Raw genomic sequence first — 70,831 nt, 5'->3', positions numbered from 1 at the left:
TTAGGAGCTTACCAATCACTGCCAGGCAGAGGAACCAGACTGCCAGAACTGCAAGCTGCCCACACCCCATTTCTCAGGGACACAGAGCTGACCAGCACAGCTGCCCTGACAATCTGCCTGTGCTGCTATCTGGGAGCAATGTGAATCAGCACACAGCAACAGTGGCACTTGGTGTCACTGGGGTCATCACGGCTGTGTCACAAGCATCAGAACCAGTTACAACCAAAGCTACTGAAACTCAGCCTGGATTGTGCCTCAGCTCAGCACGGTTATTCTTCACTCTGTGCGTGCCAGAACCTGTAACTGCACTTCACAGACACTAAGATAGCTTGAACCATCTGTCTAAAGGTCACTGCATCACAACACCTGCACAGAAAAACCTGCTCCCAAACACAGAGCAAGCTCAGCTCAAGGCTCTTTGCAATTGCATTTACTGGTACCAGAACAGGTGCCCTGTATAAAATAGTTGATACATCCACCAAAATGAGAATTATCTTTAACTGGAAATACTTGCATTACTAATACCTAAAAGGTAAATGATTAGTAGTGTTGAAAAGTATAGATCTGCCATTGCTCTCAAAGTGGACAGGAGTGCTCTATCCTGAATGATATCAGTCCTTCTTTTACATATATATGTCTTATAGAAAGATTAATCTTTTCAAGATTAATTAAGAAAAAGGTATGAATAAAGCCTGATTCTCTCACTGTGAAGATTTTTATGAAGAAAATTATAGTGTATTTTATACAGAAAAGTAGCAAGTATCTGTTAGCAACCAAAAAATCCTATCTTTTCTGACTTATAATTTTTTAGTATAAGATGGAAAACAGCAACAAGTAATATTCAAACTACATTACTAAAAAATATTTAAAATTTAAATTAGGATTGCTAAACTACCCCCTCCATTTGTCTTTTTATCTGTATCTTATTGCTAACTTAGTAAGTACTCTGAGCATCTTCTGAGAAATGACATTAATTGTGCCCTTTGTTCAAGACACACAAGGTTTTAACCTCACTGCCAAATGTCAAACTCACTTGTCAGAAAAACAGAAATCTCAAACATATTTCATTTCTACACATATCCCCCAAACTGGCAGCTAGATGAATGAAAAAGGTCTGATGTCTCCAGTGGGAGCTCAATGGTTATCTGCTGTGCTCTGCTTGCTGAAAGGTAAATCAACACATGTGCACATCCAAACCAGCCACAGGGTATAATTATGGAAAGTGAAAGGAGATGAGTGTCACTGGGAAAGTTTATAGGACATGTGGTAGAAATTAAACATGTTTTCTAGGTGATGGAAGGGAAAATACAGGAGGTATGTTGGTGCATGGTGGTATGCTCAGGGGGTCTGAATGTGAACTGGGGCAATGGTGGTGCAAGAGCTGGGTTATTCTACAGGTAAGTTTATATAACAAATCCACAGGAAGCCAGAGAAGTCAGTAGTTCTGTCCTTTTATCCAGTAATAGCTTTATGATTCTCCTATTCCTCTTCTAAAGGGGAAGAAAAAAACCCAAACCCCTAACAATAAAAAGGCAAGAACTTTAAATTTCTAAGTGACGTTCCAGCACTCACCAAACGGATCCAAGCTCTAGTACCAACCCTGGCTAGCTCTACTCGTACAGATCACGGATACTTTTTTCACGACCAGGTACGATCTGGGGGGGAGGGGGGGGGCAGGTAAAAATGGCCATTTTCGGGGCAGGAACTCGGCTGACCTACTTCAGCTGTCTGCTGGCCCCGCTCCCCTGAGAGCAGAGCTCGCAGGCCGAGCTCCCCGGCAAGCGGGGCTGCCAGGCCCGGGGTCCGCGACGAGCGGCCGCAGGAACCCGAGGGGCCCGGCGGGGCTGCGGCCGGCCCGGAGCCGCCAGGCATTCGCCGTGCCCGCCCGATCCCCGCTGCAGCCCGCCCGCGAGCACTCGGCCCGCCGTCCCCAGCCCGGTGAGGAGGGTCCCTGAGGGCCAGGAGGGCTCCCGGGCCGCCCTCGATGGGGCGGGCGACGGCGGCGGGAGGGCCCGGGGGATCCTTCACCCACCTCTCGGCAGCGGCGGCGCTGAGGACGCGGCTCCTCCCGCTGGAGCGGCGGAGAGGGGCCCTGGCTCCGTGTACCATACAGCCGGGGGCGGCGGAGGGAGGCGCCGGGGGGCTGCGGAGAGGGGCAATGGCTGAGGCGAAGCCGGGAGGAGGAGGAGAAGGAGGCGGAGGAAGAAGGGGGGATCCTGGGCTCCCTCCTCCCCGCCGTCCGCGCTCGGGGGGGAGGCGGGAGCCGCCCCCGCCGCGCCGCCCGGGCACCGGCGCTCCCGGCCCGGCCTCGCCCCGGGGTCCCCGCCGCCCTCACGCTTGTTTACCTTCCGCGCTGCCCCGCGCGGCCGCGGGCGCCATGTTCCCCCGGCAGCACCGCGCCGGCCGTCACTTCCGCCGCACCTGAGCCGCGCGGGCGGGCCCGGGCCGAGGAGCGGCACCGGCACCGCGGCAGCGGCACCGGGCCGGACCCGCCCCGCGCGGGCTCAGCCAGAGGCCGGAGCCCCGGCACGCCCCGAGGAGCACGGCTGGAGACAGCGACACCGAGAAGCATCATCTGCGTTCGGCCCGCGAGGACGCGCATCCACGCGGGTCCGCGTTGCGCTGCTCTCTCCCACCCGCTGCCTCCGGGCTGCGGCCAATTCCTCCGAGGCTACGGCAGCTGCCCGGTGAAGCGCTGCATCCCTCCCCGGGCCGCAGCAATCCCCGCTCGGCGCCGGCTGAGCTCCTCTCCGGACACCGGCCAGCCCAGGTGCTTGCGGGCCGATCCCAGCTCCGCTCTCCGCAGTGCCAGCCCGCGTGGGAACCGGGGCACCCGAGCCGCAGGGTCAGGAGCGGCAGCCCTTGAGCAGCGAACAAACTGCACACAGGGAGCACTGCTCTGAATGGGGTGAGCAGGGCTCTGCCTTAGCACAAACATCACCCCTTAGCTTTCGCTATTTTGCCTTTGCCTAGCAAACTCAGATTTTATTGTAAGAGATGAATTAACCTACGTGGACCTTTGGTTTGCCACTACCACCCCCAAACCATTTGCTACCCTTCCGTGCCACTCACTGCTTTAATAGTAGGCCACAGGCTGCCATCCTCTCCCTGTTTATTGCTGTTCCCATCTCTTTCACAGCCTATTTTCAGTCTCTCATTACCACCCCCTTCCCATTCTTGATTTATAAAGCAAGTGTACCTTCTCTATACCTGCCACCCCCAAGCTGAATGTCTTCCTCACCTTTCAGGGCTTCACACAATGAACCAGCTATTCCAAGTGGTGCCTCTCAAAGACTTCCCAATGCTATTCCCACTCTGCTCACCTGCCCACCTACCGCTCCCTCTGCTACAATCAGCTTCCCATTCTCTCCTTCATCCCAATGGCCAGACCTTTGCAACTCCTTACTACTCCATCTCCTTCACTCATGCAGTAAATCTGCCCCATCTCCCCAGTCACTGTTTTAAAACCTGTTACTTGTGCACTTATGGTGAAAAAACTGGCCTTTACATAGTGACCCTGCCAAGAGAGAAGGTGTTCCTGCCACCTTTGTCTCAAAGGAGAGACATTCCCTCCCTTTTCCATAAGGGACATCTCCTGCTGCAGCAAGCATGTGCCCACCCATATCAAATACTTCAACAAAGAAAAATGAGTAGAAACCAAGTCTATCAGATACAGAAATGATACAACCAAAACTTCATGCACCCTTCTGCACCCCTCAGGCTTTTGACCTTCATAGGTCAGCAAGGGTGGAAAAAGCTAAGCAAGACTTTCATGTTTTACCTGACTGTCATTTTGCTGTCTGCAATTTTGTGTCAAGCTGAGGTGTGAGATGATCTTCAGGTCTCTCCTACACACTGTCACAGAAGAGGACCTCAAACCTAGCCACAAAACAAAACCACAACAGCTTTGACATTTAAAACAGCTCAGCATTTCAAAGCACAAAAAACCCCTCCCATCCCCTTCTCATTGAACAATTTGCTTCTATCAAAAAATCAAAATATGTTAATAATGTCTCAGTTCTAGTCTCCTAAATAAAATTAAATAATTACATTTAGGCCTCTGACAGTGACCACTGGTATCAAGATTACCTTACTGAATATTAATTTAAATTGGGATTTGGGTTGACCCCTCTGATTTAGGCATCTCTACAAAGTCAGTGGCTAAACAGTTACCAGTGGCTTAAATGAAACTTTTGCAATTAATAAAATTCTGGATACAGTTTTTTTAGCTGTATTAATACACCAGTTACTATTTAATTCTAATATTTTTAAACTTTATTTAATTCATACATATTCATGTCCAACACACATATATTGAAATATGACATAATGTCAATTCCTAGAAATGTTCTTACCTATTTTAGTTTGGGTTGTTCAGCCTGGACAAGAGAAGGCTCTGAGGAAACCTTATAGAAGCTTCCAGTGCTTAAAGAGGGCCCAAAATAAGGCTGGAAAACGGACTTTTCACAAGGGCATGTAGTAACAGAACAAGGGAGAATGGCTTTAAACTGAAAGAGGGCAGGTTGAGATTAGGTGCTAGGAAGAAATTCTTTACTGTGAGGGTGGTGAAGCACTGGCACAGGTTTCTCAGAGAAGCTGTGGATGCCCCTTCCCTGCAAGTGTTCAAGGCCAGGCTGGATGGGGCTCTGAGCAACCTGGGATGGTGAAAGGTGTTTCTGCCCATGGCAGGAAGATTTTAACTCAATATCTTTGATGTCCCTTAGAACCTAAATCATTCTGTGATCCTACAATAATTAGATATTTGCAGACTTTAGACTTTTCTGGGTTTTCTTTATACTACAAACATTTCCAAATAAGTGAATCAAAATAGCAAGAGTATATGTAAAACGTACAATCTCATTATTAAAATAGAAGCAACAGTTTGTGTATTTTTTTATATTTCTGACAGGGTGTTTGGCAAGGATTAAGTCCTTTTTAAAGCCTGTTTCAAATGTGACAAAAACTATTTCCATAATTTTACACACACTGCACTGTATTTATTGCATAATTTAAACAGCTAAGTAACTACAGAGTCCAGTATTTTCAGTTCATTTTCATAAAAGAGGGATTATACATGTGTGAACATTGAGGCAACTATAACCAAGTATTGCATCATGTTCCCACTACACCTCGTGTATCTCAGTTGTTTTTCCCAGAAGTGAGGTATTAAATACAAAATTGAAAACACCATGTGGCCTGATAAAAGATTAAATATGAAAATTTATTTTCCAGACCAATATATGACATGGTTGAGTTGCAAGACAAAATACATTTTGTCACTGGCAACACCATCATAGATACTGGAAGGTTTCTTACAATGTGTTTCTGTTAATTTCTTCAGGTCAATAACAGTGGCAATGCGTTTGCTCTAGGTATATCCAGCAGAACTCACTCCTACCTCTTGGCTCAGGAAAGCATGGAAATAGTAGCATTGGTGAAAGTGGGAGGTCACAACCATTGTTAAACCAGGCACACCAGTTTCACAGGATTTCCATCATCACATTTCAGTCACGTGGTTGTCTGCCCCAAACCTTTTTTTGACCTGCAAAGCCAGGCTAAATCTGAGAACAAACGCGTTTTTAAACGGACAAAGCCACTGCTGCTGGCACAACACACAGGAATTTGAGATAACTCGTTACCTGCATTGAAACCTGCTTCCCTGACCGCGGAGGAAATACTATCAGCAACATTTCTGTGCCTGTAAGAGGCTCCCATGAAGAGGTCCGCTTGATTTCCCACAGGGAAGGGTTGGGAATTTGACCTTTACTCTCTGGTGAACCTCTAACCTGGCTCTCATCATTGGATTAGGGATTTTATTCAATTTATAAAGCATTTATGTCATAACCAACTCTGGAAACAGCAAGTGCTTGGTGTGATTTTTTCCTGTTTCATTACAAAACATTCAGGTTGTTCGTTTGTTGGGGCAGCTCTCACATCCACATGCTTTCCCTAACAATAAGCACCCAGTCTATAAAGACAGTAACAAGAAAAAGGCTGAAATTAGAAAGATCTCCGCATGCCGATGGCCAGCAGAGGTTATAACACAGATTATAACATAGGTTGTAACACAGGTATAACAGATGCTATAACACAGGTTAAAACACAGGTTATAATACACGTATAACACAGGTTATAACACGTTACTGTTCAAGCGGACTCCGCGATCGATGTGCTCCTTTCGGTACATACACGGACACCGTGCTTCGGGCCTCCCCCCGGGTGCCTTTCTGCACCGCACCCCCGGGACACCCCAAATAAACCCGCACAGCCACAAACCCTGAGCCCGGCCCCGTGAGCCGCCTTCCGTCGGTGTGCCTTTCACCGGGCCCGCTCCCCTTCCCGCAGCCACGGCGTTGTTCCACACCCGCGTTGCACGGCACCGGCGCGGCCTGGCGGAGTGTTCGGGCCGTCCGTCCCGGCGGGTTCCGGCTGGGCCGAGCTGCGCGCTCCCGCAGGCGCGCCGTGCCCGCGCTCCCGGTACCCGCCGGCCGCGCTCCCGCCTGTGCACGCTCCCGCGCGCGCCGCGCGGCCCCGCCGCAGGCCCCGGTTGCATCACCCGGCGTGAGGGCGACCGGGGGTCCTTAACAGGGCTGCCCGGTGGCGCGCCTGACTCGTGGCCGCTCCGCCACGGAGCCAGTGGAGGCTCGCTGGCGCTGATCGCTGTTTGTCCTTGAGCTCGGTGTCCGCTCCCGGGCCGGCCGGTGCCGCGCTGTGGACCGGAGGCTGCGGGCCGGCAGCGGCTTTGCCGAGAGGAGCCGGCGGTCAGGCGGCCGCGTGGGACTCCTCACTTCCTACTCGGGCCAAGATGGCGGGGGATGAGGCGGGAGTGACTCTGGGGCAGCCGCACCTCAGCCGGCAGGATCTCGGCACCTTGGTGAGCGCCGCCCGCGGGGCGACCCGGAGCCACATCGGGCTCCCGGGGCTCGGCGGGGGCGGCCGGGCGGCCGAGGGCTGCGGCCCGAGGGGCTCCGAGCCTTCTGCTGGGCCCCACTGTGGCCAATGCGCTCCGAGGGGCGCGGGAGGCGATGGCGCCTCGGGGAGCCGCGTTCAGCACGCCGGGCGGCGGGGGACGCGGGCCGAGAGCAGGGGACGCGAGCAGGGAGCAGGGAACGGGAACCGAGGGCAGGGGGACGGGGGCCGAGGGTAGGGGACGCGAGCAGGGAGCAGGGAGCTGGTCCTGCTGGCCCTGATGGGTGTGGGGCGCCGGGCGAGGCGCTTCTCCTGCCCGTGAGTGCGAGGCTCAGCGGCTCCGTCTCCCGCCAGCGCGGCTGAAGCTTTTGTGGCTCACTGGTGGGTGCAGTTTTCCTCGTGTAAGGTTTGACCTGTTCTATGGTATTAAAGACTTCTCTTTTTCCGAAGTAGAACCATGAATTTGAGGTGTTTTTCTACAGCAAGCCCGAGGAGTTCGCTACCAGCCCTGTCTTGGTTGGTTGGCCAAGAAAATTTTCTCAACTGTTAACAACTACCGAGAATTACCAGTTCTATTTACCACTGCAGCCAGTTGCAGTGGTCTCCTGCTGTGGCAGCCTTGCCTATTAAATATCTCACCTGGGCTGCCTCACTTATTACACTTGCATGCTAGTCTAAGTGTATATGTAATGTATATTTCAAATTCAAGTGTATTATAATGTACATAGTCAAAAATCCTGCTGCTGTGTCCCCGGTGTTTAAACTGGAGCAGCTAATTTGTCTTTACAGTAATAATATTCACTGTTTTTTGGGCTTGAGCACAGGAATTCCCTATGACGAGCATGTTAGTTATTTCAGATAGTTTCTTTTCTTCCTGTCATTGTTGACCATGGCATTTCCTAGTTGGAAAAGTCACAGACAGAGAGTGGCTGGAACATGAGCAGGAATTCTTTTTAAGGCCTGTTCTGCCGGCCCTTGAGAGCTTGTGTCTGAGTGGAAGCTTCTTGCTGAGCAATAGCTTTATACCTGTCTTATACCAGAGGCAAAACCTCCATGCGTGCATGATTTCGTGCACCAGGAAGAATTCTCCTGGTGGCAGGAATTGCATCACACTGAAATTCTGGTCGCCCGGCCACATGGTGCCATCTGCAGGTCGCGTTCCCATCGCTGGGAAGTCATTTTAAGTTCGATATATGAGAAATATAAATTTAATTATGTGTCTTAGGTGTTCAAAACTTGCTTTGTATTGAAGATGAACATTTTGTTCATGTCATACTTGAGAGCAGAATGACTGAGCTTACATTTTTACACAGATGTGTTTGATCACTTTGCACAGAGCCTTCATGTAACAGTGTAAACAATATGTGATTTAATGTTTGTATTATTTGTATCTTAAATTTTGTCCTGCACCGAGGACTCTTCTGGCATCATGAATCTTTGCTTGAACTGAGTGGCTCATCCCTATGAATTCAATGCAGGATGGATATTAGCTTTACAGAGGAGCATTTCAGTGGATTTCAACACTTGTCCATTATGTGGTCAAACAGCTTTAAAAAAACCTAAACAACTCTTTCAGAATTGTTTCTTTATCTATACAGAGTGTATTTGTGAGGTTTTTGTTTTGCCAGTGGCTACCAATAAGTTCACACAACAGACTATTTAGGACAGCAGAATTTTTATCTGGTACCTTAAGCAGCAATAACAGTATCTGAGGAAAAAAATAGCCATTAAAAAGAATAAAAAACCATGGTGTTAAAGAAACCTCTGGACCCACTGATCCAAAGTGTTCGTTGTAATTACATATTGGCTGTGTGAAACCTTACACCAATTAAACAACTGTGTATTGACAAAGCTTTGTTTATAAAATATTAGTGCAGTTTGTCAGGTAGACTGTTGAAAATGAATTTGCCTGTTATGTGTAATTTAGGTTCAGGGGTAGGTGGGGGTTTGGGGTGTTTTGTTAAAAGTTTCTTTTGAGGTTTCTTGTTTTGTTTACTCCCATCTTTAACACTTTGCAGCCAAGACTGATTTACAGTCAGGGTTTTGAATAGAAGCCTGTACTGATTCACAAGCAGGACTTGGTTCACTTTTCACACGTATTTCACACACTTACAAGACTGGAATGCACATAATATAACTGGATTTTGCTGAATAGAACTATCAGTTAATTTTCAAGTTCCTAATTTTTATCTTTCTAAACATTTAATACAAGATGAATAAATTCTAAAATCTCCCTTGTACAGGATGTTACCAAGTTGACGCCTCTTTCACCAGAAGTCATCAGCAGACAAGCAACAATTAATATAGGTAAAATAACCTTATAAAAAAGAGGGGTGCATTAAGGTGACTCTCTTTGATGCTCATGCAGTAGCAGATGGTTCCTGTGTGGTAACACTTTCAAGAAATTTGTACAGAAACAGTTACATAGTAGTTTTAGGGACTTGTCCAGCCCTTTTGACTTGAAAAGCACCAATTTTACTTCAGGAGCATAGTTGAATGGCCTGGGGAATAGTTGCTAAAGCAAAATTTGTTTTACCTTGAAATAAAGGATTGAAATGAGTTTCATTAAAATGCAAAGATCTGTCCATTGGGAGCACAATTTCAGGTCTTGTTTGTTTAAACAAAAAATTGTTACAAATTCCATATGTATACCACATGGACTTACTGTCTGTGAGAATTTGGGGTAATTGTGTATTGATTGTTGTGGAGCATTGCACAAAATTAAACTGTGTTTTATTGACAAACATTTCCTTTTAAAACACAGGTACAATTGGTCATGTAGCCCATGGAAAGTCGACAGTAGTCAAAGCTATATCTGGAGTTCATACTGTCAGATTTAAAAATGAACTGGAAAGAAATATCACAATCAAGCTGGGTTATGCTAATGCAAAGGTGAGTCATTGCTGTAAGTGTAGCAGCTCTGTTTCATGGGGGATGTAAGATTGCAGGTAACTAACCCTTGAGGAATTAAACCTTTTTTCAATTTTAAAAAATCAGATTTACAAGCTGGATGATCCAAGCTGCTCTCGACCAGAGTGCTACCGATCCTGTGGAAGCAGCACCCCAGATGAGTTCCCTACAGATATTCCTGGCACCAAAGGGAACTTTAAACTAGTCAGGTAACTGCTTTAAATTACTGGAATAAATGGTGTTTACTTGCCTTTGTATGAAAACAGGATTGAGCTGAACGGGTTCTGGCAGACTGTACATTCTTGGATGGGGCACCCTGGGCTGAGGCATTGTCTAAACTGAATTCATTGTGGTGGTGAGCACTCCATGGTACAGCACAGCTGTGTCTGCTGGTCTCAGCTACTTGCAGGACTTTGAAGTTAAATATTTCTGCTATTAATACAAGTACATTTTAAACCAAGCAGATTGAGAGCTAATGTGGACCTCACAAACACATCTTTAAAATCTCTTTTGGAAGGTGATCTTTGTTGAACTTTTTCTTCTTAAGGGCAGAGTTTCCAAAGTTTTTTAAATGAATATATGAAAGTCTGATGCCTAATGTGAGATCAGGCCTCTCACTGGAGGCCAGATGTTCTTTATTTACTTGATTTCTGGTAAAGTGTAGCACAGTTTTTATGCAGTGCTTATGTGGTTCTGCACAATGATTGCTCAAATGAGAGTAGTCATGAAGAATGTTGTACAAGATTCTTAATTTATGTTTATGATACAGTACATGTGGGGCTGTAACCATATGTCTTTCCTTTTGTCAGACTCCAGCAGAGCACTTGTACTAATTTCTGTTGGAGTGTGGCAGGCAGGCAGTCATTGTGAAACAACTGGTTAAAAGCTTTGCATTCTTTATTCTACTGGTTACTTGCTTGTAGGAGATTCCTAACATCATCAGCAAAGCACCACATTAGTCCCTTGCTTTTTGATGGCCTGCCACTAAGAACAAGGATTCTTCACTAGATAGGTTCAGGAAAGCATATAGTGAATCAACTGTCTTAGTCTGCACAGTAAAACCATAAGGTTGGAAATGTAACATCATGTCTGTAGACAAATATTTGAAGTGCAGTTATAACCATATAATTAAAGATGCATAGTTTCCTAAAAATGAGGAATGGGAGGTGCCTTTTAAAAGAGTTAAGAGAAATCCCATGGGTTAGTGGTGGTGGGTTGGTTTGATTTTGGGCTTTTATCCTGGTGCATTTAATCTAGTTTAGAGTAAATTGGTGAAATATTAAAGAGGTACTTAATGTGGACATGTGGAATTAAATCTGAAAACTCAGAAAAAGTATCCAGTAGCTGTTTAGTAGCATTTGTGTTCTTTCCGAACTTTTTTGAAAATACTATTTTAAGGATACTTCTGTGTCTGGCTAATCACTGATATAAATCAGTCAGAGGAATTGTTGGTAATGGGCTTTTGGATCTCTCTTTCACCTTCTCCTGCAACAGGCATGTCTCTTTTGTGGATTGCCCTGGCCACGATATTTTGATGGCTACCATGCTGAACGGTGCAGCAGTAATGGATGCAGCTTTGCTGTTGATAGGTAACGATTGCTACCCAAAAGCAGAGCCCTGTTTTGTAGTAGCATGAGGCAGCTTTATATGGGCTTTAAAATCTCCTGGGATGTGGTGAGCAATTTAAACAAGTGAATGCTTTTAAGATGTGTTAAAGTGGTGCTACAGTGGTAATGTACTGTAACAAGCTGGTTTGTTTTAAACACAGCTATCCATACACACTAGTCTGGTAGCTGGCCCTGTTGATAGAAGATAGGTAATATAAAACCCTCTAGTGATATAGTACTGTAAAATTTTTATCACTTTATGGAAGCAGATTAGCTGCATTTTGAGTTTCTCTGAAGGTTCAGTTTCCTTTAAATATGCATGTAGTCTTTGCCATACAGTAGAGTTCACAAACAACAGTACAAACAGTAGCCCAGATAAATATAAGCAAAATTTAAATACAGGAGATTTAATATAATCCAGACAACTTTTGCTCTGATTTGCAAGCAACAGAAAATGAATAGAATGAATTTTTCTATGAAGAACATTCTAGTGTTCTGTAATGATACATACCAATTTTCTTACCTTGATAGGATATGTCAACAAAAGAAACAAACAGCTTCAGATAGTGTAATTTAAAGTCTGAGACAGATGATGAGCTATCATTTCTTCTGCATGTTTATCTCCAGAAAATGTGATAGACCAAACTTCAGGCAAGATTAACCACCATAATCACACATCAGCCAATGATGGCTTCTTAGCTGAAGTCTAAACCATGCTGATAGCAGCCCTATTCACATACTTGATTGAATTATAGCAGAGTTTGGGGATCTTGGTATTTTTCTTGGTATTTTACGACTTTACTAAGAAAAAATTAAGGTATTTCTTGAAAGGTAATTTGTGTATTACGCTACAGTCAGCTCAGATATCTGAAGAGCTAAAGGATGGAGTAAGCCAAGTTAGGTGTTGGTATCTTTGGATATTTTGGGTGGGTGTTCCTAGTGGGAGCAGGTAGGATGGGGGAACCTCTCTGGCAGCCTCTTATCTGTCCTGCATTGTGTGGAGGCTACAGCCAGCAGCTACAGGGGAGAAGAGGTGCTTACTGACTTGGTGATTCATATGTAGATTCCTGAGAGACAACTGACTTTTCTTTTTTAAATTTTTCTTACATAGTGATAGTAGATGGAAGTAGCTATTCTACCTGTAGGAGTTTTATCTATCTTTATAGTTTCTATATTCCACTCACTTTTCTTCTTTCAGCTGGTAATGAGTCATGCCCTCAGCCTCAGACCTCAGAACATCTAGCTGCTATAGAAATCATGAAACTGAAGCACATTTTGATTCTACAAAATAAGATTGACTTGGTGAAAGAGAGCCAAGCTAAAGAACAGTATGAACAGATTCTTGCATTTGTACAAGGTAAGTTTTCAGGAGCAGAAATCCAATAAGTGGTGGAAATTCAGTGTTGACACATGGACACAGTGATTTTCTGTATGTTCATAGGAAAGCTTATCTTGGGCAATGCAGGTGTACATGGTTTGTTAACGTGAAAATTAGACCATGGCAGTTGTGCTTCTTGCCTGTTTCAGCCTGCTTGCATACAACAGTGTTATGGCTCTGGGTCAGAGCTCTAGATGTAAAACTAACATCAGTCACCCGTACATAGTAGCTTTCAGTGGATTTGTGATTTCTTCCTGGAGTGCTTCTTTGGTAGAGATTGCACTGTGATTTTACGGTAGTGCAGGAGAGAAGGAAGGTGTACTTGTTAGGTTTAAATATATTAATTTTTTTAACTAATGACAAAAGATTGCTCTTTCATCTGTCTGTGCAAATCCAGTTTGGGCAGTGTTATCTTACTCTCTAAAGGTCTGCTCACCTTTAGAGTGATTTGAGTTTTATCTTTCCCTGGAGCTTCCACTGTTTTCCCTGTTTATCTGCAGTAGGTGGGGCATGTGACAAGCTGCAGAGCTAGATTGTCACCATCAGAAGTTGCCAGTGGGTCTTTCTTTTCCTTTTTTTCCATTTTGTTCTTTTTTTTTTTCCCTGTAATTCATAATTGTTGCCTTGCAGAAGCTGTACATAACTCTGTCAGAGTGGCTTGATGTGTAAATTTGGAGTTTGAAAACTGGAGTTATCACAAGGAACATAGACATAATTAAAACTAATGATGTCTAACAAACCTGGGTTACTAAATGCATTCTTCTGTAAAATAAGGATTTTTCTAAAATATGTATTTGTATTGCAAAATTTGAAAAAACATAAATCATTAAATTAACAAGAAATTTAGTTTGTCATAATGAAACCTGACTCTAAAATTAACTCTGCTGTATCCCATACTGAGAAATGACCTCTCTTAGGAAATCTTAAAAATATTTCTGATCACAGTGTAGGAAGTGAATTCTCCCTTTGAGTAGAAGATTATGTTCCACACTTTCAGAATTCCTCAAAAAGTAGATGTGGCTATGTGAGCTAAAATGTTGAAGGGAGGGATAGATGCTCTCTGATGTTGCTGTGGAAAATACACATAGAACATGCCATGAAATTGATTCGTATTTTTGACAAGGACAGAACACTTGGTCACATTAAAGCTGAATGTTGAACTTGATTTTTGTTTTAGGCACAGTTGCAGAGGGAGCTCCAATAATTCCAATCTCAGCACAGCTGAAATACAACATAGAGGTGGTTTGTGAGTACATAGTGAAGAAAATCCCCGTCCCTTTGCGAGACTTCACATCCGAACCGAGGCTCATTGGTATGTAAATGTCAGGCCTGGGTGTTTGTGGCCAGACATTTTCTGAATGTTTCTACACTTAGAATAGCACATGCTGAGTGCCCTAAACACAGGTGGGTTTAAAAGGAGTATTTAGGATGCTCTTCTTTAAAACTTGCATGTCTTCTGAGAGCTGTATTGATTGTTCACTGTTAGTTGGTTTTGTGTATATTCTGTGCATATGACAGCACTAAAATGCAATAACAGTGAGAAATTTGTCTGTATCTTAAAAACATCCCTTTAGTTATGAATTTAGTTTTGATTGAACAAAATATTGGCAAGCTGAATTTGATAATTCAGTTATTTCCATGGAAAATTTTTGGGTAGCTTGGTTAAATCTTTTGTATTAATCTCCTGTTTCCTGGTTGTAATTGTCAAAGTTTCAGTTCTTGTCCAGCATGAAATGCAGTTCCTACAAGGAATTCATTTGCTTGCCTTTTTTTTCCAATAATCCAGGGGAGTCTTATATTGCATAAATGTATAAAAATTGACCATAAAAATTACATCAAGGTTATGGTGTTCAGCTATGAGTACATTAAAACAGTTCTGGTATTCACAATTAACATTGTGTATTCACAATTAACATTGTGAATATTACAGGGTTTTTTTAAAATGGTTGATCATTGCTTTCTTTTTAGATCTTTAAGTTACTTTCTGCTATGCAAAAAAATTCTTATGAAACATATATATGAGTAGTTAAAATGATTTTGAGAATAAAATTAACTGTCTGCCTAAAAATTGGAGTAAATTATTGATCTGTTTTTGTAATATTTATAAATATGTGTATCCTTTCATAAAAACAGACACAGTCAAAGTTGCTAAAGAAAGACATTGTTTAAAAACCCGATAATAAATATAAACCTGGTCATGATCTCTTCTTTTCAGTAATTAGATCTTTTGATGTCAACAAGCCTGGCTGTGAAGTTGATGACCTTAAGGGAGGTGTTGCTGGTGGCAGTATTCTAAAGGGTGTTTTAAAGGTAAACTTTTCTCTTTCCTGACTGAAATTTGTAATGACAATGTGTAGAGTTTTTCCACACTTGCTACAAAATGTATCTATATCATTGATTTTTTAAAGACTTGAATACAGTCACATGGCACTTATCCTTTCTATCTGTACTTCATTTTCACTTTACAGTTTTAAAATACCAGAACAAGAAGCACTGGTTTTATTTTTTAAAATATACTATTGTAGTCTTAATGTTTGCTAATAATGCTAACAGATTTCATCCCTCACAAAAATTGAAGGAGCTATTTTTTTTCCTGTCCTACCACTTCCACTTGCTGAATTATTGTCAGGAAGAGGAGAGCAAAAGAACTTTAAAAGCACCTTAAAAGTGTGTATGGGTTCTCACAGGTCCCACTTTCCCATTTAAGTGTTCTGTATATTTTGATTTTTTATTTTGCTTGCTTGCTAGTAATAGACAGAAACTTTTAAACAACTGGTTTTTTAGGCTGGAGAACAAACATTTATACAGCTTGTACTTTCTCTGGTTTGCAGTATATTGATGTCAATCAGTTACACTGATTGAATTAACTCAATTTTTCTCAAAGCTGAAATATTTCTAAACAAAATACAGTGTTTAAAAATTAAACTGAAATTTAATTGTTGGAATTATTGCCGATAAGGATCTTTGTTAAAGCAGTTTCACAAATTGTATTGAAAAGAAAATCAGATGTTATATTTGCTGTAAGTATTGCTCAATTTGCATAAAACAGTTCATCAGAAATCCTGCAAGTTCTACAGTAGCCCAGAACCAAGGACTCGTATAAAAAGTAGATTTTGGGATATGTAAGTCTTATCTGTGACTAGTCAGCTTTGTGTTCCTGTGAAATAACCAGTTAAACACTTTTTCACTTTTGTCATTAGGTGGGCCAGGAAATTGAGGTGAGGCCTGGTATTGTGTCCAAGGACAGTGAAGGCAAACTCATGTGCAAGCCAATCTTTTCCAAAATTGTGTCACTCTTTGCTGAACACAATGATCTACAATATGCTGCTCCAGGAGGCCTTATAGGTAAGAATATTGTCTTATGAAAAGATTCATTTCTTCATGCTTATTGAAAACACTTGGTTTCATTCAACAATGAATTTCACTGTAATTAACAAAAATACCACGAGCATTTTTAGATAATTCATATGTGTAGAGAGAGACAGGGTTGGTGTGAAGAATGGATATTTAAGAATGAAATAATTTTCTTGAATGTCACTGGCCAGTGCAGACCAGCTTGCACTGTAAACTGTACCAGCTTTAACAGCAGAATATTTCTCCATCTGTTTAGACAGAGCTGACAGTCTTGCTGACATTCTGAAAGTGTTGTTCAGGCAGTAGGGAATTCTCAGTACATTCTCTGTTTTTTTTTTAAGATCACCTTCAAATATTTTAGCCCATAGAAATGACAGCTACCTCTCAGTTACTCCTGACTCCCTTGTTGTGCTGTAGGTGTTGGCACTAAGATTGACCCCACGTTGTGCCGGGCTGACCGCATGGTGGGCCAAGTTCTTGGTGCAGTTGGGGCCCTGCCAGAAATATTTACAGAGCTGGAAATCTCCTACTTCCTGCTGAGGCGACTCCTGGGCGTGCGCACTGAAGGAGACAAGAAAGCTGCAAAGGTCTGTGCCCCTTCTTTTGTTTGCACTGATTTTGCTTCCTGTGCTAGTTTTCATTAATGAATATATTGCTTTGATCACATGTAGACGTTTTGTCTCAGTGTTGATAGAAGCTTGTCACAAAACTTATCTGCTTGTTTAATACTGTAGAATGGTTTTCAGAGGAGTAGAAATTCATATCAGTAGTTTAAAGTAGCATAAAGTATTTATGTATCATATTATGTATTTTTCTAAGCATGCTTGCAGTTGTTTTCTTTTGCTATCATCCCATTCAATTGTGCAATAATTAGTTTGACAGTGGTACTGATCTACTTCCTCCTGACATGCTTTTTGTAGGTTTTTTCACTGAAGAATTTTTTAAAGTTTAAATATTTTTGAAATACTCTGGTTGAAAAAAACTAACCTTGAGGCACAGGACAAACTTGTGTAACACAATCTGTTTTACACAAATGAACTAAAAGATCATAATTTCCCCTGTTAGCATTTAAAATTATAAACTGCTTCATGCAACAGTGAGTAAAGTGCTTCAGTGCTCTCTTATCCTGTGAAATGAATTATTTAAATTTTTTTAAATGTAGGCATAGGCGAAATGAAAATACACCATCCTGGTAAATAATCTGTATAACATCACAGGTTGTAACAATATCTCTGTTTGTGTTTTTAATATGTTATATGAAATCATCAGCATAGTTTATAGAAAATATAGATCAATCCCAAGAAAGTACATCATACCAAGAACCTCAGAACTACATGTACAACACCTTTATGTATTTGTCCTTTTGCATATAAAACTTGTATCTACTGACACTGCTGCCCATAATTTGTGTGTGTATATTTATAATATTTCTCAGCTGTACCTTTTTTTGTGGCAAGAAGGTAACAGAAGATGACTTGGTACTGTCTGTGCTGTTTGTTTTTAGTACTGAAGCTTAGGTTTCAGAGTGTTGTATGTCTGTCTTCAGGTGCAAAAATTGTCGAAGAATGAAGTTCTAATGGTAAACATAGGATCCTTATCTACTGGAGGGAGAGTCAGTGCTGTAAAGGCTGATTTGGGGAAGATTGTGCTAACTAACCCTGTATGCACAGAAGTGGGAGAAAAAATTGCTCTGAGTCGAAGAGTTGAGAAGCATTGGCGGTAAGTTGGTGCAAAGTTGGTAGGGAACTTTGCTTGATACATTGTTAACAAGAAAATACATGGATCTGGTTTTGTACTAGAATAGGTAAGTGTGGGTCTGTTTTAAAAATTCTTCTGGATTCTCCTGACACATTGGCACCATGGTTGTGGAATGCTTAATTTCATTGCTATTTCTTTTTTAAACAAACACCACGATTGGGAGGGTATCTATTAGGTAACAGCCAAGGAAACACCTGAGGTTTGTGTTTGTTGCCCAAACTGCCAGGCTGTAAATTGAGCTCAGTAGGGAATCTTGGCAGAGGGGTTGGGAAATTCTCACCATGTGAAGCCAAATAGCCATCTTTATGCACACCTCAGTGGTTTTCTAGCTGTGGAGCTGCATGTGATTTCTAGTGCAACCTAGAAATTACAACAGGGGAACAGAGGAAGGATGTTTGAATGTTTTGTGTACTATGAGCACAGAGGAAGGAATAAAGTATCAACTGGATTGAGCCATTCAAATTACAAATATGAAATGTGAGGCTGAAAATGATGAACAGAATTGCTTTATTGCAGTGCCAGACTCTCTTTACATCATTACACATCCTGTACCTGTCACAGGTTTCATTAGACTGGATTGATAAGAACATCAGAGTTTTTTGATTTGTTGGCTCTGCACAGCCCTTGTAGTATGAAAGCACAGCCATTTTTACAAGTCTATACTGTATGGAAAGGGACCAAGCTTTAAATATCCATGGATGCATGTTTCTTTTTCAGCTGACAAGAAAATGTAGACAGGAATTTAGTCCTTGCTGTCTCAGAGCAAGATGACAAACTAGGAAAGAGATTATTCTCTGAAAAAAAACCCAAGGCAAAAGATAACATGTCTTGAACAGGAGGGAAAAAAAAAAGGCAGGACCCAAATTAAGTCAGGTAAAGCAGAAGGAAGAGGAGAAATTATGGGTTTTTTTCCCTTTTTTTAAGCTGTAGACTGATAGCCTGTGCAAATAATGTGTCTTTTGTTGCTTCTGTAGATTCTTTCCTAGTTAAAAAACTTGACCAAATTTTGCCCAAAAGCCCACCTGTCTCTGGATTATGTGGTGGGCAAATAGTGGCAGCCTGCTGTAAAGATTAGTTATTGAAAAGTTGATTCCTATGCTGTATTAAAAAGATAAAGACAATATAAGGACACTGAAAGTTGAGAAAGGGAAAGAAGCCAAACTGGGAAAACCTGCATAATAAGACCTAATTGCAGTAAAGATAATATACAGTTGGTACTGTGAAAAGGAACTTGCAACCTGAGTTCATAAGTTCATAAAGTTCATAAACCAAGACTAAAAAGAGGTATAAAATAAAAAGGAAATATACAGAGGAATAGAGAGGGGTTAAACAGCAAATGGGATACACCAGTGATTCCAAGGACTACTGAATTCAAAGATGGTCAAGTTAAGACCTATGGTTATGGTAATAAAAAGTGGGAAGTGCTGCTCTGATAAACTTCAGTTTCTTTTCTGGTGTCCCAAGACAGGCTCTACTGCAAGGTAAATTGAGATGTGGTTTCTCACCAGAAATTGGAAAGGTTTCAACACAGTTTTACTAATAATATGAAATACCTACTGACTGTGGAAATGGATGTATTCTGAATTTTTTTTTTGCAAGTGTATTTTTCTGAGGCTATAAAAAAGGCCTTCATTTTCCTGAATATAAATAGCACTCACCCAAGAGCTGAGTTACCATCACAGGCTACCATTGAGAGTTACAGCTGTTTGTAATCTCACAGAATTGTCATTTCTCTTTGAAAGTAATGCAGCACCTCAGACACAGGTGAAAGAGATCAAGCTGTGCATAGATTTACCATCCAACAGTGCAACATAAGTTACAATACTTTCAGATTTTCAGCTTCTGTTCAGGAGTACACCCTCAGCTGGTCACAAATGTCCTCTGTCCTTCACCCTTTTCTATTCTGTATTTCCACTAAGCAGGTTTGTTCTCGTAGAATGTTTTGGGTGGGAGACAAGTGTAGAAAATTCAAAATGTAAGAACTGAAGGTATAAGAAGGACAGAAGGATGTTGACTTATACATGATATTTCTGACTACTGGTAAAAATAAACCTTTTTTTTTTTTTCAGTTTAATTGGTTGGGGTCAGATCAGAAGAGGAGTGACAATCAAGCCAACTGTTGATGATGACTGAAGAACAAAAGAGTGCTTCATTTTTCAAGATGAAGTGCCTATTTCTATTTTGGAGGGGGTGTATTTTCACAGTGGAATTGGAAGCTGTGCAAACAGTATCTTTGAGTTGTATGGCTGTCCTCGTACCTTTTATTGAATTTTACCCTCTTACTAAAATACTAGTCACTATCACCATTAAAAGTGTAAAAGAATTGGCATAGAAGTGGGTTTCATTATCCACTTTTTAGTAGAAATTAATTGTACATGTCTCATGGCATGTCTAATTTATGTTACTTTGTGTTTCAGACATATCTGTTTAATATCAGTCAAACCAGCCCCAGTGTAACACACAAACCATAAATCTGGTATTGAAATAAAATATTGCTTATTTTCATTAATTCATACAGTTTTTCTGAGTAACAAAAGACTGCAATGATTGTTCAAGTACAAGAATTAAAAGCAAGCAAACTCTTCTTGGAAGACTTAGTACCTTTTCTGCACAATTTGTTTTGTTTAGACAACTGTTACCAACAAAAAATTTTATTTCTTTGTTTCTATGGTTCTTGATTTTAGGATTCTAAAGTATTACACTTTGTAATTAGGATGGCAATATTGACTGACTTGAATTTGTCATTTCTGATATTACTACATGTTTTCTTAAACCCCCCCAGAAAAACCACAAGTAAACTGGATCTGAACTGTCAGTACTGGTTTTGGCCTATTTTAGTATGGATTTATGAAAAGAATGTGATTAATTGGAACATAACTGTGTCATCATGAAACTCTGTGGGAATGACCTGGGAGTTATTTATACAGTAGGGGGAAACGACTTTTAAATTTTGTTGAGCAAATATAAAATATTAGGAAGTGGCTGTAGAAAGGGATGATTTGGGGTGGGGGCAGAGTAATGGTGGTGGAATTGTGAATAGGATGAGGAAAAAAGGTATAAAACCACTTTTGTTAGCTATTCTGAATCACATGCCTCAGGATAAAACATAATGTAATAAACTTACTGTAGGGTGCTAATACTTTAATCCATTTAGATTTCACTTCTTCATTTGTACTAATATGCATAGTTCTAGCTGTTTTATATACTATTTAGCAAGTTATGCTACTTAACATATTTTGGTACAAAGTACTGCGTGTTTTCAAAGCTTGGTTTTGTTTTTTTTCAATATCTTCAAGGGCTTTCTAAAGGTAAACATGATTTCACTCATCAAACTGGAATTTGATGAAACAGCTTGCATTTTGTTATTGATTTTGCACTATATTGTGTTCCCTTACTCTGTCTACATTCCTGTACTCAGTTTTTCCATTTGTAAAGTACTACCTCACACAGTGTTGAGAGTAAATACATTAATTTTTGAATAGTGCTTTTCCATTTTCAAATCAGGAGTCAGCTGTAGTTCTCTCTGACTCTCCAGGTACTTGACTAATCTACAATCTTAAATGTGTCTGTTTCAAGGATTGCATCTTCCATGCTTTGGCAACTCCTTTCTGTAGCTGTGAATTCTAGAAACTTGGATAAACCTGAGCCTTGCCTAGTCTGGTGGCAGGAGGATGAGCATGAAAGAGAATGTAAGCTACAGAAGAGTGCTTGGATGGCAGCAGCTCCAGGGAGAAATTCAGTGCAGAGTCCTTTCTCAGTGCACTGCACCTGTGGCTCTAATGAAACACATGCAAAAAGCTGCTGAGAAACTGGTTAAGCACCCACAGACATTTTTAGACATTCAGATATTTTGGAGATTGTGTCTCTCTTGATCTGCAATTTAAAGAACACCAGTGCCATAATCGTGCAGAAGTTGTGCATTGACCTGCTTTCCCCCTGGCTTTTCCAGGCAGGGTGAGGCTCTCACAAGGATCACCTCTTTCTACCCTGCTGTATATCCTGTCACACCAGGATGAGGGCCTAGGGGGCAGATCACATGCAGAGTTCTTCTGCCACCAAAATGTTAGATTTCCTCTAATGGAAAGCTCTGACTGCTGACATGAGTGCTAAGTAATGGGATCTTGAGACTCCTGACTACATGGAACATGTCTCTGCAGCACTGGGGAGACAAGTGTGAACAGTGTAAGTACAAATACATTGTGTGCTGATGGGTGTACCACCCCCTCAGTCACTGAGCTGTGATGCTTGCTGAGATGTTGAAGGCAATATGAGAAGGCAATATCATGTACAGCTAAGGAAGTTGAAAATTATTTTTATTATCTTGGCTGGGATGAAAATAGTGACAGATGCCTTGTGAGCTTTCTCACTTTACCAAGGATTTACTTCAGAGTGATTTTATTTTTTTACCCTCTTAAGGTCATATTCAGCTACCTGAACAGAGGTGTGCATTTGCATTTCTAATGGGTTGGGTACACAAATGTAGATATCTTGTGCAGTGGTACAAAGTTGAAGTGTGTCAGTAGTTATTCTGAGACTTCACTGTGTATTTGGGAAATGCCATTTCCAGCCAAATACCAGATTTTATTCTGAAAGGTATTTCAGTTAACACCTTTGCTGATTTGGTCCTACTATACAGGAAATCCAGAAAAAATTTAAAATTAGATTTTTATTGCATTCGTTTTGTAGCACTTTGAAAAGTGCTTCCTTCTAGCTCACTGCTGCGGAAAGGGTTCCTGCTGTTTTTCTATGCTGAGTCATGTGGACGAGCCTCCAGCCTGCCTGCAGGAAAGGTTTAAACTTCTGTCCCCGCCCCCTTTCCCATCGGTGCTTCTGCCGGTGTAAAGTCCCAGCTCCGCCGCCCCTGCCGTTCTGGGTCACTTCTTGCTGCCAGGCTGGGGCTAAACATTGATAAAGTTCCCAACGCCCTCCCTTAACCAGCACCGCAAACACCGACTGCCGGTCCCAGCTCCTCCTGCTCCTGTGAGCATCCACAACGTCCAGCTGCCTTTTCCTGACATCCCCAGCCCCTGTGAGCACCGCTCCTTCTTCATCAGCTCTTCCACTGCCACAGTTCTTCTGGCACAGCTGCCTTAGTGGCCGATGTTCACTTACCACGGTGCTAAAATTACTAATGTGCTCTGGCTTCGTGTTGCTGCTTTTGTTTCTCTAAAGCTCCATCTGTACGTCCTCATCCAATGTTCCATTCATCTCCAGTCCACCCCAGTGGTGTAGTAAAAGTGCATGTTTCATATTTTCCAGACTAAAAACCCATCTAGAATAACCAATTCTGCAGAAATTTTGGTTTATGGTGAAGAACATAGAAGCTGCAATAGTCAAAAACTGTGTAAGTGATACAAGAATGCAAATAAATTCTCCTTTCTTACCCTGAAAGGATTAAAAACCAACCAAACAAGAACTCCTAACATGGGCACTATATATGCAATGAAGAAACCAAATTAGCAGGAGAGTTTTGTTACCAAGGAACAGACATCTTGTTCAAGGAATTACCTCAAATATTTAAATAAATACATATTCTTCAATGTCTTTTATAAAACAAGGCACTAGAACACTGTGCTCAAACACAGATGAAAACTATTGAAATATTTTAGTTGAAGTAATGTTAATGTATGTGTTATTTACTTGTGTTGAGGAAGGCTTCATTAAGAAATTTCACGCTATACATTTATAAAACACAAACTTTTCTGTTCAAACAGTTTCTTTCTAAAGCCCAGTATAGTTTTTTGATTATTTCAGTAGAGTTGGGAGGAAAAAAATCAAGATTCACTTAATTAAGTCTCATGTTACACAACCCTAACGATTCACATGAATCAGGGCAGCAGCTCTCCCTTTTTGCCTCTGTGTGGGCATTTGTAAAGAAATCCAATATACTAGACTGGATTCATTATGTTATTTAGAAAACCCCTTCCTCTGCCAAACATTATTCTTTTCTATATTTAGTTGTTTTCATTTATTTGTTGTTCAATGAAGACCTGAAAAGTGTTTTCTCCTGCAAATGCACCTTAGGGTTCTCTGAACTCATTTCTCTTCCCGGTTTTGCTTAATCATCTATTTGATTAGATAATCTATTATGTATCTCAAAATACCTCATTTGCAACATCATCCCAACTACCACACAACAGAGTTAAGTCTCAGCTTTTGCAAGTTTTTATTAAAGCACTTTTTCTTAACCTTGGTGACTAGCACTGGGCATACAGAAATAGAATAATCTTTTGTACTTTTTCTTGGCTACAGACAAAATGCTGTTGATAACAAAGTTTAGCAACAATTTTTATTTCTTTAAATTGTCTCCCATTTTTATTGTGTTGGCAGTAATTGTATACAACTTAATCCTTTAAAAATCTAACATGGAGTCATACTTCACACCAGAAAGAGGTATGGGGGTATAATTAGTCCTTCCACAGCAATCACAAGCATTCACATATTCTCCATATGGTTTTGGCTCCTTGCCTCCTACCTCATTTTCTGTTAGCATGCATTAAAAGCAGCCCTGTGAACCATCCACTTGTGTGCTTCAGGCACACAGATTGTCCTGTCAACACTGCTGGGACACTTGTGCACTTGAAGGTGAGCTTGTGCTTTAAGTGTTCAGAAACTGGGATCTTAAATTAATTCCATTTTTCTGAAAGCTTAATTCCTTCTTTACATTCATTGCTACTTCACACTGTTGCTGTTCTACCAACCTGTGTGTTCATGCTGGGAATTTATTTTTGCAGTTAAAACCAGACATTTTGTCTTTGAAAGCATTTTGAGCCTTATGGGAAGGTGTCTGTTTAGACACATAACATCACAGGAACGTGGACTCTTGGTACACTCCAGAGCAACCTGGCTGCTCTATGGACTGGTGAAAGCTGCTGCAGGTGGAAGCTGATCACCAGCTCCCATCCACTCAAGGGGAGTACAGTTAATTGAACTTTGTCAGCTTTGAACTGACAAACACTAAAACTCAGTGTTGTCCCGCTGAAGTCTCCCCAAGAAGAAGGTTGGTCCCTCAGTGTAATGGTTTGGTTTGTAATGTCCTCCTCTCTTGTTAAAGGATTTACTAGAGAAACAGGGAGGGGCTGTTTCTGTTTCAAAACACAATGTTCATGCAGTCACCAAAGCAGATAACCCTCAGGGCCATCAACAGCTCTACCAGCTGAGGAAAGGAACTCTTAACACTCCAAATCTTCTCTACCCTTTCTTTTGCAAGATCCATCAGTGCTGACTTCTAACACTGTGTCAGTTGAACATTTACTCAGTCCCTTTACCTTTGTTACATGTACTCACCAACAACTCCAGGCTGTATCTTTGATTCATGGGCAAAAAAGGTAAATGAAATGTGAGTTTACAGAATTATGGAGGGAATCATGGATTTTTTAATGTCCGCCCCCCTCCCTGCCCCACAACCAATGAGAGTTCAAACGAAGAGCTGTTATGTGAAATTGTAGTATAAATAATTAACCGTCCTACCTAATTAAGAATGCCTTTAACCTTGCACAACACTTAATCAGGATGACTAGAAATAAAATTGCCTGTGAAAGTCTTCCTCTAACAACTAAGTACAACTAAGGATTAAGAAGCCTGCTGAATATTTGTAAGCCAAGACATGTCAGAGATTTTAATGCAAACAAAAAACTTACCAGTTCTCCACAGGCTGCAAAGGATTCCTGCTCAACACAAGGACCACCCTGCTGTTTAAATGTAAGATCTGTTTTCAAGGTTTTTTATATAGCTTTTCAATTTTAAAAACATTCTTCTCTTACTTTTTTTCCTTTCCTTTCCTTTTATCTTTTCTTTCCTTTTATTTATTTTTCTCCTTCTTCTTTTTCTCCCCTTTTCTTCTTTTCCTTTCTTTTCTTTATCTTTCTTCTTTCCTTTTTTCTTATCCTTCCTTTTTCTCTTTCTTCTTTTTCTTTCTTCTTTTTCACTCTCTTCTTCCTTTTCTTTTCTCTACAAGGGCAAATAATCTGCATTTTGATCTGAGGCAGCTGAAAAAACCGTGTCTGGAGTCTTCACAAAAAAATTCAGTTTGAGGCCAACACCCCTTAGGGGAAATTTCAGACTTGTGAAAGCTGGCAAAGTTTTACGAGCAACTGAAAGCCTGTGCAATGCAAAATGTCCGCTTCAAAGTAAGTGACATTACACTGCACATTGCTGGTGTTTTTAAGTAAAGAGGTTATCTGAGATATAGGCAGCTGTAGAGATACTGGCCTTACATTTTCACTGATTTAAACCTATTAGGTCAGTTCCAACCGACTGACCCTGTAGAACTGAAAGAGAAAAGACATAGACTGAGTATCTGGACCCTCTTCTGATCTTTCTCTACAACTACCCTGTGTAGCACAGCAGAGACAGACCAAACACAAGAGCCTTGCATTCCTCTTCTGGTCCCAACACCATGGGAACATGGTTCTCTAAGATACATGTTAATATTGGAATAAAAAGCATGCAGTTGGTCATCAGCCTGGTATATCTGAACACATTTTTTAAATACTCTTTTTTTATAAGTAGGAACCATTAGAAAGTTTAAGTTTAAATACAGTTTTCAGACCCCATGCAACAAATAAGATTCTCTGATCATGTTTCACTGTTCAGTTTGTGTATTTCCCACTCCTTTGCTATCCAATATTCCAGCCTTATAATGAAGAAATTTCTCCAAATGAACATTGCCATACTTGTTTCACAGATATTCCTCCAATACCTTGTTTTTCAGGGTTACACAGATACCAGCAATGTCTATGCTGAGGCTTGGTAAAATTGTCTTATAATGCCATAAAGACATTATTTGAAAGATATTTTGCTTTATTTCATGAGCATTTTTAATGTAAATTTCTTCAAAAGAATTTTGTGTACTAACACACAATTGTAAAGGTCAACCTTTGTTTCATTACTTCATTTGTTGCAACCAGTTTTGTCATCAAAGAAAGTATTTCTTACAGCTGCATTCATCTTTCTTTGCCCTCAAGCCTTTGGCTCCCAAGCATTGTGGCTGCCTGTGTGCACGGGCAGTTCAGTGCACATCCCAGCTCTGGTTGTCCAAATTCAGCCTAGAATTGGAGACAAGTGTGTGCGGCACTTTTGTCCCCAAGCATCCTGGGCTGAAGCGAGTTGGTGGCTTTGCATGTGCAGTGTTGGCTGTAATGTGTCTGTCTCAGAGGCCAGCCATTTGTTCTGACAGACATCAGGCCAGATGCTACCCCAAACACAGGCACTGTGACAGCCTGGGCCCCTCTCCAAGCCTTGCTTCCCACAAACTGTAGGAAGCTTCCTGCCAACACCAAGCCAGTTCTGTCTTCAGCTCTCTCAGGGAGCACCCTGAGCACCAGCAGTAACTGGAGAAGTGCAGATGGATGGGTCAGAGCCCCTTCACAGGCTCCCAGGGGATGGTGATGGGCAGCACACCAGGCTGCAACAGGCTCATGCTCGGGCTCCGTGGTGAGGACACTGCCTGCTGGGAGCAGGTCTGGGAGCAAACCCAGGACTGGCTCCATGGTGAGGACACTGCCTGCTGGCAGCAGGTCCTGCAGCAAACCCAGGACTGGCTCCACGGTGAGGACACTGCCTGCTGGGAGCAGGTCCTGCAGCAAACCCAGGACTGGCTCCATGGGGAGGACACTGCCTGCTGGCAGCAGGTCCTGCAGCAAACCCAGGACTGGCTCCATGGGGAGGACACTGCCTGCTGGCAGCAGGTCTGGGAGCAAACCCAGCACTGGCTCCATGGGGAGGACACTGCCTGCTGGGAGCAGGTCTGGGAGCAAACCCAGGACTGGCTCCATGGTGAGGACACTGCCTGCTGGCAGCAGGGCTTGCAGCAAACCCAGCACTGGCAGCTGCAGCAGCCAGGGGACATGGTGGGTGACTGTCCTGGAGTTGTGTGCCTTCAATGAGGCAGATAAGTAACAGAGAAGGCTGGGGAACAGGGAAGCCTCTACTTGTGAGCAGCTTGCCATCAATAATGACAAACAATCTGGTGCAGAGGGTTGCATTTAGATGATCTTTAACAGCTCTTCCAACCCAAACCATTCCGTGACTCTGTGAACCGTGCCTTTGGAGAGGAATGCAAGGTTGCCTATGGATCACATCCACTGATTGAGACCTGGGCAGTTTTATAGACTTGGGATCTCCTACTCACCAGAAAGATCAATCAGTAGGCCTCTCATTCCCTTGTCCAGCATGAATGCCAAGCCTGACTCCTCATAACATTGCTTCACAGCTTGGAGCACCTCATGTTCTTTTGGTCTGATGGTGCCTCTCCTATGCTGTGATTTTGCTTACTTCCATAATTTTGGTTCCTTGGCCATAACATGGCGCAACACTTCACACCATGGATAAAACACCCTGTGAATTCCAGATAATTTGGCCTGTCTTCACTTTTCTGTAGGGAATTTCAAGGGGTTCTGCTTCATCCAGAGATTTTGTGCATGGCCACATGCCTCTGTCACAGTGGACAGCAACAACCAGAGCTGCTTTGGAGGTTCCAGCAACTCTTTTCCACCATGAATTTTGTCCCAGGTGAGAGGTGTTAAGGAACCTTCTTTTCAGAGCCATTTTTAGGCACAGAGGCTGGGATTCAATAATTCCTGCTACATTTCCTTCTGTAGGTCACAGCCCATTCTTCAATGGTCTTGCATGGAAACTCTTGAGACCATGTAGCCTGGGATATTTTTTGTGAAAGACCAAATGGTTGCTAAGAGATAATGAAGGACCACTGATGGCAATATGTGCTTGTGGTGGCCATAGAAAGACCCCTTCCTAAACTAGCAGCAAAAAAACCCAGGAATGGGGTGTCAGTCAGCCATTAAAGGCTTGGCAATACCTGCAATATCAATTCTGTAATGTCTGAGAATGAAAAAGAGAGGGGACAAACAGGCATTGCTATCTGAGAGCAAGCACCTCAGCATGTACACTAGAGGACGCTACAGAATGTCTGGACAATTCTTGAGAAATTCTAAACAGCGCTACAAAGACTACAAAATGGACAAGAAAGTCTATTGTCTATTAAGAGTAACTAGGCCTAGGCACGTCTTGACAGAGCAAAAAACTTATTTGAAATTATTCTTAGATGGAAAACATCAGTCTACTAAAAACCAGGACTCCAAGAAACTATATTCTTCTAAATACCTCTACCTGCTTCCACTTGTGAAAGGGCAGGGGAGGATTGTAAAAGATGGCCTAATATCAATTTCTTTATGGCATAAGCCATTAAGTTTCACTCACTCCTTTGTGAACCAAAGGACTTGGGCAGAAATGCCAGGAAGTGCCATCCAATCTGGAGGTGAAGGCATTGAGAGGAGGAAGATCCATCCCATCCATTGCTTTGCTTGTGGTTGATCACCACCATTTATCACTCAGGAGGACAAGCCTTTTTTTTTTTTGTTCAAATTTATCTTGTTTAAACTCCAGCTATCCATGGCTCTCTTCAGACTGAAGTGAATTCCTGTACTGGGTAAGTACTATATGATTCATGTCTACTTTTTTTTTTGTTCTTTTTGGTATTAAACAGCTAAAGACTTTTTAAGCATCCAAATTCTTCTATAATTCTTTGTGGCCTCTCCAGTTTTTGGTCTATTTAAAAAACATGACCCAGCAGATACAAACTCACCTTATTTCTACTACCTACTCCACTGTGAGCATCCCCAAACAGCACCAGCCCTTTTTGTCCCACATCTATATGAGGCTGTTTTTGAGGTGTCTTGTGACTGCATCTTTTAAACTTTTCTAAGGTTTCTGCTTTCCAGGATTCAGAAATATCCTCTAGGTACATGATTTGCATTTATTAATCCTGGACACTTAATTTTGCACTTGGACAGATTAAGACATAACTTATTTAAGTGGTTCAACTTACAAAGTAATCCAGTCTGTGTGATGTTTCTGCATTATTGTCTTTTCCTCATCATCTCTATGTACTTTTCCAGCAACTTTGTCACAGTCACAAATAAAAATAGGAATGACTCTGTGATGGCTTCTAGACCACAATGGAAGTGTTGGGCCATACCTAAGGTTCCACCTCTTTGAACAATCCAATTGTTAGGTTATTTCTGCCATGTCATGTATTTCTTCAGAACTCTCAGTCCATCAGCTTTTAAGCCATATAATGTATGATACTGAAAGTAAGGGAGGCTTTAGGTGTGTGTAGTTTGAAGCACCTTACCCAAGTCTGCTCCATCTGCACAATTATATTGTGCTGAAGCTTCTCACCTACTCAAGTAATGAAGTTTGGTGTGTCTGCCAAGATCATTTTTCCCTAAGCCACAGTTACTGGCACTAGTTACATTTCTACCCTTTTATTCCTTATTAAAGAAATCCCATGTTTCTTTTCAATTATTTTAAAAGGACTGACTTGAACATGACAGCCAGCTTACTACTCAACTCAGACAAATGGGCACTGGCTGATATCACCCTTCCTTTTGAGATTTATTGATATAAATGAACCAGCTACCTCCTCTGCTGACAAAGGCAGACAGGAGTGCATTTCAAAGCACATAACTCCACATTTCCCTATACTTTTACTTCCCACTAGGCATTTCCTACTGATTAGTGACCAGAAACACATTATGAAGTCCTACAGACTTTTAGACTGACAGCTTCTCCTTTGTTGCACTCAATTTTAAGTCTCCAGGATTATCTGGACCTGCAGATTAAACTATCAATAGAAAGACAGCTTATCCCTCATACTTCCTTCATTTTGGGACATACTTTTACAAGGATTCCTTTTCAATGTAACTGTCCTGAATACACTATGGTGAAAGCAGCTACTACAATCATCCAGCAGACCTTTATACCACTGCTAGGAGCAATCCTGTCAATCCTCCTTACTCCTTCCTTTTTAGTCCAATGACTGTAGATAAATATTGGTGCACTTGCAATATTACTAACTATCAAAAGAGAATATTATGGAACATTAGATCCTTGGGTAAAATTGCAATATTTCATTTTTATAGACAAGTTTCAAATAGAAGGCAGAATACAGAAAAATTATTCCAGAATTTCCATGAGAATATATTAACACAGAACTGTTCTGGGAGAAATTAGAACAATCCCCCTTCACTTTCTTTCCTACCCAACCTTCATCACTGTGGTTGCATAGGAAAAACATTAAAAGAAAATTTCAGCAGGCTCATGTTTACTGTACAGTGACGTAGCCAGCTCACAATGAACCCTCACCACGAGCTGAGGGGTTTGTCAAGGTCAAAAAATGGTTACTGAAACATGATCAGGTAACTGGATGGTAAAATAACTCTCTTTTATCTATTTCATATGATGAAGAAACAAACACATGTCTACTTAAAGACCTTCAAATCAGTCACCAGAAAGCTGACAAAACTCAAGTTACTCTCTTATAACCTGGAGCTTGGCAATAGAGGAGCTACAGCTTGAGAAATCTGTGAGTGTTACTCAGCACAATGGCGTTTGCTATGCATGTTGCCAGTACCTGGAGAAGGATCTAATTAACACACAAGATAAAAAGGAAGGAACTGTGACTGAAAATGGCTCATTATGAATTATTATCATTTATTGACAAGAAAATTATCAGGAAGATGGATAAAAACATCAGCCATACTTAACTTGGATCTGTAACCCATTTTTCATGACTCAACAGACAAAGTAACTTCTTTTAAGATTACCAAGCTGGAACCTGATCACAACATTCTAATAGCCATTGTGATAAATAAATGTCCAAGTATGAAATTAGCAGCAGGTATCTCCAGATCTAACTCCATGACTGCTACATTCAAGTATGACTTTAAGAGAACACTGAGCAAAAGCCACAGACTTCATTTGCTTTTGTGAGGAAAAAGATATAGCACAGTACCTACTTCTGAGTGACACCAAAATAAACTCTAGGGAAAAACACAAAGGAACAGTAGATCACAAGTAAAATTAGAGTTGGACTGCAAGGGCTCTATTCACTGAGAAGTGAGAACAACTGAGCTACAAACTTTTATATACAAGCTGTATTCTCTCTCTGCTGTACCAAATCTGACACAACCTAACCACCAGTGAAGGTCAGAAATCTATTGCTTACAATGTAATTTTACTCTTTGCCTACTGAATTCCAGACAGTGCAAGTTACAAAAACATTTCTGCAGGTAAGTTAACCTATGTTGTTCCAGCGTGGTGCCAGCACACCCATGGTACCTGCAGTTCCCAAGTGTGCTCTGCCCTTGGATACCTCTGCTGGCTGTGGGAGCAGAAAGGGCTGTGAATATCAGCTGCAAACACAGCTTCCTTCCTGGCAGCTGCACCCATGGGAGTTACCCTGTTTCTGATCACACCAGGGTGTCTGTGGCCTATTGGAAACCAGAGTGGTTGAGAAAACACCGAGGTAATGCCTTCATCAAGACAAAAATTACACAAAACATTCAAAATATGCTCGTATCCTGCTCCTGAGTGGTGAAGAACTAGGGGGTAAATGTGAAACAGTTACATAGAGACAGGATGAATGGCCAGCCAGTCAAGAAGTTAGCAAATAAGTTTGCAAAGAAGACATCCAGCCATTTGCCTTTTAATGGCATTCTAGTTTTCTGAAGCTCTTCCCCTGCAATAACATGACAACTAGCTATGCTGAATCTTTGAGTGCAACATGCCCTGCATTCTGGATTTCCATTGCCTAGGTGAACAAGAAATTGAATAAAACATCCTTGGAACCAAAGACCTTAGAGCATATTGTACTGTTCACTGGAATTTTCTATGCACTTTGTTTGTTGGAAAACTGGCTTAGAAATCATAGAACTGTTCAAGTTAGAAGGTGTTTCTGCAGATTGTCTTCCCCAACCCTCCTGCTCAGAGCAGGGCCGCCTACAGGAGGTTGCTTAAGGCTGTGTCCAGTTGGGTTTTGAGTATCTTCAAATCCAGAGGCTTCACTATCTCTATGGGAAACATGTTCCACTGTTTCAAAGAAATTCACAGTCTTAAATTCTAACATAAGGACAAAGAAATAAATTTTCCAATATTTTACTTATTTATACTAGAGTTACCTTACTATTGATTATGAACTAACCATCATCCTTCTCTGTTCTTTCCCTTAGCCTCTTCCATCCTGGCAAAAATACTTACTTAAGACTATTTTACATTAATATCACATGTATGGTCAAGCTCAGAAAACCTTGTGAAGGTCAGTATTTTAGGATGCCTTCCTGAAACCCAGTTCTGGGCTGAGTCTACAAAAGTTTTACTATTACCTTAATGGAATTAAATAAAATAAATTTTTGAAGTATTACTGTTCCCCTTCTGTTCTCAGTATCATGGTGTGTTGGGTTTATCCAAGTAGGTCACGGTAGCAGGGGTGCTACAGGAGTGGCTTCTGTGAGAAGCTGCTGGAAGCTTCCTTCATGTGCAGCAGAGCCAATGCCAGCTCCAGGATGGACCCACAGCTGGCCAAGGCTGAGCCCATCAGGAATGGTGGGAACACCTCTGGGATAACTTATTTGAGAAGGCAAAAAAAAAAAAAAAAAAAGGTTTTTTTGTGCAGGTGTAACTGCAGGCAGAGAAAAGCAGAGTGGGAACAACTCTGACACCAAGGTCAGTGGAGAGGAAGGGGCAGGAGGTGCTCCAGGCACCAAAGCCAAGGTTCCCCTGCAGCCTGTGGATGACTCAGAGGAGGCAGTGAGTCCATGGGAGGCCCAAGCAGGAACAGGTTCCTGGCAGGGACCTGCAGACCCATGGCATGAGGCTTCCTGGTGGGACTTGTGACCCTTTGGGGGACCCACACTGAAGCAGGCTGTGCCTGAAGGACTGCACCCCATCTCTGGTGTAACCCACCTTGTAGCATGTTGTGCAGAACTGTTGCCTGTGGGATGAACTCATGCAGGAGGTGTTAATTGAGAACTGTCTCCTGCGGGAAGGACTCCTCATCCTGAGCAGTGGGAGGAAAAATCTGTGATTAATTGATCATAACCCCCATTCCATCTCTCTTCCCTGCTGGGGGAAAAGGAGGTAGAGCTTCAGAAGAAGAAAGAGGTGGGGGGAATGTGGTTTTTAAGATTTATTTTACTTTTCATTATCCTGGCCCTGATTTTGTTGGTAATAAATTAACATCCCCACATCGAGCCTGTTTGCCCTTAGGTATTTCTTGAGTGACCTCCCCCTGTCCTTATCTCAACTCATTAACTTTGTTACATTTTCTCTTCCCTGTCCAGCTGAGAAGGCGGATGACAGATCAGCTTTGGTGGGTGCCTGGCATCCAGCCAGGGTCAGCCCACAACACACCGTTAAAGTTTGCAGGATGCATGTTTATCAAACACTGTACTGAAATAAACTCCAAGGACCGCCCAATTTATATTTTATGCCTGTGTGTTAAGATAGAAAAGACTAGTGCATAAAATTAAAGTGGAGTAAAAGCTGAACCAGAGGCTAATTGGCAAAATAAACACAACACATTCGCTGTTCTCAGCCAGATAAGTCACATTTGCATCATTTGATAAGTGCAACAGCCAATTTCCTTCCAGTTTCCTTAAACGTTAAAAACGCCTCTTGAAGAAACCTCCTTGAGGCCTGGCCCCACAATTTTGCAACCGATTTGAAGGTAGCTCCTCATATCCATGAGGGTACCCACCTAATTTCTAATGCCTCAAAAACTTTAGGCTGCATCTTTCATGGATCAACAACAACTCTTTCCTTAAAAAAAGAAAAAAAAATTTCTTATTAACTTTTATGATAAGGGTGAGAAAACAACTCTAGACAGGCCTTAGGTTTCAACGCCAAATTATGTCCAATTTTCCATAGTCCCCAAAATGCGAACCACCACCTCCACCGCCCCGATTCTGCTGTTACGTGAGTGCCAGTGGCCCCCGCGGAGCGCCGTCCGTGTTCTCCGTGGGGACCGGGGGTCCGGCACCGCACCCCGCTGCTTTCCGCGGTCCTTGTTGGTCCCGGCGATTCCCGCCGGCAGCCGCACCCCGCGCCGGGGTGACCCGAGGCCGCTCCACCCGCGGCCCTCGGCCCGCGTCCATCCCAGCGCGGAGTCCCCGCACCCTAAAATCTGCTCCCCGCCGTGCACACCCGAGTCCAAGCCCGCGGCGAGGCCGCGGAGCCTCCGGTCCGCGCTCCGGGGCCGGGCCGGGCCGCGGGCCTGGAGGCGCGCGGGGGGGCTCGCCCGGCATGGAGGGGTCGGGCGGGGAGGGGGTCCCGGGGCACCGCTGCGCTCCGCGGACGCACGCCGAGCCCCGGGCGGCGCAGCGCGGCCGAGCCGCGGCGGAGGCGGCGGCAGGAGGAGCCGCGGGACCGAGCGCCGCCGCGCCGCCCCCGCCCCGCCGCCCCGACCGCCGCCTCGCCCGCCCCGCACAGGCCCCCGGCCCGCTCGGCCGCACCGGCCCCCGCGGGCGGGCGGGCGGACGGCCCGAGGCGGCGGTGGCGGCGCGCTCCCTTCCGCCTGCTCCTGGGCTCTCTCGGGCAGTGACGTGACGTGCTGACGGCGGGCCCGGCCCGGGGAGCTTGGCCGCTTCCACTCAGCTCCGAGCTCGGCCCCTCCCTCCCCTCCCGCCCGCCCGCCCGCCCCGCCGCAGCCGCCGCCGCCGCCGCCGCGCTCGGCCCAGTCGCGCTGAGAGAGGCCGCGCCAAGCGAGCGCCGCCGCCCGCCACCCGCACGGTAAGAGCCGCGGGCCGGGCCCTGCCGCCCGCCCGGCCCGGGCCTCCCCCTGCCCGCACAGGCCGCGGCGCAGGCCGCGAGGAGGCCGCAGCTAGGCCGCGCCAGGGCTCCGCCACAGGAGCGGGCCGCGGGCTCTGCGCCGGCGGGTCCCGCACGCCCAGCGCGGCCCGGGGCGGCGGGGGAGGTGGCGTGAGGAACGCGGAGTGGAGGTGGGTGGCTGTGGGCCCGGGGGGAGGCGAGTGGGGCCGGTGAGGGGCCGCGGGCCCGGCCGGGGGGGGCTCAGAGGTGTCTGGAGGAGGAGACAAAATGGCGGCGCGCGGGGGGGGCGGAGGGTGCCGGCGCCATCTTGAATTAATCGCTCGCACAGCCGGGGCCCCGCGCGGGCCGGGCCGGGCTGGGCCGGGCGGGGCGGGGGAGCCTCGGGGCTCCGGCAGGGACCGCCCGCAGCCTCCACACCCTCCCCGCCTCCCGCTGCCACACTGCCAGGCGCAGCGGAGCGAGGCGCGTTCCGGCTCGCTGCGGCTCCCTGCGCGGCCGCGCCGGGGCTGCCGGCCGGGTCCTCTCCTGCCCCGCCATATCCTTCCTCTCCTCCTGCCGGGGATTCGGGCGGCGCGGGCTCGGCAGCGCCGGGAGCTCTCCCGTCAGCCGCCTTCGCCCACTCGCCCTGTAAGCAGCCCCCTAATCCCTTGGGGCCCCCTTGGTGCTGGTTCAAAGGTGCGCCTGGGATCGGTCATTTCCCTAATTTAGGTTTCGTTAAGAATTAGCTTATTTCCTTTGGAATTACTGTCGTCTGGCACACAACATTCCAGTGAAATCTGGAGAAAACCCGTTTCTTTAACCGGTTTCTGCAGATACCCTACCACTGAACTACAACAAAGAGGGGAATGACTTGAGGTGTTTCGTTTTTTTTACGGAACTGCAGTGAGAACATCAGCACTGATTCCCCTGCCAAAACTGAGGGAGATGCGTCAAGAAATTAGCAGCTGAATGATCACATTGTTACAACGGCGTTTTTACACGTCGTTTTTAGTCTTCTGTTTCTTCACTTAGCGATAACGGGGGTTATTTTCAAGGCAGGAATGAAGTTCTCTAGGGAGTGTAGGGGTTTTTTTTGCCATTCCTATGCGTGCGACTGAGGACAGCGTGTGTGTGTGTGTGCCCTGCGTTCGCCACAAGTGGGTCACGTCAGGCGAGTTGTGACACTGCAGCGGCGGCGGGGACTGAGCCCGGAGCCGCCTCAGGAGCTCGGCGGAGCCTCGCTGGCTCGGGGCTCTGACCCAAATGGGACATGCCAGGCGTGCCGCAGTTTCTAATGGGATGGAGCAAGGCACGACGGGAGCGTGGCTGTGGCTGTGGCTGTACACTCAGTCATCCCAGCGTGGGTAGGGGCCAGCACTCGCACGTGGGGAATTTTGCTGCTTTATGGCTTGATTTGTAAGAGTTTTGCTGCTTGGATGTTTGGTGTATGGCCTTACTGAAAATTAGGAGTAGGCTATGTGTTTCTTTTTCACAAGGATGGCTTTTCTGAAGTTTCCCCTTTTTTCTCCTTTTTCCCCGTTTTCCTTTTTTTTTTTTTTTTTTTTTTTTTTTTTTGGTGAGAGCAGAGAAACAGTTTCTGCAGAATATTTGAACCTATTTTAAGGAGCTCTGTTTTTAAAGTTGCTCCTTCTTTAAAACATGACAGCTTGTCTATTTCATTTTATTTCATCTTGATTACCTTGGTAGGTCTATTGAGTCAAGGATCTCTAATGTAGCAGTGCACTGTCTGCATTGCTTTTCTTGACTGATTGTTCTCACTATAATTTTTATTTTGGAAGATTATTGTGTATATAGTAATACTATTTCTTCTATTAATATGTAATTTTCCATCTGTCCATCCACTTGAAAATGTTACCTTGAACCATAAAGCCAAAACCAGCCAAGTCTCTGAGTAAATAGGTAAAAATCAGTTTGTAAAAACTAACTGTATGGACAGAATTAAGTGTATTACAGAGTTGTATTAGTTCTTGATCCATGTGAAGCTGGCATGGACCCAAGCCTAGTAGATGTTTAGCTCTTTTCAGAGGTTATAAAACCTGATTTTGGATGCTTCTGATTTTTTTTTTGTCCCAGTGGTAGAAGAGTGTTATGAGAATTTCTGAGATTTGAACAAAGAGACACACAGTTGAGAAGGACCAAGTGTAGGGACATGGCTGGGCACCAGCTTTTCTTTGAGAATTTGGGTTCCCAAGATGGAACTGAAAAATTGATTCTGTTGGCTTTGATGCCAGAACTGGGTCTTGAGGTAAATGTCATCTAGAATGTTTTGGAGGACTGAGAGGAGTTTCTGTCCTTCTTGAAATCTTGCAGAAAAGTGAACAGCTGGAATTGCTTCCTAGCCTTTATGGTACCACAGAGCTTGGGGTGCTTGCCAGGGCATTGAAGGTGTTCTCTGTGGTGCTTGCAAGAAGCAGCTCTGGTATTTCTGGTGTCACAGAGCTGCTGTTACAGGTACAGAGCCTTGTGGTGTTCCTTCCTTTGTGTGGCTGCATCTTGTGCTCACCCTCACGCTCTGCTCAGAAGAGCAAGCAGGAAGAAACTGTGTTTTCTCATCTCGTGGTTAGAATGCTCAAACCCTGAAGTGTTTTCAGGAATCTTTTTATATTTTTTTTTGCCTCAGCCATAGACAAGTTACTTTATGCCTTTTTGGATTGCAGATTCTGATTTGGACACTTATTATTTCAGATAGTTCAGTTAATTCCTGTTTTAAGTGCCTGCATCCTCTTTTGGTCATCTTGCAGCAAATTTATGTGGATGTGGGGTCTGTGCCCTTGTGGAGCACTTCCAAACTCTTTATGGTCCTGTTCAGGGGTGAGAGTTGGCTGGGTCTGTATGCTAAAGTGCATTTTGAGAAACATTATTTAGTAAGAGGAAAAAAAAAAAGAAAGAGAAAAAAGGAGGAAGCATTGAAATTTCTTTCTACTCTGGAACAAGCACCAAAGCAAATGTTGGTTGCCTTTTTAAGACTCAGACTTGAAAGCCATTTGCCAGGAAGTGTCTTTGGTTTGTTGGAGCCTGAGCCTTTGTTCTGAGCACATTTTGCCATTGTAGGTGAGAAGACCTGACCAGTGCAGGAGAGGCTGGAATTATGTGGTGTGCTGGGCTATCACTGCTGTGAAACTGCAGCTCCTGAACACCACAGGGATATTTTGGGTTTAGAATCTGTTGCCCAGAATCCAGAAAACAAGAAAACCAGGGAAGAAATGGTGTCAGTGTGCACTTACAGGAAGCTGGGAAGTAGTGATGGAGACCTCTGCATCTCATGGGTGAAGAGGATAGACAGAAGGCCAGTGAAAGACTGTCTCACTTAGTGATGTGAGGAATTTAGGGAGCAGATAGGATAGAGAAAGTACAGGCATGAATCATAAGGAGTAGGAATTTGTGGTGCAGTGGTCAGGTAGGTGGTGAAAGCAGGAAGCAGAGGAAATGAATGCCAGTTCTTCAGGTGGTGAACTGACACTTCAGGCTGCTCAGGTCGCAGCAGATGGCAGGCTGATGTGCATGATAATGCAGCCCTCAAAAGCACAGGCACAAAGGGCATCTGAACTTTTCCCAGAGATCGGGACAGACAGCTCCATCTTCCTATGTGTCTGTAGTCTGAGGAGAGAGGCAGTTTTATTTCTGCCAACCCTTAGTACCCCTTTGCCTCCTACCAAAAAAAACCCTCCTAATTGCTAATACAATCTTTGCTACAAATTGATGAGTAGCAGAGGTTTGTGTGAGTGATGGGAGGGTACTGGAGTTAGAAGATGGAGGGATGAAATGATGAGGTGATGTAATGAACATGATATTGGTGGAGGCACACCAAAAGTTGGAAAAGAAGCAACAGAAGAGAAGAAACTAAACAGTGAAGGCAGCACAGAAAACATGACAAGATGAATAGGAAGGACATTGGTAGTAGACTGGATGGGTGTATACCAAAGAGATGGGAGGAAAGCAGTTTGGGTATGAATAATTCTTGCTGGAATTACTGTATGGGATTTTGTTACTCTTCTTGTTTCTGTGGCATGGCAGAAGTTGATTGCCATCAGTCAAGCTATTTCTTGCATCTGAGGCTGAAACACTTTTCTTCTGCTCTTGGTTCTGAAAAAAAGCATTGGGTGAAGAGCTGTTCCTCTCCATGGTGGGCACTTCTGTTGACAGTGCTTGACAGAATTACTGGAAGGCAATTTATGTCCAGTTGGATACCACAATAACTTGTTAGCACAGCTGTCTTTTGAATACAGAGGCCTTCCAGCTGAGCATCACACAAATACACAACACCTTGGAAAATTACTAGTGTTCCACTATTTTTCTTCCAGTTCAATGTCTGCCTATATTTCTCCCTCAGCTTCTGTAAAAGAGAAGGCCCAAGTGACTGCACTGGAGGCTGGACAATACTCCAAAAGAGAGTCCCAGAGGTGAAGAGTTGAGAAAATTTGAGCTAAAAAGTGGAGCAAGTTTAGAAAATACTTGTTCTAGATTATGGGTTTAGACTTGTGTTTTGGACTAGTTAATTTTTTCTTTTGTGTAGCAGTTTCCCTGATAAAGCCCTAATGAATGTAAATGTTAGTTGATGTAATTTGGAAAGGTTATGATTCTTACGGAAACCTTGGGTAGACTCTTGATGTTTTGTCTGTCTTTTGTGAAAGTATCACAGAAATGGGGAGCTTTCTGCTTGTGACTGTGAGAAATGTTTGGGGGAAGAAAAAGAACATTTCCACTTCTACAGAAATACAAGCAGAAACATGAAGCAACATTCTGTTGCCTTTTGCTCGTTCTCCATGTAGGAAAGTAGTTGGACTTCAGTGAAAGGGAGTAGTACAAGTTTCTGTTAGACTGCATTTTACCTAACTAGGTTTGCCTGATCCTACCTGTAATGCACATATCTAAGCAGCAGAATTTACATTGCAGTTTGACATTTTTGCAAGTATTTTAACTTTGTGGTCTTGTTTCATTCTTTCATTGAGAAGACTGAAATCCTGAGTCAATATGCATTGAAATGTTGACATGCTGTTCAAAAGTTTTGGTGTAGAACATGACATTTGGTAACTTTTGAGAACTAACTTATGATACTTACGGTACTAAGGGCAAGAGTTTTGAAAATATTTGCAGATCTAGGTTTTAAAACGTTTGATGTTATGCTCTGGAAGCAGTTTACAGTGATGATTTCAGTTCCTGAAGTGACAAAGGAGTGAACTCTTCCTGACTGTCCAAGAATGAACATGAGGACATCAGAACTGGTGTGCATTTCAGATAACGAGCTGTGTTTAACTTATCATATTGAGCCTTAATGATTTCACAGTTCTATATTCCTCCTCATCCAATAGGGACTTGAGTTCCTTGAGTGGGAATATGTTGGATTAAGGTTCTCACAGGAATATCTCTAGGCTTTGTCTTAACTTTTTTTTTAAAGATGATAAGAAAATAATATTTTCACATTCCTTTATGAGCTGCTTCTGTGTTTGTGAAGCTGTAGGGTTTTGAGAAAAATGGACCCAAAGTGTTGGACCTCACACTCTAGTTCAAACAGTGGGTGTTTGGTCATCCAGGGTATTATTGCTGGAATCCCACACTGAGGGACCCCGAGTAAAATCCAATTGATCTTAAAGTCATGAGGTGCTGTGTGTTAACTTCCATGCACCCAAAATGTCAACTTTTCCATGCACAGACAGAGGCAACCTTCTTCACCTAATACAGTGAAATAACCTTTCTTCTTTATCTTCTACAGACACTGTGACTGATGAGAGTTAAAGGCCATGGATGAAGATGGGCTTGAATTGCAGCCACATGAGCCAAATGCATTTTTTGATCCAACAGGTCTGTAAGGAGATAATACATAGATAAGAGTGTTCACATTTGATGCAATTGACTATTGTTTATTCTGCCTTTGCTTAGAAGTGCTGTGCTGCATCAATGCTTTTGTATAGAGATGTGGCTTTTGAGTTTGGGTTTTTTTTATTACTCACAGCAATATGAATGAGCTACTGTTCTTTCAGTCAAGTAATAGTTGTTTGGGTGTTGGGGGAGAGTCTAAAAATTGCAAATCTTTTTCAGGAGAGAAAATCTTGTTCATCTTAATTATGTTAGCATCTACTGAGGACTTGCTTTTATCTGTCTTAATAGTTCATATGCTGTTATGCTTGTTTTACTAAAGTGCAGCATAGAGTGAAAGTTGAAGGGAAACAGAAGTAATTTCAATTATTAACTACCTATATGAGACAGTTTTACAATTTAAGTGCTATTTTAATTGTGTTTTTCAGGAGCTGATGCAGCACATATGGATGGAGATCAGATTGTTGTGGAAGTCCAGGAAACAGTGTTTGTTTCAGATGTGGTCGACTCAGATATAACTGTGCATAATTTTGTTCCTGATGACCCAGACTCTGTAGTGATCCAGGATGTCATTGAGGATGTTGTTATCGAGGATGTTCAGTGCCCAGATATCATGGACGAGCCAGATGTGTCTGAAACAGTCATTATTCCTGAGCAGGTGCTGGACACAGACGTGGCTGAAGAGGTTTCTTTGGCTCATTGCACTGTCCCGGATGATGTTTTAGCTTCTGACATAACAGCAGAGACAATGTCTATACCAGAGCATGTGCTGACAACTGAGTCAATGCATGTGCCCGAAGTGGGACACGTAGAACATGTAGTTCATGATAACGTTGAAGAAGCAGATATTGTCACTGATACTCTGGGGACAGATGTTGTTTCTGAGGAAGTCTTGGTGGCAGACTGTGCATCAGAGGCAGTGATTGATGCCAATGGAATCCCTGTGGAACATCAAGATGAGAAGGGCAACTGTGATGATTACCTTATGATTTCCTGTAAGTGTTTGGGTAAAGCCATCAAAGTTCTTATGGTATGGGCTTGAAATATCTGAGGGAGGGCTTAAGACAATGCAGAGTTTCAGTATTTTTTATTAAAATGTAGATCTCACAAGTGTACTCACACAGAGGGATTTTTAGGAGCGTGTACCAGCTAAAAGTTCTGGTGAAGCTAATGGAGAGAACTACTGACAAATGCATGTCTGATTATAAGTTATTTCTGTAGCAATTTATAGCATATGAACAAAAGAGAAAGACTTCTAGTAAACTAAATGCCATATACGTAATAAGAACTGAAAGAAAATTAATGTGACCATGTTTAAAAATGCTTATATGTGCAGGTTACTATGATAACTATCAAGACATTAGGAAACAAAAATATTTCATGGAAAAGAAAGAGTAAAAAACCGTGGTTTCTGAAAATCCAATACTTGTCTTGTTTTTTTGCTAAGCCCTCACCTCTTGCACTCCATTTATTGTGGATACAGACAGCAATATGGTTTTCTTTGCTGTTAGGATGTGATTTCTTCTCTTGATTAAACAAAGGACAGAGGTATGCAGGTAACAAAAAGAGTAGCTATTGCTGCTTATAGGGGAAGTGAATATCTTAATCTCTCTTAGGAGCAGTGGCACAATCCCTTTGAATTGTATTTCAAAAGGCTTAAGTAGAGGGTGGAGAAAAATAGAGCATATCATCAATCCTTTTTCTACTGAGGATATCCATTTGTGTGAACTAGAGTTTACTCTAAGTATGTTACTTATTATAGTGATTACTCAGTGCAGCACCTGGGAACATCACAGTGTCATACTGAACATTTATTTATTGTAGAAATAGAAAAGCCTTGTTAGGTTGGTTTGTTTAATTGGCCATTTCAGGCACTTCAGTTTTGTGTGGTGTTAAATGATTTCATTTATGAGGTGTACTTCGTGCTTTGCTTCAGTTACCTTTTTTCTTTTTTTTTTTCCCTTTTTTCCCCCTTCTTTACTTTTGGACATATTTTTGAAATGTATAATAACTTGTTTTAATTTTATATTCTGTACTTACAAATTTTAATGTTGCTTCTCCTTACCTAGGATCACTGCATTTCTTAATTTATCATCTCTTGAGTTCCTTGAGTAACCTTGTTGCAGCCATGTTTTGAGTTTATATGAGGTACAGTTAATTCTCTATTATCTGGGAAAACAATGAAATGGGATAATGCAAAATATGGATCACACAAAATATTGTAAATTAAACTGCAGGATTGTACTGAGGTGAAATAGGTCAGGGGATCTATTCTGAAATTGTATTGATCCAGACTGATAAATGCACTCTTGTCTGGTGTGGCACAGATTAAACTTTCTGATTCTGGACCCAAGTTAAATCTGATGAAAGCAGCTCAAATGCTTCCGAACCTGGTGCATAGTTAGACAAGAGACTGGATAATCTGCCAGTGGATAACTGAGACCTGATTCTGGTGGTGATCCTTCCCTCCTCCATGTCCTTGGCTGTAGCTCTTCAGGGGGTCTCTGCTCCCCCCTCCTGTGCAGGTTTTCCTCCTGCAGCAGAGCAGGGCCTCTGGGGCTGCTGCCGTGGGGCGCTTTGCAAGCCGTGCCTGTGCAAGAAGCACAGAGAGGGGTGGGTGCATGTGTGTCCTGTTCATTGCTGGCAGTGGCTGAACAAGGACAGAATGTCTTGGTAAAGGCCACTTTGGATGATCCCTGCCTTACTGGGAAGGCTTCTTAGATGTACCAGTTGTCAACAGGTGGTGACTGGCAGGAAGCACAGAAATTCAGTTGTTCACTTGTGCTGGGGTATTCTCCATCTTCAGTCACGTATTTCTGCAGTTTCATACTTTCTTTATGATTAAATGTCTCTTGCAATGTACTTTGTTTAGATTCAGAACCTTAAATAAGCCAGCATTTAAAATAATCATTATGCTACAAAATATGCATTCTACTTGTGTTTAATGTTCTACAGTTCATTTTAAAGGGAAGTCCCTACTACCACCTACTGTGTTTAAAGCCTGCTTAACAAGTTCTTCTGGTTGTGAAGGCAGAGTCTAGTGCTTTTCCATCAAGTAAAGGCTGTCTTAACAAACAGTCTCTTTGTTGTATGAAAAATATTATCTGAATTAATTTTTTATTAATTTTTTGTTTGCATCAGCAGTGTATGTGTTCATTGATCTGATGCCTGTCTCAGTTCTTCAGTTAAACTTAGTTTCCAAAAAGTAGTAACATCAGCCAATCCAGTTTTGGGTTTTCCATTTTAACTTGTAAATTTGTGTTTGATTCTGGCAAAACTCCCTGAACTGCAGGGGCAGATGTTGGAATGTAATCTTGTCTGCCATTACAGTAGTCAAATGTTTCTGCTTCCCAGATCTGTGAGCTAGACTGTTCCTCAGAATGCCTTTCCCTGTCTTCTTTTAGATAGGCACTTGAAAAGCAGACGATGACACTTCATGTTCTTCCTGTTGTAGGTTTCTCCATCTGTTTTCTTCAGTGGAAGCTATTGGCAAAATCTTTTTGCTTTTTCCTCTTTTGTAGCTCTCTATAAGCATTTCCATTTTTGTTCCTAATGAGCTGAGTATACATATATTAAGGTCATTTTCTTAGCTGTATCCTGAATACATGTGATGTGGAATGTCTAATCTGTGTGTACATTTTTTTTTTTAATATTGTGTTTATACCTTCTTTGTTAGTTTCAGACTGATTTGTCTTTTCAAAGAGTACAGTTCCTGTGGGTTTCATTCTGTGACTTTGCTTCAATAAGCTCAGTATTTTAATACTTCTTTTCCCAGTTAGATTTAATTTAGCTTTGGCATTAATATGCCTTTGCTATCTTCATTTTCCAGGCAATGCTTCTTGGCACAGCTTTACATCACCAGTTACTTTTTGATGTACTTATTTTTTTTCTTGGATACTTTGTCTTTGCCCTCAAGATTCATTTTTATTCCATGGTAGATTCGGGGCACTAAGAGCAGAGCAGAATCAGATATGCATTCAACTAAGAATGCAAACCTACCAGTTAGTGGCTTGAAAAAGATGAAAGGAGGTTTGATAATTTTTTTTTTCTTTTGCATGTTCCATAACAAGCCAGTTCATGAGTTGGGTCAGGAAAGTATAAATTGTGCTGTGACTCACACTGGTACTAATTATTTGTTAGCTTGGAAAACCATTTCTCCCTAAGTGAAGCAGTAGTGGTGAGATGAACTGGTGTTTGTCAAAACAAAACAATCACCCTACATTTACTAACCCAGGAAAGCAGTGCCCTGTGCCTGGCAATAGGATGGAAATGGAAATTTTTTTTTCTGTCTGATTTCATTCGGTTTGGCAATGGTAGACACATCCTCTGGCATTAACTGATTCTGTAAGATGAAAAATTGTATCCTGATACACTCTTACTGTAGTAAAAATAGTGAGGGACAAAAGTTAGACAAGAAGAGTCTGAAAAGAGTGAAGGGCAGCCTCACAAGGCTTAAACTGCAGCTTTAAGAATTGAAATATTTGCAAAAATGAGAGCTGTGTTCCATCCATCCATCCATCCATCCATCCATCCATCCATCCATCCATCCATCCATCCATCCATCCATCCATCCATCCATCCCCTTGCTTTTCTCTGACTTAGACATGTCTCTTGTTTGTTTTGTCTGAATTAACACTTTCCATTACAGGAGTCTGAACCCAGGGTAACTCACTGAGAGAGAAAAGTTTCACCTAGGCCTCTGAAAATAAATCTTTTTTTCATCCTTGTTGGATGTTTAGGTTGAAAGCAATGGATCTGTTGTACCAAACCAATGTACCAGGGTTCATGCTTTTCCTTAGGGCCATCCAGTAGACTTCAAGTCAAGAAAGCAAAAATGCTTTAAATTGCTTTTTTAGCATAAATATCTCCCTCTTTGTCCCTGGAGGTTGCTAAGGATGCAGGAAATCCCATTTTTTTTTCAGAGATTGAACTTGCCATGCTTCTGTCTGACCACTGGAGTGGCATCAGCAGCTGTTGCAGCTCAGGCTGCTCAGGAGGTTGCCCTGAGAGGTGATGGAAATAAGAGTTACCTTGGGCTGAGGGATGTCTCAGAGCTCAGTCTGGTTTGTGTGCTAGGGGCAGAGCACAAGGAGGACAAGTGTTAGATCCCAGCTGGGAGCTCAGGAATTACACCTCTGCTGGGTTACTACCCTGGAGGGACCTTTAGATGCACAGGATGTCCTCACGTGTAAAAGCAATGAATTAAAATGAAAATAGAGCAGATTTCTCTTTTCTCAAAGGTTAGGAAACCTGCTTTGCCATTCAAGAAGTAAGTGTATGGTAAAAATAGCTTCTTCAGGACTAGAGATTGTCTGCTGTTGAGTGAAGTAGATGTTGCTGCCACAAATAACTGAACAAAGTCAGGGGAAAACAATGCTTTTAATCTGCTTTAGAGAAAATGGCTTTTTTCATTAAGAATGCTTAAATAGGGTTGTTTATTTTATAAACAGACAAGTGTCCCATGATACACATTTTTAGCAGCTTAGAGAGCCATTTGGGAACATAAAATCTGACAAAATAGATGATTTTTGTTTAATTGCTCCATTGACACATTTTTAAGACCTGCATAAGTGGTGCAGGTAGACTTTTCCTTAGGTTGTTTGTTTTGGTGTTCTTTTTAGCCATAAACAGTGGGTACTGGAAAAAGGTGGAAGGTGTCTGTGCTTAAGTGAATTTTATTTTTTACAATCCTTTTTATTTTCCTCATTAATCCCACATAGAGGAGAAATGGTAGGAAAGAAAAAGTTTAGAAAGTTATGGAATCTATTAAAAATAAATGCAGTTATATTTGCATTTCTTAATTAGAAATAAACCACAGTAAGGGTACAAAGTCTTTATCTGCCTATCCCTTAAATATCTGATAGAAAAAAACTAAAAGCAACATCTAGGGGAAAGTGTATGTATCATGGTTAAAGAAAAGGTGTTCTGTTGAAGCAAATCAGGATCTTGGCCTGACAATTTATGCTTCTGTGTGGGGAAACTGGCCTCAACAGGGCTTTAAGTATGGAGTTTATTATCAATGCCTAGGAGCTTGTTTTGTTCCCAAAAATGCCATTGAATGTGTTTTAATAGAGGGGTAGAGATACTGTTTGGATTTTTTTAAACTCTTGAGATTTAGTCTGTATGCACTTGTTTACTGAATGAAAGCTACCAGCTAGTATAGGGAGGAAAAAATCAGACATTTAAAGTTTTTAGTGTCCAGTTCATATCTGATAAAAGGGAGGCATGAGGTATGACAGCACTGGAGTAGTGCTAGCCTGAACTTTTTTCTAGCATGTGACTTGTGATTAGTTTAGTAATGCTCAGTGGCTCTGCTTAAAAGGAAGTGGTCTCCTAGAAGTTTAACTAATTCTTTTAAGTACTTTCTTTTGTTTGGTTGGGTTTTTTGGGGGGGTTTGTTGCTGTTATTGGGTTTTTACAGGGTTTTTGTTTGTTTGTTTGTTTTTGGTTTTTTGTTAATGTCCAAGAGGAGCAATATGAAAGAAGATCAGCCATGGATGGTAATTTGTGGGACCCCTTGATGGGCTATGAATTCAAATGAAAAATTAATATCATCAGAGTTCCAACTTGAAACATTGATCAGTCAAGTATTTCTGAATATAATTTTCTCATATTGTGAGACTGAGATACATGGAGAATGCAGAAGCTTTGGACAAGTGTTAAATAGAAAGCAAATTTCATAAAACACTGCCAGTGAATCAGTACAAATAAATGCTTGTGTAGCCATAGGATAAAATACCTTTCTGTAATAATAACCCGATCTCTTTCACCTTGTTTGTCGCTTCCTTTGATTTTTACCTTTTTTTTTCCACACTATTTTTCATCCTGTTACCTGTTACTATACTGCAAATATTACTGCTTTTCAAGCCCATCAGGACTTCAGGTTTTAAAGTATTACCACCTGTCAAGAGTGATTTTTTTTTCCTTTTGGATGAGAAAAGTTGGCCTCATACCTCCTACACATCAATTTCCTTACAGTTTAATGTCTCTTGTTAAAAAATATTTAAAGCAGTTGTTACATTTTTAAAACAATGCTGAATATAAAGGGAATTCAGGGATAAACAAACTCTAAATTGTATAACAATTTTTTAAATTATGTTGCATAAAATAATACTTAGAATCTTGGGGAACTTATTTCAAAGCATGAATAGAGCATGTTTTTAAGACCTAGAATTCTTCTGTTGTGTGAAAGTTATTAATGGATACTTCCATGTATAAATGGAGGTAAAAACCTCTTGATTGGTTAAAAGAAATGGGCCTGTTCCACATCATGCACATAGGTTTGTTTTCTCTCTGATTGACTCAGCCATGGTTTTCCTTCCTCATGGGTATGTTCCAGCATCAGTTGATCTTGGTGGCAGACTTCCCTTTTGGCTTCAGAGGTGTAATGTCAGTCTGCACTGATTGAAAGCCTTCCAAGTAAATGTGCCTGACACTGGAAACAGCCAAGTTAAGGGAGAACAGCTGCATAAATGCAGTGTAGGAACAAAAGCAAGTTCTCTTTTTTGTCAGAGTTTCAGTGGCATTTGGTATATCACGGATATGACAAAGAAGTCATGGAAGTCTGTTAGTAACTGAATATACATACTGTGGAGCTACATTGTTAATGTGATTCAAAAGAACATCTTAAGGGTTTTACTTTTAAATCCTTTGGGCTTCAGCTACAAGATGTTATGTTGTTCTGTGACACAAAGTAATTTTTTAAACATCCTACTGCTTGAAACAGTCTGTACCATGGCCACCGATCATGATCTTGGCATTTGAGTATTGAGTTTTTTCTGCTGTTCTTTTGGTAAGGAGAGAGACAGACTAATTTATATTAGTGCTTTATAATTTAATGTTATTCATATTTTTTTGTGAGTAATGATGCCTGATTGAGAAATTGTACTTAAATACACTTATGTTTGATACGTGAGACAGAACATGTGATAGTTTATCTAATTCAAAGACTAATTTATGGGCTTCATGGCAGGAAAATAATAGTAATAACATTTTGAGCTTTTTTTAAAGTACGTATTAAAATAAATTTAAGAATGCAGTTACTGAGTAGTAAAGCTATGATTTATTTATGAGGGTAGTTCAATGAGTGCTAGTAAAGTAAGCATACTTTGTGAAGTATTTGGTATGTCCTAGGCATGGTAGTTAAAAATTATTCACCATTTATAGGATAGTTCTTAGACTTCTATTAGTATAAATTCCATGTCTTTCTGTCATGCACTGAAGTCATGAGTGACTCTGAGGGAGTGACAGTAAAGTCACAAATTATAAAAGTATTTTGTCATGTTAAGAATTCTTAAATAATTTCAGTACTGAGGAAAAATCTGGGGCTTGTGAAAATTGGAGGATTCTTTAAAGGTCTTGAGAGCTGGATTTGATTTTTGTGAATGCGTACTTACTATTTTTTTATTGAAAACCTGTTCTTGGTAAAGTAAGATGGGGGGAGGTGCTCATGTACAGTATACCTCAAAAATCCAAGTGTGTTCTTGTAAAGCTGGCTGTCAGCCATGGATAATGTGGGATTCTGGGCAAGTTTCAGCAGCTCAGGCTGGAGTGCGGAGTGGGTGCACTTCTGGAGGCAGGAGAGCCAAGTTTGGGAGTGCACAGGGCTGCAGCAGCAGTGCAGGGTCCTGCAGGAAGGGCACCACTGCACAGAGCTGCAGCAGGGATGGGAATGCAGGGTCCTGCAGGAAGGGCACCAGTGCACAGGGCTGCAGCAGGAATGGGAGTGCAGGGTCCTGCAGGAAGGGCATCAGTGCACAGGGCTGCAGCAGGAATGGGAGTGCAGGGTCCTGCAGGAAGGGCACCAGTGCACAGGGCTGCAGCAGGAATGGGAATGCAGGGTCCTGCAGGAAGGGCATCAGTGCACAGGGCTGCAGCAGGAATGCAGGGCAGGGTCCTGCAGGAAGGAGTCCTGCAGTGGGAGGGCAGTGCTCGACTCCTTCCCCAGCTGTGGAGGGCATGAGGAAAGGGGAGGAGTTTCTTCCTGGAGTTCAGGTTTCCTCTCGTGGCAGCTGGAAAAGCATCAGTACCAGTGCTTTGCAGGGAACTAGGTCTGACAGCCAGCAGTAGTACCACTTGCCTCAGAGACAGGGTTGAGCAACAGATAATGCTTTTGAAAAGAACAATTAATAGCTTATTAGTGAAATTATGCCACAGAGTGAAGTATTTGTGTGTACTTTCTTCCTACCATCATCTTGATGCAGATCACAGTTTCCTTATTAGCGTTTCCTGGTGCGGTGTTCGTGCCTCTAGTTCTGTCATTGCAGCATTCTTGCACTTCCACCTTAACTACAAGATAACAGCTTGAATTTATTTTTGTGTTTATTGTCACTATTTTCAAGGATATGAAAAAAATATTAATGGGTAGGTTCTTTATCACAACTTTTAAATTTTAAACTGTTTCCAAATTTCAGTCATAAATTAATAAATATGTCTTTCATATATGTCTGTCTGCATATGACTGGGTAATTGTAATAACTTGTTTTTGTAGTGGATGATGCTGGTAAGATAGAACACGAAGGTTCTGCTGAAATTACCATGGAAGCAGAGTCTGAAAGTGGCTCTTGTAAAGTGGATGGCATTTGTCCAGAAGTCATCAAGGTCTATATATTCAAAGCAGATCCTGGAGAAGACGATTTAGGTAAAATACACATGTTTGAGAATACTCCAACCTGACACTTGAAATTTTGCATGAGACTGTGGTTTCTCTCAAGTGGTATGTAAAAACCTGTGAGTCTGATTCTGAAGAGTTGACAAACTTTGAATTTTTTGTGGTTTAGCATAGATTTTGGTGAAGTGTATTTAAAATATTTTGCTCTGGTCTTCCTAATTAGGGGGCACAGTAGACATTGTGGAGAGCGAGCCAGAGAATGACCACGCAGTCGGATTGCTCGATCAGAACAGCAGTATTCGTATTCCAAGGGAGAAAATGGTTTACATGACTGTAAATGATTCTCAGCATGAAGACGAAGACTTAAGTAAGTAGGTGGCTTTCCTTTGGGAGCAGGGATTTTCACTTTCAGCAGTGCAGCATTCCTAGTTTTTTTTAAACTTCTTTTTATCTTAGATGTTGCAGAAATAGCTGATGAGGTTTATATGGAGGTGATTGTAGGAGAGGAGGATGCGGCAGCCGCCCATGAACAGCAAATCGATGACTCCGAGATTAAAACTTTCATGCCCATAGCTTGGGCAGCAGCTTATGGTAAGTAATACTTGCAAGAATTATCCTTGAGTGACACTGCAGCAAAGTACCAGGGATTGGTTTTTGGAGGGTAGTCTAGAGTACTTGTGCTTTTGTGTTTGTTTCTAGAGTTTTAGTTTAAGAATGGTTTCTTAGCATAATGAGCCTTTAAAAGAAAGGAAGAGGGAAGTTGTAAGGTGGGCTTCTTCTTGCTCCTATTTAACAGGCATTCTCCTTCATATTTTCATGATGTCAAAGGGGAAATACATGAGCTTCCAGCTAAAAAATTGAATCTCAAGTATCTCTGTTCCTCAGAGTTTTGGGACACAGTGAGAGCTGGCTTCGGACTAGAACTGAATATTTTAGGGGGAGGGGGGTTGGCAAAAAAAAGAAAGCAAGTGGTAATATGTAAGATTATGTGTAGCAGTGACAAGCAGCACTGAGGTCTAGCTTGATTTAAGTGCTTTCTAGAAAGATCATATGAACACATGACTTCACTAATGGCAATAACTAATGGATTAATAAAAAGAAATTGGAGGGAGATATTAAATTGTAGCAGAACCTTGAGAGTATTTCCAGCATGCAGAACCATTTTTCTTGATTGTTGATATGTGAACACCAACTGGTGCACAGACTGGTTTCCCAAACTTTTGTAAGCTTAAGACCAGAATTTCATCTGAAAAAATGTTTCTGTGTTGCTCCTTTCTCCTTCTAAACAAAACAGAAGAAATAGTGGAGTGGAGGACAAAACTTACATGTCTGCGTGATGTGGATTGTGGTGATGGTGTCAGCAGACAATTGTGCTGGGAATACAATGGGGGCTGGAATCTTGGACATAAGTCAGGAAGGGCAAGATTACAGGGAGCAGTGTGTGTTTAAAAGTTACTTAGGGGATGGATGGTAGTGCACCCAAATCCTTCTCTTAGGCCATATACTGGTGTGCCCAGCTTGAGTGAGAAGGAAATGACATAAGCTACTCTGAGTGGGCATTAAAAATGAAATCGAGTGAACTTAAAACAAGTTGGATACTAAACATTCAGTGGTTTTGGAGGAGGGGGAGAAAATTGAGCAGAATGTGTTAAAAGCAGTGAGATGGAATTGAAAGGAGAATTTAAGAATGTGGGAAACAGTGGAGTGGTTGCATTGTCAGCAGTAAGCTGCCTGGCATACAGGGTGAGAGATGGTGGGGGCAGGGAGAAGTTAAGCATGAAGGCCTGAAAACGGCAGAGGAACACTGGAGCTAGCATACAGGTGAGAATCTTCAGGCTCTGCACATGTGCCTGCCTCTGAGTCTCCTTACATTAATCATGAATATTAATGCTCAGCACCCTACAAAAGGAACAGCTGTTGAGCATATTGCACTTTCTTGAATCTTCCTGTCTTACTTGTGTTCTTGGCTTTCACTAGGAAATGTTGGCTTTTATTGATTCAAGTAAATACTTCACCACATTTATTATTGAAAGTTCACTTATTCTCTTAAATCACCAATGTTAAACTGATTGCCAATAAATACCTTCTTGAATGTATTTGTAATTTTCATGTTTGTTTTACATACAGTGATACCATTTGTGTATTAAACACAAAGCTCTGTGAGGCAGAGACTCTTTACTTCTTTCTGTTACACAATACTGAGTATGCTCTTTGTTCCCAATAGAAAGAATTTGTAAGTGCTAAAGCATCAGGTGTTTAAATAGTAAGTAGTGTACTTTGTTTGCCACTTTATAGGCTGTTCAGAAAGGTTCTTTGGTCACAGCTCCTGTTCAGAAACTTGGTGTGTGACAAACTCTAGTAAGGTGAATTCAGACAGACAGAAGTGAATGAGAGCTCACACACAAATGTATTTCAGGACTGAGAAGAAAATTGGGCAGTGGATACTGTGACATGCTATTATTTACTACTGTTAAACATTTTGGGCATAATTAACTACCAAAGAGATTCAAAAAATGCTGCATTTGAAGGAGAATTCTCTGTGTAATGAAAAGCCATTAATTCCTGTACATTATGTACTCCTGTAAAATTAGGTTAACAAAGCTAATACTGATGATACCAAACATAATTCCTAAGTTAAATGGTGAGACATTTTGCAGCTTATGCTGTACATGATTACAGTTTGATTAAATGTCTAGATAATAGCTTATCATTTCTGTTACTGCCATTGTAGAATTTGTACTTGGATCTCCTGCAGTGTTGGTAGGTAACTTTTGAACTTACCTTGGTAGGCAATAATAACGATGGCATCGAAAGTCGGAATGGCACTGCAAGTGCTCTTTTGCACATAGATGAGTCATCTGGACTTGGGAGGCTGGCCAAGCAAAAACCAAAGAAGAAGAGGAGACCTGAGTCCAGACAGTATCAGACAGGTGAGTATGTGGTGCCTGGCTCTTGATCATCCAGGCACTTGCCCATAAACAGATCCATGTGGAGTGTCTTGTAAAAAGAGGGATTTGGGGAATTACTTGGTTGACAACACTTCTGCTTTATAAACAAGTACATATTTTATTTTACAAATTTTAAATACATGGGTGATTTGGATTGTGGCAGGTGTTTTAAAGGAAGCCATCTGACACAGGAAAAAGTATTATAGCAAAAGGTTAAAAAGCTATATACTTAACTTGCCACACCCATTTTAATGTTTAATGTAACTTTAAAAGGCGATGTTAGATAAATGGTATTCTGTAATCATGCCTTTTAAAACCCCCCTTTTTTTTGCCTTTATTGGAAATATGTAGAACAATGCATTTCGTTATATCAGCTCAGTAGGTAACTGGAAAGTCTGAACATTGTATATTAATTTTCAGTAGTGTAACTTCTATACCCTTTCCTGTTTTAATGGTAAAATAAAATTGCCTTGACGTTTGTGCCTATCTTTTTCCTGTCATCTGTGCAACCAGAAATGTTCTATGGCATAATTTGTTTTCTGCTGTTATTGTGTTATGGTCAGAATATTTATTTGGTTTGATAAAGTTGAACAAACACAACTTTCGTTTCAGTAGCCTTGCCTTAAATAATACTAAAAGTTTCTTTCCAAATTGTGACTTAACTGTAGGAGTTCTGTTTTGTTTAGCTTGATTTAGTAAACTGTGCAAATTAAAGTTGGCCTTTTCTATTTCCAGCTAGTCAGTTCTCCTTATAAAACATTTTTGGACAAGACAGCTTTTTTAACTTGCCTAGGCAAATTCAGGGTAAAGAAATCAGGGTGATAGATGAGTGCAAATAATTTCCAAAGCTTTGAGGTTTCTGTCTGTGAAACATGTTCTTACTGATTCTTGCTTGGTACCTCTTCAGATTGTAGCTGTGACAGATGGTGTAAGAAGGAAGTGTTAGTTTCAGGGCATCTGAATTGTAGTCAGTGGTAGGTGATTAAACTGCAAGATTAAACTTTTTCTACTGATTTGTGGAGAGTCAAGAGAAGATCGTGTACTTTGCTTACTAGATGATACTCAGTTTAACAAGTTGGCTGCTGTTCTTTGCACCAGCCATTGGTTTCTGCATGTTTTTAATATGTGAATTCAGTCAGAATTCTTCAAAATAGAATTATTTGAGGTGAAGAACATCTGTATAGTAAAACGTATGTATCCCATCTTTCTCCACAATTCATGTTATTGTTAACATCTGACATTTACTGAAGTGTAGTATCGTTGTATAATATTGATAAAGGGGTTTTTTGTTGTTTTTCAGCAATAATCATTGGCCCCGATGGTCATCCATTGACAGTCTATCCCTGCATGATTTGTGGAAAGAAATTTAAATCCAGAGGTTTCTTGAAAAGGCACATGAAAAACCACCCGGAGCACCTTCTTACTAAGAAGAAATACAGATGCACAGACTGTGATTACACTACGAATAAAAAAATAAGTTTACATAACCACTTGGAGAGTCATAAGCTGACCAACAAAACAGAGAAGCTCATTGAATGCGATGAGTGTGGGAAAACCTTCTCTCACGCAGGAACTCTATTCACTCACAAGATGGTGCACAGGGACAAAGGAGTTAATAAAATGCACAAGTGCAAATTCTGCGATTATGAGACAGCAGAACAAGGGTTACTGAGTCACCACCTTTTGGCTGTCCACAGCAAGAACTTTCCTCACATTTGCGTGGAGTGTGGCAAAGGGTTCCGCCACCCGTCGGAGCTGAAGAAGCACATGCGGATCCACACTGGCGAGAAGCCCTACCAGTGCCAATACTGCGAGTACCGATCTGCCGACTCTTCCAACTTGAAAACCCACGTAAAGACTAAACACAGTAAGGAAACGCCGCTCAAGTGCGACATTTGTTTCCAGACTTTTTCAGATACCAAAGAGCTGCAGCAGCATACGCTTATGCATCAAGAAAGTAAAACGCATCAGTGTTTGCATTGTGACCATAAGAGCTCAAACTCGAGTGATCTGAAACGACACATTATTTCAGTCCACACAAAAGACTATCCTCATAAGTGTGATATGTGTGATAAAGGCTTTCACAGGCCTTCGGAACTGAAAAAACATGTGGCGGCTCACAAAGGTAAAAAGTTGCACCAATGCAGACATTGTGACTTTAAAATTGCAGATCCATTCATTTTGAGTCGTCACATACTCTCAGTTCACACAAAGGATCTTCCATTCAGGTGCAAGAGATGTAGAAAGGGCTTTAGGCAACAAAACGAGCTGAAAAAACACATGAAAACACACAGTGGCAGGAAAGTTTATCAGTGTGAGTACTGTGAGTATAGCACTACAGACGCCTCAGGCTTCAAACGGCACGTGATTTCCATTCACACAAAAGACTACCCTCACCGGTGTGAGTATTGCAAGAAAGGTTTCCGAAGGCCTTCAGAGAAGAACCAGCACATTATGCGACATCATAAAGATGTTGGGCTGCCTTAAAGTCTCTTTCACAGACTTATGGCTGGAATTATAAAGGAAATTTGCCTTTCAGGCAGTTAGCTTATTTTAAAGCCAATCACTTGCGATCACACACACACACAAAAAAAAAAAAACAAAAAAAAAAAAACAAAAACAAAAAAAATACTGTGCATTTGATTTGTTGCTGTATAAAAATAGGATTATTGCTTGTAGTTGACTTTTATACCTTTTGTTCAATAGCGTGTTCTGAATTCTATTCAGTTTGTTTAATAAATGAAGAAAAGATGGCAACAATAAAGTTGCATTTAATAAAGTAAACCCTGTCTCTTACTGAATTTTTCAACCGTAATAGTTTATTTAAGTATATTTATCTTACTGATCTCGTTGATACTCACAGTGTCCATGTTAATGCAGTTTTGTCGTGAATTTTAAAAATACGAAATTTCTCTTGATAAAATTGTCAGAGGTGTGTATAAAATGGGGAATTGTCATGTTGACAGTAAAGTCACTAGGGCCCACCTGATTGTCCTGTTTTAACTATACAGACTTCGTGGCAGGTTAACTATTTTCCGGTTGAGGAGTTACAAGTCTCACTTTGTGTTTTCATTCTGGTTTCAGAGGAAAAAATACTTTAAAAATGGTTTGGGGCGGTTTTTATCTTTCCTGGGCAAATTCAAAATATGCACAAATATTACATTTATTGTTCTGTGCTTCTTTGTCTTTGAAAGATTTTGTGTGTTACAAGAGTTGGGTTTTTTTCCACTTTATTCCTGTCTTAAATGTTGGAAACGTAAAATACTCTTGTTCCATTTGCAGAGTTAACAATAGCTCACAACTGTCTGTATGTGCCGGTAAACATACCTCAAACTTTATGCTTTTATGTATGTTGGTATTTCTTTGAAAGAGCAGTTTGTGGTTCAAGTGACATTTTTATTGTTAGTTGTTTTAGAATAGAATTTAAGACCAAGAGGTGCCTCAATTTTGGAAACCAGATATTTACAATGAGAGGTTAAGAAGGGAATGGAGTGGAGCAGATGAGTTCATAAGGAGTAGAGATGTTGTAACGTAGATATCCTTAATAAGAAAAGTAACTTATGATAGATGCAGTTCTGTTACTAAATTAAATGTTTTTCCTGAGCCATTAGTAGCTGTGTTCAGTGGCTGTTTAATAATTAGTACTGTATCCAGAATTAACCCAGTTCTTTCCATCTGTTTATAAACAGCTGGGAGAATATTACAATTATTAGATGCAATTTTGCCACCTGAAGACTATTATAAAGTAGCTCCATATCATTTGCTAATTGCAGTGTAAACGTACCAAGCACAAAGTCATGTACTTTAACAACAACCTTGGAGCAAAAACCCCAAACCATTTTAATTACAGGCCAGATTTTAGGACATGGCCCTGCTCCCCTTGCTCAGATTCTCATCCCAGCCACTGATGATGGATTGCAGTATTCAGTCCCAGCTGCCTGCCAGATTAGGTTAGATTTGTAACCAACAATTCCCTAATGGAAAGGCTTCAGAGGCTGGGCCAGTGTTAATTCCTCTTTCTAGGCAGGTGAACTTCCAGTTGAACTCAAACAGGAATTTTAGTGATAGTTTCAAGTCTGGGGTGTTAGAGGGACAAAGGTTTCCTTTCTGGATGTGCATCTTCTAGGCCTTTTGTAATTTGTCTTGTTACCAAGCCCTGCCCCTACTGCTCATCCCTCCTGTCTAACTGTAAGCTGAAATTCTTGTCCGTAGTGTGCAGTTCAGGAGAGTCCAATGCCATGTCACTGCCTGTGTTGTAGGATGGTTTTTTTCTTTCTTTGCCTGCTTGCAGTGCCCCCAGAGTTGCTGGGTGCTCTTGTGTAATATTGCTACTCCATGACTCTGTAGTGTGTAATTCCTGGCTGTGCTGCATTGTGCCTTCCCTGAAATCCCCGCTGAAGCCAGTGGATTTCCTCATGGCCGTAGTGTCCGTTGCCTGCTGATGCCAAACCAGATGCAGTAAAACCCAGCAGAGATTCCCACTCGCTTCTTGCAAAATACTTGCCTGTGACTACTTTTTTTTTCCTCTCTTATGTTCAAGCATTTTCTAACTGGAAACCTGGAAAGTGTACAAAATCTGCAGAAAATCCCATAGTAGTGCTGAGGATTTTAGCCATTTTGAACTTTATTTTTTTAAATAAGCTGAAAGACAAAGAACACAATTTTACGCATTTTCTTTCTCTTACGTAGCCTGGAATCATACCCACTTTTTTTTTTTTTTAAAGCACAATGTTGAAACTTTTTTTTTTAATAATTAAGGGTTTGGTCAAGTGGATTTTGTAAAATGTATTTGTCTGTATAAAGAGAAAATGAAGTTATAGTTATTGTTAATGTACTGACATTAGTTACAGGTTAGTTTTAATTCTTAAATAATTTGCTTAGCAAATGCTATAAAATGGATGTTTCAGTTTAATGTTTAAAAAAGGTACAGATTTTTACAAGGACATAATATAAATTATTGTTCTGTAGAAAATACCCTGTTAAATATTGTATATGTCCTTCCCTCTGTACACTTTGTAAAAAAGACAAAAGAAAAAAACAAAATACATAGAACCATATAGGGATGTGTGACATTATTGTAATTGTGTACTTGATAATAACGTGAAAAAATAAAATTCAAAATATTTTCCTTTTAATGAACGTTTAGTCTATTTGATGCCAGTTCTGAGGGACATGGTCACCTGCAGCTCTCCTGCACTTTACCTTCCCTTCTGCTCCCTATCCTCGGCTCCTTTGTGCAGTACTGGGGCAGGAGCCATTCAGTCCCTGCTGTGGCTGAAACGTTCCTTTACCTGGAAGTCTGCAGAAGTGAAAGGGATGGCAGGTCTTCGAAATCCATTTTAACGCCTGGTTTTATATTAAAGAATTCACATCTGATCAACTTCTGATGATGCCTTTGTGTTTTTCAGCAAGGTGGTTACCTGCTAAGTGCTACTACACTGTCCCAAAACGCCTCACCAGACCTTGAAACAAATGAGGGGCTCTGCTGTTGTTGGGGCTGAATAAATGTTTCCTGGTGCCTCTTCAGCCGTGTGAGCCTCAGCAGGAGCCCAGCTGGCCCTTCCCGCTGGGATGGGTGAGCGGGATGAGCTCTGCGGGATGCCTGAGCTGCTGCCTGTCCTCGCTGCCCTGCCCAGCTTCTCCAGCCGCTGCTCGCTGTGCGGGGCCGGCAGTGGCCGGCTGGGGGTGCAGGGGGCTTGTGGCTCTTTTCCCCACTGCTCTCGGAATGCTTCAGCCCAGTTAAATCAGCTGGGCAGCGGGAGCTCCTCTGGCAATGGTCTGGCACAGGCGGCCCTGCATTGACAGCACATCACCCAGTGCCAGCCCGCTGGTGCCACAGCTGGCAGAGGTGCTGCTGGAGGTCACTGCCCTCTATCTGCACCTGCTTTCCCAGGGAGGAGGCCCAGGTACCTTCAGGACATTTATACCTCTTAGTTCACTCTCACTGGTGCCTTTAGGAAATGCTGACTCGCTCCTCATCTCAGTGATTCAGCCCCACTGAACTGGGGTGTTGGGCAACGCTTCACAGCAATAATCTGCCACACTGCAGAGCCAGCAATCTCCCTTTGATTTGGTTTGGTTTTCTGTTTTCTCCATCTACCTGATGTTTCTCAACCACTCATCAGGAAATTGTACATTGAGTACCAGAGACATTCAGGGCCCTGGAGAAGAAATGCCCCCAACTCTGGCTGCATCATTCACCTGTGAGCAAGGGCCAGGAGCAGTTACCAGCTCTAGGCTCCTGCACTGTAGCAAGTCCCCCCCTCCTCTAGGATCTCCCCTTCTCCCTCTTGGGTTTCTGTAGCTGTGGGAGCCTCACTGCTCTGCTGAGGGATCCTCCACTTGCCCAGGTGCCTGCAGCCCATGTGGGTGATTTCCCCCTCACTGGGACACAGCAGCCAAGGCACCCAGAGCCTGGATGCCAACCTGAAACTTCTTTGACTGCCTTATTTGCAAGCCAAAGGCTTTGTCACTAGTCAGGAAAATAAGCAGCTGGATAGCTTCTAACTGCTGTTCCCTGGCTTGTTAAAGTAGTAATTAAAATTAAATAATATATAGTTAATAGGAAATACAATGAATACATTAACAATTAGGTAGAAAACTGACCAAGGAGTGAACCAATAAGGGAGTAGAGAGGCCAGGGGAAAAGAAGTGGTTGTTGATACACACAAACGAAAACCTTTCCTTTGGTTTTTGTGAAGTTTGAAGAGGGGATGAGTTGATTTGGTTTCCTGTAAGTGCTGATGCAGAAAAGGCAAGTGTTTTGATAGTTTATTATTTTATAAAAGTAACATAAGTATCAAATAAGGCTGGGGATGTTTTTTTCCAGACCTGTGACAATCAATGCTATAGGCCAAGAGCATTTAAATACTACAAGCACAGGTGGTTCAGAGGCCATGTACCACACAGACTTTTGTAATATTTACTGGAAATCTGCAAATCTGGAAAAAAATGTTACTGTTCCATTGAAGATAAAAATTTGAGAATCATCTCAGCACAAGCCCAGGCAAAATCAGGATAAAGAATTACAGCTGCTGGCACCAAGTAAAGAAGGAAACATAGAAAGATTTAAACACAACAAACACATCCTATATTATAGTTAGAACATGTGTGCCCTAGCTTTGAACAGACTCCTCCAGTGCTGTGGTGGTGCAGGGTCATGTGCTGGGCTGTCCCTGGTGTGACAGCACAACTCTGCAGAGCCAAGCCCCACCTACCAACCACCGCTGCTCAGCCCTGCTCTGCCTCTCACCTGATTTTCTGCTGTGGTTTAACCAGTGCTGGAGGTTCCCTGTAACCAGCTCCAGTGGAGCCAAGGGTGGGGTGGCAGCAGCTTCAGACAGGTGACTCCCCTTGTGGTGGTGCTTGTTCTCCTGGGGGATGTCTGTCAGAGACAGACAGCCAATGCTCCTGTGCTGGTCAGGGGCTGAGGAGTCTGAGTCAGTCTCTTTTGAGGAGCCAAGTGCTTAAAATCAAGTTTTTGATGGAAAAACTTGTGCTCTGTAATCAAAGCCCAACACAAAGCACCAACCTTGAGCACAGAGGTGTTCCTGCCTTAGGAAGCAGAAAGCCACATTTTGAGATTTTTAAACTAAAGACTAGGAAGTTGGCTAGAAGCTCAAAGAACAACATAGAGGTACAGTGTCAGAGAGGGTCTGAAAGTCCTGCCTTGTCCTATTTAGATTTCTTGGTCTCAGTTGTTGCTCCCATCCAGGCACAAAAACCACCTGTGATTGTTTGTCTTGGGACTCCCAGGTGCTACACAGGTCCTGAGGGGAATCTACACATGATGGTGTGCCCAGAAACAAGTACAGGTGAAAGGACACTTCATGACAGACAAAAGAAGGATGTAACACAGACTTGATTTTTCTCTTGCACTGGCATGAGAAAATTTTTTTGTTAATCTGATACTGCAAAAGAAAACTAGGACGTATTTTGTTTGACACAGCCCAGAAAAACAAAGAATGCCAGGATTGTATCCATTTGAAAGCATGAATCATAATTAACAAGCACTCACAGGTACAGAAGCTGGGATGTTACAGCCAGTCAAATGACTGGCAGAGGCAGAGAATGCTAAGAATAAAGAAGTGCTTGAAACCAGGAGAATAATATATACTTTATATATTTACTCTATTTTTAAATGTCATTATGGTATCATTAATACCATTTTGCCTATCTATCATGGCCTTACTAAGAGAGCACTTTTGTTTCCTTACTACTTAGGCTTTTAATGCAGCAGTTGTGCTGAAAAGTTTCTGGCATGGAGCAATGTGAATTCTCTGTGGGTAGTCAGAGCAATGCCAGCACTTGTCCAGACTCACTGAGCTCCTTTGCAACAGTACCCAAAGCTGTCACCACACTGGACAGTTGACCAGTATCACAATAAACCTAACATGGATGCAGGAGAAAACACCCCACAGCCCCATATTCCCATGGAAAAGATCTTCTGTAATACAACAAACACTTTGCAAAAAGACCCCAGCAAGCCAGGACAGTGATACCATCTCATGGTCACTGCAGAGCAACAGGAGCCTGACCCTCCTCTTGTTAGAGCAGCTTGGGGCTCTGGGCTCTCACCACAAATTCAGATACTTCACATGTGCAGGCACAGAGCCTGGGAAAGATCAGAAGAAGCTGACTGCTGCAGAAAGACAAACAGCCTGTGCTGCAAGTGTCCTGTGCCAGGATTTCTGTGTGAGCCTGAAGAGAATCCCAGCAGGAGTGCAGGGTTGGCTCCTGTGCGAGGCTGGGGATGATGGATCCCTGCCACTGAGGCCAGGTAGCTTCACCTGCAAGTGCAGACCAAAACCTTCCCCACAACTTGGATATTAAGTGCCTGCTCTGGCAAGGCTGGCAGGCAGGATCCTGGTTTGGACACTTTCCCAGGAGTCCCAACACGTGCCGGGTCAAGGGGGCCTCTGACAATTGCACACAGAAATGGAACCAGCCCCCTCTCCTCCCCTGGCTCTGGCTGGAAGGGGGAATGGCTGCTGGGCTGCCAAGAGTGGCTGAGCAGCAACTCCTCTTCTGACTAGATATTCCTTTTCTTCATTGAGAGCTTTTGAAATGAGCTGAAGACAATGAATGAAAGCTAAGCACCAGCCTGGCCACTTGCAGGAGGTCATTTACAGAAAGGACTGGATAAAAAGAGATTTCCCTCTTGCATCAGGGAGACAAGGAGGCTGGGAAGGGTGCACCAGCAGCTAAGCACCAGCTGCCTTGCATTTCCTGATGTGGAAGACCATTAAAGCAAAGAGAAAGCCCTGTACATGCAGGACCGTCCCTGGCTCCTCAGGGAGGGGAAGGACTTGAATTACCATCTGTGTTCAAATAAGTGATGTCCCCCAGAATACACATCCATCTGTGAGATACACCTGTGCTTGAAAGACAAAAACATTTGGCAAGTGATGTCTCTTCAGTATGACACAGCTCTTACATAAAAGAAAACAAAAATTAATGTGTTCTTGACTTGAAAGTGATTCCAGATTACAGAGAAGCCTCTTAGAGTTGAGCTCTAAGTGTCTAAAAATAACATTTGTTCCCCTTCTTATTTATTTATAATTTTTGCAAGAGCACACAATGAGATGTAATGCAAATGGCAGGTAACTATGCTGACAGCTCTGCCTGTAGTAATCAGGAGGCTGGACACCAGAAGAGCACCTCTAAAGGAGAGACTCAATGCTGAGGGCACCATATCTATCCTTTAGTTGCCCTGGTGGCTTCTGCATGTTTGGATGCCCAGGGTCCTCCTGTGGTGCAAGATCACCCCAGCAGTGCTGGGGATGCCATCTCAACCACTGAGCCCTGTGCCAGCACATCCTACTGCTTCCTTGCACGAGGGCTTTTCTTCCCCTTCTTCCCCATTGCACAAGGGAGTAAATTCTTGTGCCCAAAGCCTTATCAGACCTGCCACTGCTTAGCTTATTAGTACTAAGAGGCTTGTGAGTCTTAAATCACTGATCCTATTAGTGGGATCAATATTAGGAACCAATATTAGGAGTCCTGTTCCTTCTTGGGGCTGCCAAGTTCAAGGGGCAGATATCACAGCGTTTCCTTTTGGTTTTTGGTTGGTGTAGCCAAGATCAAGTTAAGTTCTGATGACTGACCAAATGATGGCTGGTTCAGGAGTGAACAGCTGTTCCCCCTCTGTCACCATGGAGGAGGCTCCATGAGCGTTGATGCTGCAGAGAGCGGCTTTGAGCACCAAAGCGACACTTGGAGAGCTTTGGGGAGAGGTGGTGAGGGATGTCTCCAAATCAGAGGAATGCTGGGCAGCTTTAAAGCTGGTGTCTGCTTAGAAAGCTTGTGGTGCTCCTGACCTGCGGTGTTCCTGACCTGTGGTGTTCCTGACCTGTGGTGGCCAGCTTCAGGAGGTTTGTGGAAAGATGGTAATTCAAGATAGAGTAAAGGGAGTTATAGGCTTACGCTGAAAATCCAAAATTTAAGTTAGTGGATGTTACTTTTGCTTCTTTTCCTTGAATTCTTTTATAGAGAGGTTGGTAGTACTGAGAAATGTGTCTTGTACCATTTCCTTTTGCAGGGCACCGGCAGTCCCAAAAATAGGGGGATTTGATGTACCTAAGGGAGAAGTGTTGCCTTTGCATAGGGATTGAATTAGTAGCTGAAGTCCACACTTTGAGCAACTAGGTTGGTTGCCCATTATGATAGCAGCAACCAGTTGTAAAGTTAAGTGGATGCTACTTGGTTCTAAGTGGTGACTAAGCAGATGACTTGGTCTCTGAGTCTTTGTGGGAGAAAGTTTTTTGATCAGAGGCGAAGGCGTCATTTGAGGCCAGCAAGAGGCAGGAGGGGCGGCAGGAGGGCAGGGATCCGGCGGAGCAGAAAAGCCGGGCTGCTGCAGCTCCCCCAGAGTCACCGTCCCGGCCCTTCTGCGGCAGCCCCGAGCTGCTCCATGGCAGAACCCTCCTGTCCCCGGCACCTCCCTCGCCCCCGGCGCGGCCGTCCCGGCGGGCCCGGGCCCGGTCGGCAGGTGGCGGTGCCGGATAAGGCCGGGGCCGGGGGCGAGGGCAGGGAGGGCCGGGAGGGCCGGGGCCGGGGGCGGTGAGGGCCGGGGCGGGCCCGGGGGCGGTGAGGGCCGGAGGGGCCTCGGGCAGGGAAGGCCGGGCCCCCTCAGCCCCGGAGCGGCCGGACTCTGCCAGAAGCCGCTGCCCAGGGCTGCCGGAGCCGCGGGCAGATCGGAGGGCCCCAGAGGGAGCCCCGCGGGCAGTGGCCCCTCCCGGCATCAGCTGCCCTTAGCAGGGAGCTAAAGGCGGGGATCTGCCCTGGCAGCCGGGGCACCGGGACCTGCCCCGAACCCAGTGCTCAGACTCAGCGTGACCGGTGTCCCGGACAAAACCCCGGAATGCCCACCCTGGCAGTGGGCGAGGAGAGCAGGACAGCATCCCGTGGGACAGCCAGCCCACACCCGAATTCTTCCCCGAGGGATGCTGCTCAAGGCAAAGCGGGGACGGGATTATCCATTGTCTCCCTCACCTTGCAAATTCGTTCACCACAGCTGCTGTTGTTACAGCGAATACCAAAGGAATTAATGATTCATCACTTAATTTTCTCTTCCCCTCCTCCCTGCACCTTGATTTTGCTTTAATAAACTGGTCTGGAGCCAACTGCAGCATCAGGTTAATAATGACTTTAAGCACCACTTATGCTGCTATCGTGGCAATTTAAATTGTCACTTTCTATTAAAAGGTCTAACTCCAAATGGGTTTAGCTGAAAGCATTGGCACTGACAGTGCAATTAAATAACAAAACTCTTTTCTTGGGATGTCAGTGCAAACACATTTTAAATAGGGGGTCAGAAGCACCTAGCTAATTTAAACTACAGTATAGCTTTCTTGTGAAGAATAATACCTGATGCAGGGAGTTTTTTCCATGCTGTGTGACAGTTTTTATTGTGAGCCTAAGAGACTTAAAGAAGTGATGTGCCAAAGGAGTTCAGCAGCCTTTGAAAACTCTTGTCTTCATGATAAACTTGGGCAGTGCTGCATAAGCAAAAGCCATCATTTCTCAGCAGATACACATGAAAAGATATTGATCCTAAAGGACTCTGATTTACAATCTTGATTTCCTCCAGACAGTTTGTATGAACAAATCACTTTACTGGGCATCCATCTGATCCTTTGTCTCCAGATTTACTGCTTATCTTTCAGAAACATACTGTGTATGGTGCACCTTGCATGTCTCACATTCTTTTTACCTGTGGCTCTGGAGTCATTTATGAACCATATTGTTCTGTGGGAAAATACGCTCCTGTGTATAGGATTTTTAAAGCTCACCTGTAAAAATCACATCCACTTCCTCAACTGGCTGCAAAACAAAAGCTCTTTATTTGCAAGCTCTGTGTGGCAGCTGCAGTGCCAGTGCCAGGCTGTCCAGCCAGCTCCTCCTTCGCTCCTGCTCTGCCTCAGCTCTGCCTCCTCTCTGGGCCTGGCCCTTTCCTCCTGCACAGGGCACAGGCTGGTCCTCCTTTACCAAACACCTCCTGATCTTCAACTCTACCCCACATGTTCAGCTTGTCTTTTTTTGGTATTGATGGCTCAGGTTTTGGCTCTTATATTTTTCAGATTCTGCACTGCTTTGGTGTGTACTTCTGAGCTTTATATTAGGGGATGGTAAGCTCTCTTCACAGAGCAGGCAGACAAAACAATTCCTTCTCTAGCCGGGGACCAAGAACAACAGACCCAAATCTCAGGCCCAAGAGCATAAACAACAGTGGAATGAAGAGAGGAAAACAAGGAGGATGGGACTTCATGGGCTGAAGCTATAACTGGACAATTAACTCCAATATGCCAATGGACCAGAACTTATAAAAGTGAGAGACCTTGTGACCAGTTGTGCATTTTGTGACCATTTTGGGTTTATCTTGGGTGTAGCCCTGGCTGGGCTCTTGTGCTGCCCAAGGTAAATCTGTTGAGACCTCCTAATAAATACCTGCTTTATTCTTTAGCTCCAGCTAGTCTCTGTTCTAGGTCAGCCTACACAAGGTATCAGTATCAAACAAAAATCCTTTTGCTGCAGAAGAGAGACTATTTCATGTGTAGCAGGTGTTTAACATCCTGATCAAATTACCTAGAGGGAAAATATAATAAGTCACAGCATCACAGAAAGATGCCTGCTCAGCTTGTGTTGATTTTCCTAAAATCAGCTTGTGTTTCCTTATCCCTAAGAAGAGGCAGCCTGAAAGCACAGCCCTTTGCTAGACATCAGACAGAAAAACACAACTGCCATCCTCAATGTCTGTGTCTCAAACAGGAAGTTAAAATGTACCTGAACAGCTTTAAGGGTTTGTATTTTCATTTTAATGCCTTTAAAGGTACTCCAGTACATGACACTGTCCCCTGTGTTATGACCCTTGTGGTTTTTCTGAGGTGCATTGCATGTGCTGGGAATAAATGAGTGATTGCTCATCACGTTTAAGCTCCCCTATCCCATTCTCAGTTGCTACAGCTATTGCTCTGGAGGACACAGAGACACATCTTGAGGTGAGTATTCCTAGGATGGCTAAGGATTATTTTTACAAATAAAAATTATTTATGTCTACACAATTACATTTCTAGCTGCAGAAACTCCACTTTTTACCACTTCACTGAAAAGAAAAAATGAAGTGGCAGGTTGATTTATGGCTGGCCCTTACAAAAATAATATGCAAGAGAATAGGATCAAAAGTAAATTTCTTTATGAAATTATCAATGTTATTCTGTTGTTTTGTTTGGTTCTTTGTTTTAAAGAAAAGGAGAACAAGAAGAAAAATATACTGGTATTCTGAGGAATGAAAGGAATGAAGAATTCTAGAAGTGAATCGAGACTACATGATGTTAGAACTTTTTACTTAATAATTTTGTCATCATAAATGCCACATATTTGTTTAAATGAAAACTTTTCGTGAGAACAACCCCATCTTCCAGTTTCAGAGGAGCTCACACTTTGTGCAATGCCTGAACCCTGCCCTTCTCTAACATTTATCTTCTGCTTTTTCTGTCTTCAGCCTTGCTGGACACACTTGGAGCAGCCTGCTCTCAGTGCCCCTGCCCGGAGCAGGGGAGCAGAGCAGATTCTCTCTGAGGGTGCTGTCTGTGCTCAGAAGTCCTCAGCCAGTCTGTAATTCAGTGAAATGCAGCATGACAAGGAGGTGTGATGGGGTGATAAGGACTGGGTACAGAACGGGCAGGAGCACATGAGAGCAGTGAGATTCCTGGGCACAGGCTTGGTCCCACCTCCTGAAGTGGCTGCTGATTCTGTTTTCTCAGGGGACACTCAGCTCCTCATAGTTTTATACAGGGCAATAGACTTCCACTGGGATAGAAACAGCTTCAAACAGCTTCCACAAAGGCCACCATGGCAGTGGAACTGCAGGAAAAGGTGAGTGAAGGCAGGGGAGACCCCCCCTTCTGCCAGAACTGCAGGGGCCAGAGTACATGTGTGCATTTGGGAGCCATGCTGGGTATGGCACCATGCTGTGCTCTAGGTCTGTTTTTAAACATGAGGCATTACACCTGACTTTTTAAAAGGAAACAGGTTTGTCAAGTGTTGCAAAAATAGCCAAGAATTATTTAAAATATGCTTTTGGTTTTCTACACTATTCTAATTTATTGGACTAAGCTGATAAAAGCCTACTTCAGACAACTGTGAAATTTAAATACATACACATATACATGCATGTATATGTATATATACTCCTTTACAGTATGCTGTTAATTTTTCTGGTTGTGCATGTTTGTTTTTTCTTTAGGCTATAGATCACATTTTCAATATTTTTGGACAAAAACATCTTTTAAAATTGGACTTTTGAGTCAAATCTGAGATTTTTGCAGAAAATAAGACTTGAAGAAAAATTTGAATGATTAAAATAATTTAATACTTAAATACCAAGTATTTTGAGGCTTCTGTTTTTTCTACAGAGATAATGGTGTAGCTTTTTCCAAGCATTTCACTGAATTAGCTGTTTTTCACTGAATTTACTCTTGGAAATAAATGTTTTCAGTCATAGTAAACTCCAAGCAATTGTTGACAAATGTTTATACAAATTACTTTCTGGACATGCATATGTTTGCACTGCAGAAATTGGCCCCTAAGTATTACCTGTCAGTCAAACAAGGTAATAATTTTCTGTCGTGAGACTTGAACATCTCCCCCTTACCCCCAAATACACAGCTCAGCATTTGGGTGGAACTTGTCCAAATTCTTGCTTCCACTTACAAAGTCAGAATGAATTGGTGGGGAGTAAATATCAGAAACTGTAAACTGACTAGGTAGAATTGAGAGAGAGAGAGGGAAAAGAAACAAAGGGCATCAGAGAAATTTTTCTCTGAAAATTATTATGCAGGAATGACAGTTCTGAACCAGGACAGGTACCACATTATTCAGCTGTCAGCAAGGGCTGAAGGATGCTGGGGGAGCTGTGCTAGTTCCTATATGAAGGTGCTAGTCAAATTGTCAGATGCTAGAAAAGAGGAAATTGGTGGCAAGAGGAGATAATAGAAGAGGCAAGTAGAGATAAATCAGAGGGATGTTAGACTAAGGGAGAGATAACAGATGCTGCCATGGGAACTGCCAACCAAGAGCAGAAACGCTGGCTTGGGTCTCAGACAGACCACACACCCTGCAACTTACACATTAACATGAACAATGTATCCTGTGAAACAAAAATATATTCTGAGAAAATAACAAAATGATGAGGGGAGGAGAGAAACAGGCTATCAGGAATGCAAGAATTATCTGGGAATATTTAATGAATTTGTCAAGACAAGAGAAAGATATGTTGAAAAAGTCTCTCTATAGTACATTAGAACTGCTTCTGCCTTTTGAGTTTAATTGCTGCCTAAGGTTACAGTGTGAGCCATGGCACTGACACACCACTGCCTCTGATGGTTCTTACGTCTGAAAGCTTTCCTGGTTTTTCCCAGTTTTCTCAAGTCAGGCTAATAAAATTATCACTTCCTACAACTTTACCTCACTAGCATGCAAAACATCTCTTTCTCTTTCTCTTTCTCTTTCTCTTTCTCTTTCTCTTTCTCTTTCTCTTTCTCTTTCTCTTTCTCTTTCTCTTTCTCTTTCTCTTTCTCTTTCTCTTTCTCTTTCTTTTTTAACAATTTCTGTATAATGATTTTTGTCCCCTCAGGAACTCTGGAATATATCTATTCCATGTCCTGAGATGATGAAATGTAAGAGGAATAAGTAACAGCTGTTTTGAAAATGGTTCAAGAAATAAGAAGAAAGTGCCCAGCAATGCAGTTCCTGGTGGCTCTGAATCAGCTCCTTCCTTCCTGAAACAAATGCTGATGGAATTCATCTTGATCCAGTATGTGCCTTTGCATTGGAAGAGCAGTGTCCTGAGGCAGGGGTGAAAAGAGGCTTTGCTGGTACTCAGACAGGGTGGGATCTGTGATCTGCTGCTGCATCTGTCCTCATTCCAGCAGAAATGCCACAGAAATCAGCTTGCTGCCTTCAGAGCAGCCCACAGAGATGGGGCTGGTCTCCTACTAAATGTCAGCTGCTGGCTGTGGGTGAGAGCCCAAAGCAAGTCCTGCATGCTCAAGGTCCCAGTCCTCACTGGGAACATCCCACAGAGCTCTCCTTCTTCAGCCCCAGCCTTCCCTACAGAGGGAGCAGGAGTGGGATGTGCAAGGGGTGCCCAAGCCAAAGGGGAGTCACCTCGATGGATCTTTGTTGCCCCAGTCTTCCACCAGGTCAGTGTGGACCTTCTGGAAATGCAGGAGTGCCAAAAATCTGACATCTGGAGCTGGAATTTCTATTTCAGCTCGACAGACACAATTAGGACTTTCCAAGCTGTTTACTGAAAGAGACTGCTTGTGCTCCCTTATGGGAAGACAGGCTCTGAGTTTCACCTAATGAAATGGGCATGGAGCCTTTGCCAAAGAAACCCCTCCTGAGCTATGCCAGG

The 70,831-nt window shown here is 42.6% G+C and overlaps 3 protein-coding genes across 7 annotated transcripts in view; 2 read left to right on the top strand and 1 right to left on the bottom strand.

Moving 5' to 3' along the window:
* Nucleotides 1-4,835, bottom strand: part of KLHL15 (kelch like family member 15) — a 26,734-nt gene extending 21,899 nt beyond the window's left edge. The window contains exons 1-2 of one of the 3 annotated variants that reach the window (XM_054628151.2): nucleotides 4,356-4,835; nucleotides 3,782-3,879 (exon numbers count right to left, since the gene is read on the bottom strand). The gene's annotated coding sequence lies outside the window, so the exon portion shown is untranslated. Of the gene's footprint in view, nucleotides 1-2,032; nucleotides 2,168-2,345; nucleotides 2,475-3,781; nucleotides 3,880-4,355 lie in introns of those variants that run through there. The other 2 variants (XM_077172176.1, XM_077172166.1) reach the window with 2 other exon arrangements.
* A 1,829-nt stretch (nucleotides 4,836-6,664) lies between these two features.
* EIF2S3 (eukaryotic translation initiation factor 2 subunit gamma) lies at nucleotides 6,665-20,731 on the top strand. Its single transcript, XM_054628155.2, has 12 exons — nucleotides 6,665-6,874; nucleotides 9,153-9,216; nucleotides 9,674-9,801; nucleotides 9,907-10,028; nucleotides 11,314-11,408; nucleotides 12,625-12,783; nucleotides 13,982-14,116; nucleotides 15,020-15,114; nucleotides 16,005-16,149; nucleotides 16,576-16,745; nucleotides 17,705-17,877; nucleotides 19,986-20,731. Exons 1-12 carry the CDS (start codon nucleotides 6,806-6,808, stop codon nucleotides 20,047-20,049), a joined length of 1,419 nt encoding a protein of 472 aa, XP_054484130.1. The 5' UTR covers nucleotides 6,665-6,805; the 3' UTR covers nucleotides 20,050-20,731.
* A 14,636-nt stretch (nucleotides 20,732-35,367) lies between these two features.
* On the top strand, nucleotides 35,368-59,048 carry ZFX (zinc finger protein X-linked). 3 transcript variants are annotated; one of them, XM_054628144.2, is made up of 8 exons: nucleotides 35,368-35,502; nucleotides 41,252-41,340; nucleotides 41,784-42,350; nucleotides 50,846-50,995; nucleotides 51,189-51,332; nucleotides 51,422-51,556; nucleotides 53,755-53,895; nucleotides 55,214-59,048. In XM_054628144.2, the coding sequence occupies exons 2-8, from the start codon at nucleotides 41,280-41,282 to the stop codon at nucleotides 56,398-56,400; spliced, it is 2,385 nt and encodes a 794-aa protein (XP_054484119.1). In that variant the 5' UTR covers nucleotides 35,368-35,502; nucleotides 41,252-41,279; the 3' UTR covers nucleotides 56,401-59,048. The 3 variants fall into 3 exon arrangements, with proteins under 3 accessions (XP_054484119.1, XP_054484120.1, XP_054484121.1); XM_054628145.2 differs by lacking the exon at nucleotides 35,368-35,502 and adding an exon at nucleotides 35,534-35,711; XM_054628146.2 differs by lacking the exon at nucleotides 35,368-35,502 and adding an exon at nucleotides 36,066-36,168.
* The last annotated feature ends 11,783 nt before the right edge of the window (nucleotides 59,049-70,831 follow it).

Source organism: Agelaius phoeniceus, chromosome 2, assembly GCF_051311805.1.
Source record: "Agelaius phoeniceus isolate bAgePho1 chromosome 2, bAgePho1.hap1, whole genome shotgun sequence".
Lineage (NCBI taxonomy): Eukaryota > Metazoa > Chordata > Aves > Passeriformes > Icteridae > Agelaius > Agelaius phoeniceus.
Note: the sequence above shows the minus strand (reverse complement) of the source record. Positions and strands in the feature narration are given on the sequence as shown.

Bases quoted from the DNA above. Each gene is read 5' to 3' on its own strand.
- EIF2S3 (XM_054628155.2), top strand. From the start codon at position 6,806: ATGGCGGGGGATGAGGCGGGAGTGACTCTGGGGCAGCCGCACCTCAGC. The intron at 11,409-12,624 runs GTAACGATTGCT...TTCTTCTTTCAG, and splicing joins TGCAGCTTTGCTGTTGATAG to CTGGTAATGAGTCATGCCCT. The intron at 16,746-17,704 runs GTCTGTGCCCCT...GTCTGTCTTCAG, and splicing joins GAGACAAGAAAGCTGCAAAG to GTGCAAAAATTGTCGAAGAA.
- ZFX (XM_054628144.2), top strand. From the start codon at position 41,280: ATGGATGAAGATGGGCTTGAATTGCAGCCACATGAGCCAAATGCATTT. The intron at 50,996-51,188 runs GTAAAATACACA...CTTCCTAATTAG, and splicing joins TCCTGGAGAAGACGATTTAG to GGGGCACAGTAGACATTGTG. The intron at 51,333-51,421 runs GTAAGTAGGTGG...TTTTTATCTTAG, and splicing joins GCATGAAGACGAAGACTTAA to ATGTTGCAGAAATAGCTGAT.